Raw genomic sequence first — 65367 nt, forward strand, 5'->3', positions numbered from 1 at the left:
AAGACGAGTGTCCTTCTCAACTGCATTTGCTTTTAACTCTTCGATGAGGTACTTCAGCTCCTTTACCTCGTCCTCCAACTTAGCCCTCACTTCAGCACAACTAGATTCTTTCTCCATCTCATGAACCTTCGCCTCAAGGCTAACCCTTTGCTTGTCCAATTCAAAAGCTTGTCTGGACACTGCCATAAACTTAGTCACAGCCTGTATAAGAAGATATGGATGTAAGACAAGTAGACGAATATTTTAATTTATGAATGATTAAAGATGAGAAAAAGTACCTTAAAGAGATCATGAATTGTAGAATGCCCAAACTCCTTCATAGACATGTTATAGCAGATGGCAACATCCTCCTCATACACAGCTTGCTAAAATCTCTCCCAAGCAAGGCCTTCACTCCTAAGAAAGGTCATGGGGCTGCCACTTGAAGGTTTGGATCGGGTGGCATCAGGAGGATTAGATGAATCCAAGTCAAGGATATTTACTAAGGATGGTTGTTTGGTAGGAGCAGGAGGGACAACGGAGCTAGTCTTGACGACCCCAGATTTGGATGACCCATGCCTTGCCTTTTTATGGCCTCAGCAACTAGGAAGACTCCCCATGTCTATCATCTAGGAAAGGGTCTTCCTTTTCTCCGCGACAGTTGAACGAGGTTGGGAATGGATTTCTTCGTCCTAAGTAACTTCTTCGTCTGCCAAACCATTCCCCTTGTTCTCCTTCATGGTTGTCATTCCTACAAGAAGAAAGATGTGTCAAAGTTTAGACGAAGTAAATAATTAGGATGCAATGTAAGCAACTCACGTCTACAGGTGGTAAGTGTTGGAAAAATGCATGGAAAATATGTATTTGTATCTCATGCAAACATGCGTAGCGGAAAAATTAACGGATCTACTTCATTCGCAATTGATAACATGTACTATGTAAGTTTCAGAATTAGAGAACAAGAAAGCGTACCTTGAAGCGGTGAAATTCAAAATCGAAGATCAGAAGCACTTAGGAAGACTTTTAATCTTCACTCCAATTCCACTTAATGCCCAAGATGTGTGGTCTCTCAATCAGTTTCCAATGAGAGAATCGGAGAGTGTCCAACACTCACATACTCACCATTTTGGAATGATGTCTCACACCACACATGAAAAGGTCTCATGAAAACCTTCTGAAAAACTTAATGAAATTTTGTATGTTTCTCTCCTTATATATAACTGATTATCTAAGTAGGCTAGCCTTTTGGGCCATTCCAATTGGGCTCTTGTGTGTGGCTTGGAGTAGAACCAAAAGGGATCAATAAGACACTAGCTCCAATGGGCCTTGGGCTTTTTTGTCAACTCTTGACAAGTCCAAAGTTATCATTAACTATATTTAATACCACTATATAAATATAATTGCACTCTAGGCCTTATCTATAAATTATATCCCAAGACTTTATTGTACATGCAATCCCTTTATAAAATATTCGTAGTAATACAAAGTCATGAATGTAGACTGCCACTTTGTAAATTACTACATCTTATCCTTGAGTACCCGGTTTAATCCTTTAAGTTATTCATTATGAAATCAAATTCCATAAATATATACTTTAGTAACTCCTTACTAAAGTGGTTGGGCCCAACTCCCTGAATAACCAAACCCATTAAACTTATCTCAAGAGAATATTTTGTATCTCCGTTAAGAGACTGTGAATCCCATCTTGAGAATACATGTTCCATCAACACTAAATGTGGTTGCCCAACATACTGAGGTTTTGACCGTGACTAATAGATCTTACTCTTGATACATCAAAGCAACCTACATCTCATGATCAGGTACATTATTCTCTCAGGATTAAGAGTTTATGTAAATAGAAGTCGTGAGATTTATTATTCATTTGACAGTCGTTAGGAGAATAATAAATCTCACAACGGTCCAGTTCAATATGTCTTAACTCTAAAAACATATCAACATACCAACTAGAAATCTTCATTTCCATGATCAAGACAAATCATCTTAGTTGATATGTTATAGTCTTCGCAGATGAAACGCCTAATTTTCATTACCGACTACGAACTACATTTTGAGTTTACAAGGAACTTGTGATTTACATCTTCTATGACTAAATCACATACAATGCATTTCATGGACTAAGATAATGTCTCATTAGTTCATTTATAAATAGTCTCATATAATTAAACAATTTAATTATTTATGACATGCCAATAAATTGGATTTTAGGGCATAAACCCCAACAGTAAGCTCGTGAGCAAGTCCCTCCTCAGTTGGTTCAGGACCAAGCCTCCAAGTAGCTAGAAGACGTAGAGTAACTAAAGAATGAAAAGCCCTTTATGTGAACAAGCGTGCTTGCTAGACGCGATCAAGATAGAACTTACTCAAGAAAGGTCTTCTTACAGCTGTAAAAGAGAAAACAAAAAGTTAGATAGGTATAACAAAAGAAATAAAATGAGTAGTGAAAAGTAACATACCCTCTGGACGAAGATTTCCCATTTCACTAATGTAGGGAGGAAATGGGTCCCTGCCTACCTCAACAGGGTTTCCAACCCAAAACCCTGAGACAAAGAAAAACTTCATCTTCCATCTCCTATCAGACGTGGGGAGGGACTTGACCAAACTACGATTTGAACACCTAGCAAAAGCCTAGGGATCAACTAATTTCTGAGAGTTTGTAACAATATAGGAACTCATCCACAGTGAGAGCACGGTTCTTATCAAAAACTTCCCTCCACAATACTTGCATGGATATGATAAGCCTCCATTCGTTGGGGTTAAGCTGGTTAATGCTAATGCCTAACCTATGGAGTATTTCCCTAGCAAAGGCATTAAGTGGCAACCTAAGCCCTCCTAAAAGATAAGCCTCATATACCTACCCTAAAATGAGGATTACAGCACCATTCACCACAGATGGCCAAACGAGGGTTAAGGTCATCAAGGATCTGGTACCCACTCCTAAGGGAATTAAATTTTTTTCTCATCCATCTTGGAAAGGATGCCTACAGCATAACAATATAAAATCTCCTCTTCACTTGAAGAGGCAAACGAGGGGGCACTAGTGGATGTACCAGCGAATGACCTAGAGGCCATTCTTGTCTTCATTTCTTCTTGGAAGACTTCTAAGGGAACTCCAGGAACCCCAGCCAAGTATTGCTCGTCTATGGTACTCCCTCCACTACTACTACTATTGCTACTACTATCACTACTACTATTACCACTAGAGCTACTCTCATTGTGATACTTATCTATCTCCCTCTCATCACTATCACTAGATGAAGACACTATTATCTTAAACATTTTGAAAAAGCTCTACTGAAAAACCTAAATTCGAGAAGAAGAGGGTACCTGGCTCTAAACGAGGATGACTAAGGATGGAAGAAAACTCCTAGACAAGGCACTGGACGACATACCTGGGTAGGAGAGGAATTCCACTATTTATAGGCGACATACCTAGGTACTGGAACGACGTAAACCAATCAGAATGTGCCACGTGGCCTTTTTCTTGAAGAATAAAGCGACGTGACAAACAAGTTCTGAGATCACACCACGTGTCCACATTAGGAACATTCAATTTTAGATTACCCCCAACCAATGAAAAACCACCATGGGTCAAGCCAACAATAGCATGGATGACACAAGGACAAGGGGCAACTAGCGGGGGCTCAAGTTTACAAGATTCATCCATAGTGGTCGTCTAGACAATCAAACCACGGCCATAGCCTGATTGCATCCAGAAAACCTTAATAGGAGAAAATCCAAACAATGGCATCATATGTATGACTGATACTCGTCCATTAATAAAAAGACCACTCAATCTCATGATGGTTGTCCAAGACTGACACAAGGGCATGGACGACCAGAAGATACTTGGTGAATTCTACAAGAAAACTTCTCATAAGGCTCCATATAATCAGACCATGATGTACTACTCCTAAAACGTGGAGAGAATTCCCCATAATTCGCTTCACACTTCCCATTTCCCCCATTAACCACCCACATCACCCATGATTGTGGCGGATCCAAACAAGTAGACCCACTTGTAACTCCCTATAAAAGGAAAAAATCCTATTCACCCAACGTAAGTTCAACTATTCACTATTTTCCTCATACTTGTGTTTTAGAGAGAAAACTAACTTAACCGTCGGAGGGTCCTTGGTCGAGTTACATTGGTCACACTTGATAGTTCTTTCTTTCTTTTCAGGACTTACAGCCATTACCATAGCCCAAAGTATTTCAACCTATTGATTTTCAAGCATCATTAGGTTGCATTTAAGAACATCTTTTACATTTATGCATTAATTTAGAACATGTACTTAATTTAAAACTTATGGGGATAATTGCACAATTCTATGCAATTTTGCTTTTCTTGATCTTTGATGCTTGAAAATATGAGCTTGAGTGTCCCTTGAGTAGTCCTTTAGGCTGTAGGAATCATGGGGGTCTTGCTAGAGGAATCATACTCCAAGTAGGAAAAGGAACTCCGCCCTGCCTTCCTTCATGCGTACACGTACACACGCTTTGACACGCTTTGACCCTGCACTTTGACCCTACGCTTAGACCATGCGTACGCAGCTTTGACCCTGCATATTAATGTGTCGTGGGTCAAAAAAACCCTAGCCACCCTCTTCAAGTATTAAATAGCGGTTGAGGGCCTCCAAACCCTCACTAAACGTATTTTAAGCTCTAAAAACACTTTTTACGGCTTTCCAATGGTAGAATTTTCTCCTTTAGAATTCTCGACATGGGTCAAGAAGTTTAGCCCTAGTTTCAAAGAAGCTCTCATTCCTTTCGGGCTCTCTTGCATTTTTCCATATCTCCAAATCAAGGTGGATTAACCTCTCCTTACTACTGCTGCTGCCAACTTTTGGATTCCCACTTAGCATGTTTTTCACTTCAACGGTGTGGAGATATGCCCCACTCTTGAAGAATTTATTGTAATCACGGGCGAACCCAAAGTTAGCACTCTTATCCTTCCTACTATTGGTGGGGATCTTCTTGCCTTGGTCCAAGCTCTTTTGGGTGTTTCTCTTGTCACGGTGTAGCATTGGTGCATGTTTGCCAAGTTGAATATCCACTTGATTTTTGCGCACTTTTCTCAATTGACTATTCATGTGGTCGGTAGGTCACATTCTTATCATCTCAATGCTTTTTGTTTGTGCATTCTTGCAAGATACTTCTTGGTACATGAGACAAATCGCATAAATAGAAAAATGTGCTTAATGGTTAGTGATTTGAGGGCGGGAAGTCCTATGGGCATGATCTTGGCTAAGACCCTCAATGGTTTGGATGCAGTCCATAAGAAGGAAGCAAATTTCTTTGTGGGGAGCCCTCTCCTTCTTCAAGTATAAGCCCTAATTTTTGCCTAGTTTCTCAACCTAGCGAGATCCCTCTAATTTTTTCATGGATTGCCTTTTGGTTTTCAACCCATTGAGGATCCTTATATCATCTTTGTCATTTTTTTTTTCTTTTTCTTTTTTTACCTCTCCTTTTTTCCACTCATGCTTTCTTTTCCCTTGCCTTTTTCAAATATGGCTATATGAGAGGTTTCGATTGCGTCATCCCCCCACTATTTCTCCTAGTAAATATCTCCCCAAGCACTATTGTGACCGTAGGCCCAAACGCATTGAGATGAGTTTTGATAAGTTCACTAAGTTCATGAAGCATTGATGTCACAGATATTCAATGGGTAGTGGAATGGTGGCGCATTTCAAGCATGGTCAACCGCAGCTTCAAGGATAACTGTGTTCCTTTGGTTAGGCTTTGTTGTTGCTCCTAATACTCTACATGTCGCATTGCAAGGTAATTTGGTGATTTTCAAGGAGCTTCTAGTGATGATGGTTCCTTCCATACCCTAGCATTTACTGATAGGATCTTGGGCAGAATCTGTGAGTCTTGGCCACGATGGGGGGTGATTAAAGGCATCTGCTTTCCTCAATTCCTTCATCAAACTTTGGGGTACAAGAAATGGCTATAAGCTAACATGAAGTGGGTTCCCATAGATGAAAAAGCTTATAAGAGGCCTAACAAAAGATAAAGGACTAACTGAGTAACTTGATATGCCCCAAATTTTACTTTTTTGCATTTTATGATTCACATGTCTTTTCTTTTTGAATTTAATAAAGGATTAGAATGCTCCACATCCCGTATGGAAAAAATTTATTATCTTTTAATTTGATCAATAAGAAAATCATCCATTTATTATCCTTGCTTATTGCCATTATTTTTCTTCTTTTTCTTTTCTTTCCAAACCATGTAATTTTTGCCCATGACATCCTTATAGGAATTTTCGTCATGCCCATGGTCTTTTCTGCTATCTTTAACCTAGACCGCCCTTTCAGGTTTTCAATCTAACAGGGTTCTTTTGCATTAATTTTTGCCTGAACCGCCCTTTCGGGTTTTCAACCTAGCAGGCTTTTTTCTTTTTTCTTTAATGTTATATCTTTAGAGCCTATCCATGTTGATTGGGAAAAGCATCTCTTCTCCATCCAAATCTGTAATTCTTGTAGCACCTCCTGACATGATTTTCTTGATAATAAAAGGCTCAAACTATCTTGGCTTCATCTTCTCTCTTGGATCAAAATTTTCATCTCTAAGCACTTTTGGGACCAAGTCCCCTTCTTTAAGGTTTCTAGGTTTCACTTTTTTGTTGAATGCTCTTGCAATCCTTTTTTGGTACCCTTGTGCATGGTATTGTGCCCTAGCTCTTATCTCATCTATCAAGGCCAATTGTTCATATCTTTCTTTCATCCAATCTTCGTCTAGGACCTTGGTTTCTACTAGCACTCACAAATATTGTATCTCTACCTCAATGGGAAGGACCGCCTCACTTTCATAGACCAAAGAGTAAGGGGTTGCCCCAGTTGATGCTCGGATAGAAGTTCTGTAACCCCAAAAAGCAAATGGAACTTTTTTGGCTCAGTCCTTATATGTTACTACCATCTTGGCTAGGATGTTCTTGACATTCTTATTGGCTGCTTCTACGGCCACATTAGTCTATGGTCGGTATGGTGAAGACTTGTTATACTCAATATTGTACAACTCCATGATCCTTCGAACCCTTCCCTTAAAGTGGGAGCCATTATCTGAGATGATCTCCTATGGTACCTCGTCCGTACTGGAAAATGATGTTATTCTCTATGAATCGAGCCACATGCTTGGCTTTCAATACTAAGTAAAAGACCGCTTCCACCCACTTGGTGAATTAGTCAATTGCCACTAGGATGTACTCATGCCCATTTAAAGCCTTAGGGGCTATCCTTCCAATCACATCTATGCCCTAAACCGAGAAAGGCCAAGGAAAGGTCATGCTATATAGCTCACTCTTTGGCACGTGATTCAAGTTTCTATATAGCTCGCTATTTGGCACGTGATTCAAGTTTGCATGTGTTTAGCAGTCATGGCAACTCTTCACAAAGTCTATACAAATAGTCTCCATAGTATTCCAATAATACCCCATCCTTAGGATCTTTTTCACTAACATTCTCCCATTCATGTGAGGACCACAAATCCCTTGATGAACTTCTTCCATAACCCTTTCAACTTTCTCTTTCTCCAAACAACAGAGGTGCATACCATCATAAGATCTCCTATAGAGCTGTCCTCCACATAGGATATATTGCATAACCATCATCCTTATCGAACAATATTCTCTCTTATCAGCACCATCATGATACACTCCCAATTTCAAGAATTTCAAGATGTCATAATACCAAAGAACCCATTCTTCTTCATTAGCCAAGACTAAAGACTCGGTTTTCCCCTTGTGTACCAGTTCATAACTCTACCCGATCTCTAGGGGGTTGTATCCATACTTCTTTAGGTATTTCAACCATGGAGACTAAGGTAGCCAAGGCATCTGCAAACTAATTCTAAGCCCTAGGGATAATAGTGTATTCAATCCTATCAAAAGTTTTGGTCAAGTCCTCTAAATATTGTTGATAGGGCTTCAAATGTTCTTCCTTTACCTTCCACAATTTTTGTGCTTGAGCTATAACCAAGGTTGAATCTCCGAATACCTCTGCTTCTTTTACCCCCAATTTTCGAAGAGCTTCCATTTCGTAAATACAAGCTTCATATTTCGCCATGTTATTAGTCACCTCAAAGTTTAACTTGACCGCTAAAGGCACATAAGATCCATCAGGGGTGATCATAAGTACTCCTATCTCATTCCCATATTGGTTCATGGCTCCATCAAAGTACATTTTTCATGCCCTTATTTCAATTCCAAAATATCCTCGTCTGGGAAATTTTCTTTTCCATCATCTCCTTCTATAGGGTTCTCAGCACAAAAATTTGACATCACACTTCCTTTGATAGTTTTTCTTACCACATACTTCAAATCGAATTCTGCTAATAGGTTCAACCATCTCAACAATCTCCCACATAAGGCAGGCTTCTCAAATAGATACTTCAATAGATCCATTGTGACTACTATCCATATCTAGAATGGTAGGACGATGTATCTCAACTTTTGCATGACCCATACAAATGCAAAACATGACTTTTCTATGGGCATGTATCTAGTCTCATAATCATGGAATCTTTTGCTTAAACACAGTACACTGCTCTCTCATTCTTATCATCATCTTCTTGTGCAAGTATGCTTTTGACCGCATCTCCTATGATAGAGAGGTATAGGAGTAATGGCTTTCCCTACCTTAGGGGTAGTAGAATGGGTGGATGGAGGAGGTATTCCTTGATAAGTTCAAATACTTATTGACATTCATCATTCCATGCATAGGGTTCATTCTTTCTTACGAGCTTGAAGATGAGCTTACAAGTGGAAGTGAGTTTGGCAATGAATCAGCTGATATATTGTAGTCGACCTAAGAATCTCCTTATTTCCTTCTCACTCTTGGGTGGAGGCATCTCCAATATGGCTTTGATCATAGATGGGTCAACTTCTATCCCTTTATCACTTACTAAAAAGCCTAACAATTTCCCAGCTATTACTCCAAAGGTACAGTTTTGGGGATTTTGTTAGGATGTGTGCCCTTAAATCCTATTGTATAATACTACATATGACATTATATATGACTTAATGTTGTGATTAATAAAGTTGTTTTATTATTATCTAAAAATAATAGTAACATGAATATTGGGACATTATCATATAGTCCATGAGATGCATAGTATGTGATCTATGTGATTTAGTCACAGAAGATATAGATCACAAGTTCTTTGTAAACTTAGAATTTTAGTTCGTAGTCGGTGATGAAATTGGGCATTTCATCTACAAAGACTATAACATATCAACTAAGATGATTTGTCTTGATCATGAAAATGGAGATTTCTAATTGGTATGTTGATATATTTTAAGAGTTAAAACATATTGAACTGGACCGTTGTGAGATTTATTACTCTCCTAACGACTGTCAAATGAATAATAAACTCACAACTTATACTTACATGAACTCTTAATCCTAAGAGGATAATGGACTTGATTATGAGATGTAGGTTGCTTTGATATAACAGAAGTGAGATCTAAAGTCACGATCAAAACCTCAGTATGTTGGGCAGCCACATTTAGTGTTGATGGAACACATATTCTCAAGATGGAATTCATAGTCTCTTAACGGAGATATAAAATATTCTTTTAAGATAAGTTTAATGGGTTTAGTTATTCAGAGAGTTAGGTCTAACTACTTTAGTAAGGAGTTACTAAAGTATTATATCTATGGAATTGGATTTCATAAATATATGATGAATAACTTATAGGATTAAACCGGGTACTCAAGGAAATAAGATGTAGTAATCTTCATGACTTTCATGACTTTATATTACTACAAATATTTTATGAAGGGGTTGCATATACAATAAAGTCTTGGGATATAATTTATAAATAAGGCCTAGAGTGCAACTATATTTATATAGTAGTATTAAATATAGTTAATGGTAACTTTGAACTTGTCAAAAGTTAACAGAAAAGCCCAAGGTCCATTGGAGCTAGTGTCTTATTGATCCATTTTGGTCCCACTCCAAGCCACACACTTAAGCCCAGTTGGAAATGCCCAAAAGGCCAGCCCAATTGGATAATCAGTTAGATACAAAAGGAGAAACATACAAAATTTTATAAGAGAGAGACATCATTGTGAAAGTGTATGTATATGTGAGTATAAGCCATTCTATCATTCTCCCTTTGAAAACTGATTGAGAGACCACACTTCTTACACGTTAGTGGAATTGGAGTGAAGATTAAAAGTATTCCCAAGTGCTTCTGATCTTTGTTTTGAAATTCACCGCTTCAAGGTACGCTCTTTTGTTTTTAAATTCTAAAATTCACATAGTACATGTTATCAATTACGAATGAAGAAAATTTGTTTATTTTTCGCTGCGTATGTTTTGTATGAGATACAAAATATGATTAATCCAACAGATTTAACCTCAATCTATACTCCTTGATCCTCTCAAAGAACTTTCTCAATTTAATAATGTGACCCTCTCTATCTTTGGATTTCATGATCATGTCATCTGCGTATACCTCAACCTCACTGTGCATCATGTCATGTAACAAAGTTGTGGCCATCCTTTGGTAAGTTGCTCCCGTATTCTTGAGTCCAATCGGCATTACCATGTAGCGATAGATTCCTCATTCTGTGGTGAAGGTGGTCTTAGTCACATCCTTATGAGCCATCTTGATTTGGTTATATCCTGAGAGGGAAATCAAGGGACTACCAGCCGTATTATCCACTAGGACATCTACGTGGGGAAGAGAAAATCATCCTTAGGGCAAGCTTTGTTCAAATCCCCGAAATCCACACATGTCCTTACTTTTCTATCCTTCTTTGGTACGGGCACAACATTGGCTATCCATTCAGCTTGGTGTACGGGTTTGATGAACCCCATTTTGAACTGCTTAGTGACCTCATCTTTGATCTTTAGAAGCCATTCAGTTCTTATATGTCTAACACTTCTTACACCACTTCACAAAAGTGTTCTTGCAATCCTCTCTAGCGAAAATTCTATATGTTTCTCCTTTTGTATCTAACTAATTATCTAATTGGGCTAGCCTTTTGGGCCTTTCCAATTGGGCTTAAGTGTGTGGATTAAAGTGGGACCAAAAGGGACCAATAAGACATTAGCTCCAATGGGCCTTGGGCTTTTCTGTTACCTCTTGACAAGTCCAAAGTTACCATTAACTATATTTAATACCACTATTAATGCAAATCAAGGAGCTAGTCATGCTAATCATACACGTGGAAATGGAGTTGAATTTGCACATGACGCACATGACCCTTTGTCACTTCCTAGTGGCCCAATTACAAGAGTTAGAGCCAAACGTTTCAAGGAAGCACTAAATGGGCTAGTCCAAGAGAATTGGGCTGATTCTGAAAAGACCAAGATGGGCTCAAATAATAATCAAGGCTTAGTCCATATCATCAAAGCACTTGAAGAGGCAAATTTAAATACATTAAATCTAGTAATTTAGCTTGTTTGACTGCCTGTAAAAGTCCAAGAATCCAAAAAACGTGGGAACTTGTTTAGGTTAATTTTTGTGTTGTTTTTAAAGCTGTAATTATGAGTTTGCCTATTCTTGGAGGGTTGTTCCAGGTATATAGATGGTTAGTACGAATTTTAAAAATCAATTTTGGTTTTCAGAAAAACTATTCTCCTTGTGAGGTCTTGTGTTCCTCTTGGTTCTTAAAAGAACTCTTGAACTTATCAAGTTAATCTTGTGGCGTTCAAACAACCAAACTTATCACCTTGATTCTTGAGAGTTTCTTAGGAATTCTTGGTGTGGCGTTTTCAATCCAACGTAGTCTTGGTGTTTCATCTGATTAGATGATGGGTCAAGGTTCAACAAATCTTGTCTAAACGATCTTGGGGTTCCAAACCATCATTGTTATCGGGTTTCATCACAACTGTTGGTGGAGTTCATATCATTTGGTACCAGAGCTTTGGTTCTAAGATAAGTTTTTCTATCTTTTATTTTCATTCTATTTCCTGTTCCTTACTCAAAAAAAAAATGAAAAAAAAAAAGAAAAGAAAAGAAAATTTCTCAATCTCGTTCCTCACCTTATTCAAGTTCTTGACCTTTTTGATGAGTTTTGGTTGTTTCTCATTCTAAATTACTGCTGGATTATTTTGAATTAGTTTCTTGAAGTTCGATTAAGAACAAAGGAAGACACAAAAGAGTGGAAAAAGGCAAGAGTGTGTGAGACCATAAGAGGGTAAATGCCGTTTAGAGTGAAAACACGAATGCTAGTGTATCAATTCTTGAGTGAAACACCTGAAGGAGGGCCTGAGAGGATTCTAACTTTGTTTTGCAGATTTTAAACATGGCCAACAATCAAGAAGAAGACACAACCGAAGAACTTCAACAACCAATAGATCAGAACCTCCAAATGCAAGCACTGCTAGGGGAGATGAGGCGTATGTTAAGGGCTGAAATTGAACCTATTCATGAGAGATTGGATAGGGTAGAAGTGGGAACTCCTAGCGGCCAGCAACATGACATCCACAACAGGCAACAAGGTGGGTGTGTTCCATGGCGGAATGTTGAGGAAGAGGCAGAGTCGGAGGAGGTTGATGAGCCATATGTGAACCGAGGCAGGTTTGAGCGTGGGTATGACAATAGAGAAGCTAGGATGGGTAGGCCTATAAGGGATAATGATTTAGGAAACATAAAGATTAAAATCCCATCTTTTCAAGGCAAAAATGATCCTGAAGTTTATTTGGAGTGGGAAACTAAAATGGAGATGGTGTTTGATTGTCACAACTATTCGAAGATAAAGAAGGTTAAGTTGGCTGCAATTGAATTTACCAATTATGCCATTGTATGGTGGGATCAATTATTGATTAATAGGAGGAGGAATAGAGAGCCACCCGTGGACACATGGGAGGAGATGAAAATGCTTATGAGGAAGCGTTTTGTTCCCAATCACTATTATAGGAGATTGTATCAAAAGTTGCAAAGGTTAACTCAAGGTTCCAAGAGTGTGGATGAGTATTACAAGGAGATGGAGGTAGCTATGATCCGGGCCAATGTAGAAGAGGACCAGGAAGCCACAATGGGTTCTTGCACAGTTTAAATCGTGAGATTGCGGATATAGTTGAGATGCAGCACTATGTTGAATTGACAGATATGGTGCATCAAGCCATAAAGGTGGAAGAGCAATTCAAACGGAAGGGATTGGCTAGGAGGGGACAACCTATGACCAGTCAGTGGAAGACAGCTCCAAAAATGGACAATCAGCTACAAAATAAGCCAAAATTTGAACCATCTAAGAGTGCCAACACAAAGACCGCCACTACTTTAGGTAACACTAAGGCTTCGAGTTCTAAAACCCATGATATTAAGTGTTTTAAATGTCAGGGCGGGGACACATAGCCAGCCAGTGTGTAAACAAAAGGGTGATGGTGATAAATGCTCAAGGTGAGCTTGAGTCGGAGTATGAGGAAGAAGTAGATTATGTTGACTTGCCATCTTTGGAGGATGCCGATGATGAGCAAAATGCTATGGCTGGAAATTTATTAGTAACAAGGTGAGTCCTCAATGTGCAGGTTAAGGAGGAAGAAAGTAATCAAAGGGAGAACTTGTTTCATACTCAGTGCTTTATAAATAACAAAGTTTGCAGTGTCATTATCGATGGAGGGAGTTGCACAAACGTAGCCAACACTTATTTGGTGCAAAAGTTGGCATTAACTACCTTGAAACATCCTCAACCTTACCGACTTTAGTGGCTGAATGAATGTGGCGAAATCAAGGTGACAAGACAAGTGTTGGTGGCATTATCCATTGGCAAATATGAGGATGAGGTGCTATGTGATGTGGTTCCCATGCATGCATGCCATTTATTGTTGGGAAGACCACGGCAGTATGATCGGAGGGTTACGCATGATGGATTCACAAATAAGTATTCTTTCACTCTTAAAGGGCAACTCATTACTCTTGTGCCATTAACTCCAAAACAGGTCAGGGAGGACCAATAAAAGTTACAAAGATCAAATGAAAAAAAAAAAAAAAAAGGAAAAAGAAAGGAAGGCTGAAATTGAAAAAAAAAAAAGAGTTAAAAAAAAGGAGAGAAAAATATTGATCAGAGTGAAAAAGAAAGAGAGATGATTTCGGCCATAATGAGAGCAGGAGAGGAAAAATTCAATTACATTGCAAAAAAAAGTGAGATCAAGAGAGCATTATTTTCACACCAACCCCTTATTGTACTCATGTACAAGGAGGCTCTTTTATGTACTAATGATCTCGTCGAAACTTCGCCGAGCAATGTTGTTTCTCTTTTGTGGGAGTTTGAAGATGTCCTTCCCGAAGAGGTACCTCATGGTTTACCTCCAATTCAAAGGATTGAACATCAAATTGATTTCATACCTAGTGCATCAATTCCAAACTGACCTGCTTATAAGAGTAATCCCGAGGAGACCAAGGAACTTCATAGGCAAGTAGGTGAATTATTGGAGAAGGGATACATGCATGAAAGCATGAGTCCTTGTGCGGTCCCAGTGTTATTAGTTCCTAAGAAGGTCGGAACATGGAGGATGTGTGTTGACTACCGAGCCATCAACAACATTACGGTAAAATATCGTCATCCCATTCCTAGATTAGATGATATGCTGGATGAATTACATGGTTCTTGTGTCTTTAAAAAAATTGATCTTAAGAGTGGTTACCATCAGATTAGGATGAAGGAAGGTGATGAATGGAAAACTGCTTTTAAGACTAAATATTGTTTGTATGGGTGGTTAGTGATGCCTTTCGGCTTAACTAATGCTCCAAGCACTTTTATGCGTTTGATGAACCATGTTTTGCGTGCATTTATTGGTAGATTTGTAGTTGTGTATTTTGATGATATCCTAATTTATAGCAAAAATTTGGAAGAACATGTAATAAATTTGAAATCTGTTTTGGAAATTCTAAGGGAAGAAAGATTGTTTGCTAACCTCAAAAAGTGCACCTTTTATTCGGATAAGCTTGTGTTTCTTGGTTTTGTTGTTAGTAAAAGAGGAATTGAGGTGGACGAGGAAAAGGTGAAGGCAATCCAAGAGTGACCAACGCCTACAGCAATCAGCCAAGTGAGGAGTTTCCATGGCTTAGCTAGTTTCTATAGACGGTTTGTGCATGATTTTAGTAGCTTAGCCGCCCCTCTTACTGAAGTCATTAAGAAAAATGTGCCGTTTAAGTGGCGGAAAGAACAAGAAAAGGCATTTAATCAGATCAAAGAAAAGTTAATTAATGCACCTTTGCTTGTTTTACCTAACTTTGCTAAAACTTTTGAAATTGAGTGTGATGCTTCAGGAATAGGTATTAGAGCTGTTTTAATGCAAGAAGGCCGTCCAGTTGCTTATTTCAGTGAAAAGTTGGAAGGGGCAGCCTTAAATTACCCCACTTATGATAAGGAGATGTATGCCTTGGTAAGGGCTTTGGAAAATTGGCAACACTACCTAAAAAACAAAGGAATTTGTGATTCACACAGACCATGAATCTTTGAAGCATTTGAAAGGACAGCAAAGGTTGAACAAACGTCATGCCAAGTGGGTGGAATTCATTGAAACAATTTCTTATGTGATCAGTTACAAGCAAGGTAAGGAAAATGTGGTGGCTGATGCATTGTCCCGAAGGTATACTTTACTTTCCATTTTAGATACAAAAATGCTTGGCTTTGAATACATTAAGGATGTGTATGTACAAGATTCTGATTTTGGTGATGTGTTCAATGCATGTGAAAAAGTGGCATTTGGTAAGTTTTATAAGCATGATGGATTTTTGTTTCGGGAGAATAAACTGTGTGTGCCTAGGTGTTCTTTGCGTGAATTGCTTGTGAGAGAAGCTCATGGTGGTGGTTTGATGGGTCATTTTGGTGTAGCTAAGACTTTAGGAATTTTGCATGATCATTTTTTTTTTGGCCTCATATGAAACGTGATGTGGAAAAAATCTGTGAGAAGTGTATCACATGTAAACAGGCTAAGTCTAAGTTGAAACCCCATGGTTTGTACACCCCTTTGCCAATACCTAGTGAACCTTGGACTGATATTTCTATGGATTTTGTTTTAGGTTTACCTAGGACTAAGAGGGGGAGAGATTTAGTTTTTATGGTGGTAGATAGATTTTCCAAGATGGCACACTTCATTGCGTGTCACAAAACTGATGATGCATCACATATAGCTGATTTATTCTTCAAAGAAATTGTTAGGATACATGGTATGCCTAGGACCATCGTTTCTGATAGGAATGCAAAGTTTTTGAGTTACTTTTGGAAGACTTTGTGGGGAAATTTGGGAACCAAGTTGTTGTTTTCTACTACTTGTCATCCACAAACGGATGGTCAAACTGAAGTAGTAAATAGAACTTTGTCTTCTTTGTTGCGTGCTATCATTAAAAAGAACTTGAAAACATGGGAAGATTGTTTGCCACATGTTGAATTTGCTTACAATAGAAGTATACATTCTGCATCTAAGTTTTCACCATTAAGAAGTTTAAACTGTAGTACCATGAATTAATCACCCTCCAAAGGGAGTAAAACATATACGCCAAGGCGAGGTGCTTAATCACACTACTATAAACCGACAATGGAGGCCGTGAGATTCAACCCTTGTATCTCTCTCCCACTAGATGTTTTAAAATAAAGGTTTTTAAATATAAAATATGCATAATCTAATTACACATAGCCTTGCTCTTTTATATATGTAAAAACACTTAGAGAAAATTTTGGATCTACAGTCCTCGATCGATCCTCGACAGATTCTCGATCAATCAAGAAAAGTTCTGGATGCTCGATCGATCCTCGACAGATTCTCGATCGATCGAGAAACAATTCTGAGAAGCTCGATAGATCCTCGACAGATCTTGATCGATCGAGAAAACTTCTGTCAGCTCGAGAGATGCTCGACAGATTCTCGATCAATCGAGCTTCGTGAATTTTGAATTTTCTAGAATTTTTTCTAAGACAGTTTTTTTAACGTTTTCATGTACAAAACAACCATCATATGAACAAAATGGACAGAGATTGATATCAAAACTGAATTTCGTTGATGCTATAGCCTTAAAGTTCAGTTTAACATACTTAAACTCAAAATTAAACAATATCATAACATCAATATCAGTTTTATCAAACAATAATTTCAACAAACATGCAGAAAACTATTTTATAACAACATGAAATCATTCTTACCAATTCCAAAACTCAAAACATGTTAAACAGATATGAAAATGAAGACCGCTCTAATACCATTTGATGGAAATATGCATGTACGCAGCGGAAAAATAACGGATCTACTTCATTCATAAATGTTATGTAAGTTTTAGAATTTTAGAACAAAAGAGTGTACCTTGGAGCGGTGAATTTCAAAACCGAAGATCAAAAGCACTTGGGAACACTTTCAATCTTCACTCCAATTCCACTAACGCTCATGATGTATGGTCTCTCAATCAGTTCCAAATGGAGAATGTTAAAAATTGTCTAACACTTCTTGCACTACTTCGCAATAGTGTTCTTGCAATCCTCTCTAGCGAAAATTCTGTATGTTTCTCCCTTTATATCTAACTAATTATCTAATTGGGCTGGCCTTTTGGGCCTTTTCAATTGGGCTTAAGTGTGTGGCTTGGAGTGAGACCAAAAGAGACCAATAAGACATTAGCTCCAATGGGCCTTGGGCTTTTCTGTTAACTCTTGACAAGTCCAAAGTTACCATTAATTATATTTACTACCACTTTATAAATATAGTTGTACTGTAGGCCTTATTTATAAATTATATCCCAAGACTTTATTGTACATGCAACTCCTTCATAAAATATTCGTAGTAACACAAAGTTATGAAAGAAGACTGTCACTTTGTAGATTACTACATCTTATCCTTGAGTACCTAGTTTAATCATTTAAGTTATTCATCATATATTTATAAAATCCAATTCCATAAACATATACTTTAGTAACTCCTTACTAAAGTGGTTAGGCCTAACTCTCTGAAAAACAAACCCATTAAACTTATCTCAAGGAAATATTTTATATCTCCGCTAAGAAACTATAAATTTCATCTTGAGAATATATGTTCTATCAACACTAAATGTGGTTTCCCAACATACTGAGGTTTTGACCGTTACTTTAAATCTCACTCCTGATATATCAAAGCAACCTACACCTCATGATCAAGTCCATTATTCTCTCAGGATTAAGAGTTCATGCAAATATAAGTCGTGAGTTTATTATTCATTTGACAGTCGTTAGGAGAATAATAAATCTCACAGCAGTCCAATTCAATATATTTTACCTCTTAAAACATATCAACATACCAACTAAAAATCTCCATTTCCATAATCAAGACAAATCATCTTTGTTGATATGTTATAATCTTTGCAGATGAAATGCCCAATTTCATCACCGACTACGAACTACATTTTGAATTTACAAGGAACTTGTGATTTACATCTTCTGTGACTAAATCACATACAGTGCATCTCATGGACTATATGATAATGTCCCAATATTCATGTTACCATTATTTTTAGATAATAATAAAACAACTTTATTAAACATAACATTAAGTCATATATAATGTCATACATAATAACATACATAGCATCATACAATAGGATTTAAGGACATACATCATAACATTCTTATCATTACCCAAATTAATTGTTTCAAAAGTTAGTTTCATAGGTTCAATTTTCTTTTCTAATTGTCTATTAATTTCATTTTCAAATTCATTAGAATCATTTAAGTGTAGAATTTCAATATTAGGGGACACATCAAAATAAGCCAAATCAGAATTCAACTTATTGAAAATGTTGAAAAGTCCAATTCTTTAGGTGCCCCATAATGAATTCTATCCTTCTTCTTTAGGGCGCATCGCTTTCCTTCTGATCCTCCTCTTTGAAAAAAGTATTCAACTCAATGAACCATTCCTCATCTTTAAGAGGCCCCCACATGCGTATAGCTTTGGTTATGTCATACAAAAGTTCACCTTCGTTAGGGAAATCTTTTCCTGCCTCGTCAAAAAAATTAGTCGCCATCATCTTCACTCTAACAGCTAATCACTCCATCTCCTTCCTCCTCCTCATCTTGGGTCAGCACAAGGTATTAATCATCGTCAGAAGGAGGGTCCGTGTCGTTTTCAAGCATGAAGCGAGCTAGGGTGACCTAAGTTGTCCCTGCTGTCAAGGTCCATTCCAGCCAATCGTGATCCTCCCACGATCCCGCATTTCCTGAGTCAAAGAAATCGTTGACATGGGCCTCTTACACATGGCGTAGCAACCAACATGTAGATCTAGACACATAAGCAAGGAACAGAGTGCACAAAGATATAGATCTAAACATAAGCGTGGATCTAAGCACAAACACAATATTTAGGCATATCCTAGCCCAAGAAGGCTAGGCCAACATCATCAAAGCAGTAAATCATGGCAAAAAGCAAGGAGACATGCTAGGAAGCAAGAAAAAGCAAATATATACTATGGAAAGCAAATAGAAATGTTATGAAGAAAGATAAAGCAAAGGGTGTAGATTGTAGCTAAAAAGCTACATTTACACCTTTAAAACCTCAAATCCAAGGTCCTAAGTCCAAGGAGAGGAGAAAGAGTGTAAGAAGACTACCTCTTGATTGTTGAGAAAAGAGAGAAATCAAAGGTTTTTAAATGTATTTAGGAGACAATTTAGAGAGGAAAAGAGAGAAAATTTGCCTAGAAAAATGCTCCAAATTGCCCAAATTCTTTTTTTTTTTTTTTTTTTTCTGAGGGGGTCTGGGGGTATTTATATTGATTTTGTGACTCTTCGGCTACCAGCAGTTAGGGCTAGCAGCCCTTTAATGGCCACCGAGTCCAATGCTGACATCAGCAATCCCAGCTTCTTCCCTAGTTCATCTTCGGATACATATTTGAAGGCCTTTCCAAACTTTGATTGTGCTGATATTGGTGACCTTGGAAAGTTCTAGATGTCTAGTTTCCAAAACACTAAAGAAATCAAAATTCCGACAATCGAATCAAAAGTTATGGCATTGGGAAGCAAGATGACGTGATTTGCATAGTTTTCAGGATATCTCAACCATTTTAACTCCGATTTCCACCCATGAATAGTCGTTGGAAAAGGAATTCAATAATCTTCGCAATGACATTAGTCCCAACCCATTTTGGGAGTTGGATCAAAATTAGGGTTTTTAGGGCTCTTGGGAGTCTACCTTTGGTCAAAGTTGACGAAAATCATCGAGTAGCTCAGGTTTGATGCAGAAACATGGAAATGTTGTTTTGGAATGATTTTGACCAACTGTGACTTTTGGTCAACCGAGGGTTGATTATGGGCATTTTGGTCAACTAGATTTGAAATGGCAATTTAAGTGCTCTGATGCCCAAACAGGTTACGCCACGTCAATCCAGATGTTTCCCCGACCCAATGGAAGAAAGTTTATATTTTTGAGATTTTCGGGGTCCAGCATGCAAATCGAGAGTGGGCAAAATACAGTATCTACAATATGTAATTGACTTTTTTTTTTTTTTTTTGAGAAAGATTATATGTGATTGACTAATTATATATTCATTTGCTTATTTGAATATGTGGGGTAAAGGTATTTGAACTAACAGTTATTGGGCTATCTTTATAATGTTCTTTGTTCGTTTTGGAGTGTGTTGTTTGTGCACACATTGATTCGCAAGGCCCGTCCTGCAGAGAGAACCATGCCCAACTCCCTCAAACTTGAAAAGCCTTAGTCCGCCTTAGTCCGAGTCTGCAAACAGCACAAAAAAGGCACCCACAAAGGTTTTGTCTTTAGAAGTGCTATGTCGGAAATTAATGTGTAAATTCCAGCACTTCTACGGGCTACATCACCTCACATGTCAAATAAAGCAAATTATTATTATTAAGAGGCAGGCAGTACAAGGAAGACCCCTTCTGGTTAGGATGAATACATGTTTCATGTAACAATGAACAGCAATCACAACAACCGAACTCGAGAGACCCTTGGAAGCCTTGCCTTCAAAAACCTGCCTGATTTCTTTCTTCAAAAAGTTTACTTCTTTCTTCTTAGAATCAATATGCACAATCTGCTAATTAAAATACTAGGATTTTTTTTTTCTCTTTCAATTTATCATGTAGTTGGGGCACAATTACATCCTATTCTTTCTCATTAAAGCCTAAAGGGTGCTGATGCTCCAATCCAATGTAATCTAATAGCAATCTCGAAAACTACAAGTGTCTTCCTCTGATGCCATTTTAAGGAAAATTGGAATAAGTGGTCTCCAATTACCAGCATCACATTTTGAAAATGCAACTAACAGAATAAATATACAATTGTGTTCTTTTGTTGCAACTAGATTACATATTCTGGAATACAAAATCCAGCGTTTTCATGCACTCACATGATCACATCTTTAATAAACACATCCAGGCACACTTGGATATACATAAAATGTTCTATTGCTTACTCAAAAACTCTTTATTATACCCATCTGAACAGAGCTAACACATAAATTCCATCTAGAAGAGACGCAATGATTACGCAAAGTAGCATAATGACCACAAAAAGATGGTTGTAGCAGACTTCTATTTTATATAACTCATGACACTGATTTTGCATTCATTCCAAGATGTCACCTAAATTGAATTCAAGTTTAAAAGAGCCGCATAAATTGCAAAACTCACAATATAGCATTGCAAGTCACTGCCAAACAGCTGCCTGTTACAGAAACACATGGAGACATTTTAATGCAATCGCAACTCTAGGGCTGTGATGGTGAAGGAGATGTAGGAGGCTTCAAATCTGGATACTGCAACCAGAGAGGGATAAAAAATAGAAGCAAGAATTAGTTCAGTAAATATACGGCAGAAATAACTCAATAAAAAGAATGTCTGCTTCAGGCGACAAATCAATATGAAGAAAATTTCAGTTAGAGCAATGCTAGAGACACAACATTTGTTGAGGAGTCAATTTGTAGTGATGTATGTAATATCACTATCACATGACCCCACTACTAACATTGTGTTTATTGCTCACTAATCATATATGTCTAGTTGTGAAACTTTTTTATCTCACTAGACTTACTATTTCAGTAATTCAGGACCAAACACCCCCCCCCCCTTCAAAAACATTACATAAACAATTATGTCTAGTAGAATGTTATAAATCCATAGGGTAGAACTCACCCTTGAAAACCGGCTTTAAAGAAGAGGGTGTTCAAGAGCTTATAAACACAACTATGCTTATACTTAATCCATGTGGGACACTAGGATCATATAAGCATAATCGTGTTTATAAGCTCTTGAGCACATTTCCCTTACAAGCCGGTTTTCAAGGGTAAGTTCTACCCATGGATTTATAACATTTGGTATCAGAGCCAACCACCACCCCGAGTAATCAGGCGTAACTCATTGAGTATGGGATCAAATGAGTTGCGGTTTTGTGGTTGGATCTCAAAGAGTCAACCTAGAGGCTAGATTAAAATAACTGATAAGTAAGTGGAGCCACCAAAAGAAAAAGGGCATCGGGTCAGTGTTAAATCATGTTTATAGGCCTTTGAGCACCCTCCCCTTGCAAGCTAGTTTTCAAGGGAGAGTTCTACCCATGGGTTTGTAACATAGGAATCATATATTCTATTCTCTTCAAATCTCTTTTTCTTCCTTTCTTCCTTGATTGAAAAAGGGCTAGTAAAAGAGAAGAGTTTCTTTTTTTTTCTTTTCCCTTTTTTTCCCCTTGTCTTAGTTATACCTAAAACTAAAACAATATCTTTCTCTAGTCTCCCTTCATCCAAACATACAGTTTAGCTAGCGATCTCAATATCAAAGGATAAACAACTGAGTCGATCCTAGATTAAAGAAGGAAAAGAAAGATTTATTTCATTTCAAATAGTATTTTTCTGTTTTGAAAAATTAAAACATTTGATTTGATCCCATTCCTAATAAAAGAAATTGATATGATTTATTATAGTTTTTGTTTTTTCTTTTTATAATAGAATTATGACTTTATGATACTATTTAAGAGTTGTCAAGTGGGGTTTTGATATAGATATATATATATATATATATATATATATATATATTTGTGTTTATATATTTTACATATATCAAGATCATAATAAAATATACATATATGCATGTATGAATACATACATACATATTATATAATAAACTATAGGAAAAATTCGTACCTTACATGTGGTTGCACCAAGTGAATGTCTTCTTATGTCACGTGGACAGTCTTTTTATCCATTTATCTTAAACAGTAAAGACTATTATACAATGCGCTTTTTTCACGTGGCTCATTATAAGTATATTAAAAAGATTTTTTTTTTCTTTTTTTTTTTGAGAAAAAGTATATTAAAAGGATTAGGACAGTTTGCAATGGATGAAACTCCATTATTGAAGTTTCAATAGGTTTAAAATACTAATCCAATTAAAATTTTGTTGCCAAAATTTTCATTATTTATTTTAAAAGACTTAACCATCTACCAAAATTTTAATTGGGTTACATCATACTTGTATCATATGATTCAACGTAAGTTTTAAACATCGTACAACACACTTTCAAGTTTCACCTTTTCATTCACTAATTATTAACATAGTTTACTTTTAGGTAAAACTCTAAAACAAAAGTTTCAAAATTTTAAAATATTATTTTAATCAAAATTTTATTACCACAAATTTTAAGAAATTTGAAAAAAGTTTTATTATTTAATTTAAATTATTTTTATCATTTACCAAAATTTATTATTTTAAAAAGAACTTGGAATTACATTTTTACTTCTACAATGTCATTTATTATTTTTACTATTTACTTTATTCAATTTTATGGTATATTATATAATTTGTTCTCTAAATTCTGTGGAAAATAATTTGCTCTCTCAAAAAATCAAACAATTTCTAAAATTATGTTTCATTTATCTATCCCAAAAAATATATCATTTTTTATTATTTGGATTTGTTTGATTGATATTATTCATTTTTAGGCGGTCCATAGTTTGCTAAATTATGTCATTGTGCATTATATTTTCCTTTTTTTTCATGTACAATTAAACTGTTTAAGTTTCAAATATATTATTCAAAATTTTCATTCACTTAAAAATATTATCATATTTATAATTTTTCATATCGTAGGAATAGTTTCAAACTATTGATTGAGTTTCATTTACTAATATAGATATATGAGATTGGAACTACATATTTCTCAAAAATTCCTGGAAGACTATATACCATATTATAAACTTAATATTTAAAATAATACGTAGAAAAAAAAGTAGACTTCATTTCTAAAATTGAACACTTCACCTATTGAAATGAAAGAAAATAATTTGTGTAACAACGTAAAGAGAACGTGGTATAACAAAAATAAATATTGACTACATGCACTTTCACTTATTAAGATTTAATTGTCTTTAATTGGACCTTCATATTGCATTTATTATTGCTACGTTCCTGTTTAGCCTCCTCATCCACCACATCATCGGCTACATCATTATTCTTTATATTATTTATTTTTTGACAATATTAAATATATAAATATATTGGTTTTATAAATTCATTTTAGGTAATTTTAACTTTACATATTCATCTATTTTAATTTTGATGTTATAACTAAATAATAAATTAATGAAAAATTTTAAAAAAAAATTGTCTTTACATATTCATCTTGGGCGGATTAATACTTGATAAGACACATTCAAATACATAGCCAAGATTGTATTTTGATATAAATTCAAAATCTCATTTCTCAAATAACTAAGTATTATGTCAAACAAAAGTTATAAGAGGGAGAGAGAAGACTTGTGATGGAAAACTAAAAAAAAAAATTGAAAAAAGAAACACTACCAAATCATATAAACCCAAAATAGTATTATAAAAAAATACAATGATTCATCAACCTAAAGTAAATTTGCAAAAAAGAATAAATAATATATATATATATATATATATATATAGAGAGAGAGAGAGAGAGAGAGAATAATTACCTTTTTTTGGGAGATAAATGAAAGCGTCAAAATATAAAATATAGTCATGAGTCAAACACCAAATTATCTAAGTCATGCTACATAATAGAATAACATTATATCCTTGAAAACCATCTTTATATGCAATAGGATAACACTTAACAATCATAACAAAGAAAAATGATAATAACTTAAAAACTCAAAACACAAAACCAAATTGTATCAACCTAAAGTAGAATTCTAAAGAACACATAAATTTATCAATCTAAAGTAGAAATATTAAAAAAAAAATTCACACAAAAGAAAACATGAAAGAGAGAGAGAGAGAAAGTAATAATCATTTTTCATGTGGGAAAATATGTATAGAATCGAAGAAAGAATCATATATTTATTGTAATAGAATAAGGATAAAAAGAGCCAAAATAAAAGAAGAGGAAGGAATAGATGAAGAGTAACATTAAAGTTGAGAGTAGTGGAGAGATGAAAAAGTAAAAGAAACATTATGATTGGAAATAGTGAAGAGAAATTATTGGAAGTAGGTAGATGATGTGGCCGCTAATGTAGCTCAACAGGAGCGTAGCAACAATAAATGTTATACTTCAACTTTTAAATATAATATATAGATTAATTATTTTTATAATTTACAAACAATTTTTATTTAATTAGCTCACACACACACCTCCTAAGCGTCTAAAGCCTACACCCATCATACCAGGGACTGGACACGAGCATGCTATAGTATATTTTCGTTTTTCATATCTGTAACACAAATCCAATCCTACCACATTCCAGATATAAACTTGATTAAGACCTACCCAAAACCCAAGCTACCCTGACAGTAAACAGTTCTCATACTTCAAAAAGTGGCAGAATAATTAGCCACTAGTGAGTAGTTCATGAGCTGCAAATCCTAAGCACATAATGAGTGGAGCAGAAACATTATATTATAGAGTTATAGAGCAGTGAAAGTGAGAATTACGTATGGATATGGAGAAAGTGATTTTGAAAATCCAGGAAGTGATTCTGCTTTAACTTCTGGTTTTGGCACTGAATTTATCTCAGGAATAGGTTGTCCAACTGTTTCTACTTTTGGCTCAGGAGCTCCTTCTGATTTTTGTACAGCATTATTAGTTGTAGCAGGCTCTAGGCTTGCCTCAGCAGGTGCAGGAAGAGCATTTCTAGGTACAGTTGTTGGTAGAAGAGCTTTTCCAATTTCCTGAAATTCCATGCAATTCAGGATAGATAGAGGATATAATTATGAAGGGTCTGGTTCTGGTTAATATATACCCTTAGGATATACATTAATAATCCATTTTATGAAAATTTTTATGAGCAATTGAAAAAGCTATAAAAAAAAGTTAGTCACTTTTTCATTTTTCTATAAAAGGTTTCCTAAAATGGTTTATTAATGTATGCTCTAAAGGCATACGTTAGTAAAACCCAATTAAGAATAATATTAAAAGGATTCATTTTTGGATAATTCTTATTAAATAGATGAAAGAGCAACAGATGGTGATTTAGCAAGTATGCTCCAATACCATAAACATATTTACAACTCTGCAAACGTATTGTCCATTTGACTTTCCAGGAAAAGTAATGGAAACACAGATTTCACACAAATATCACATACCTTTATTTCATTAACAAACTCTTTAGGGGCAATCTTTGTGTTCAAAAACTCATCAACTTCTTGTAGGGTTTCCTTCCGATCCTGTCATGCAAAGCAATTCAGCTAAGCTCCAATCTAGACTAGAACTATATCATTTGACTGATACAAAATTTCTGAAACTCTACACCACACAATGACCTGCCTCTGTCATCAGAAAAATCAATAAATTTTGCAAGCTGGATGAACCATACAAATTGAAATTATCATAAGATCTGTATTCCACCTCAGTGAGATCAATGTAGTCTCAACCATAAACACTAACACATGCTATAGAATAATGCTGGCCATCCAAATCTGGGCAATGCGTGGTAGCTTCAAAGGTAGTAAGAATATAATTTACAATGACAAGTATCTTCATTAAACATTATAACAGAAAATCTTACAGAAAGGTTTTGGCAACTCACCTCAGCAAATAGGAGTTTCTTGCTCACAAACTGAACAAGAGCAGCTGAGCCTAAAACTTGGAGTATGGTTTCTACCTAAAAAGATAGAGAAAAATCATAAAATGCAGATGCTTATCACAAAAATAATATCGCATAGAAATTCAAATCAAATAAGAAGAATATAAAATTAAGAGAAACCAATTAACAAAGCATTATCAGCCCAACCTCTGAAAAAGCCAATAAACCTAATCCAGTGGCTGCAGCAATCCCAAGGGTGAGAGAAAGAGCATCTGAACCCTCCTGCACATTAATTGCCATCATAAACCTTATAGTGCTCATTTTAGAAACCATAAAGAATGTAAAAAACTTTTCAAAGAAAACAATATGCTGAAGGTAGAATATCCTAATGTTTCAGCTTATGCAATAACTTCATGAGAGTAACAGAATAATATATATAATGATGTTGAAATATATTTACTATTCAGTAAATTAAAAAAAAAAAATAGTGCTTTACACCAAAGGACAATCATTCTCCACATGAAAAATAAATGCATTCTTGCAACATTAAGAAGAAAGGAAACTCATCAGAATTAGAACAATTCATATAGCCATTGAAATAAAAGAATTATCTCTTATTCCCCAAGTTTAGCAAGCTTAGAGTATTAGTATTTCTGGTTCAAAAACTAATGTAAAAGATGATTCTCCAGTTCTGAATGAACAAGATATAAAATAATATGTTTAGCACAGTTGTTTAACACATCAACTCAACAGAACAAACCTTTTAATTTCAAAAAAGTTCATACTCCTAAAAATTCCATCATTGATCAACACATCAGCTACAATAAAACTTCACTTTTTTGAAATTATGATAGATTAAGAACCAAAAAGAAAGAAAAGGCTACAGAATCAATGGTCAAAGGGGCATCCAAAAGTTCACAAGACAAGTTTTTCAGTTACACAGTAATTTTGATTATTTAGTAAACATATAACTAAAAGCTTAGAAACATACTCCAACTGCACCGCCAATACCATCTGTCAAATTGCTAAAATCAAGACTCAATGCTTTCCTTGGTGGTATCCAAGGAAGGCCACTATTCTGCAAAATTACAAGTCACGTCAAAGTTTTTGTGTCAAACACACTAAGATATGGATTTCAATAACAATGTATTCAATGTAAACAGCATAAGAAGAAAGGGAAGACCATCCATCCTCGTGGTCCTTCTGCACCATCTTTTATTGCATATGCAGCCTTGAATCCATTTACAGTGACCAACTCTGCAACCAGTTCGGAATTTCCATCAAATCTGGCTTCATCACAAATTCAAAAACATTATCCATATATTAGCCCTTAGATTAACAAACATAAAGTCAGAAATTGACTGTTTTCGAGACAATCAAAAAGCATGTGAGCAATAAAGAGGGAAAGAGATGATTGATTGATCTGAAATTTTGAATTTAAATAAAGTTATGGTTATTTAACTGTCAGAATTAGTTAAAAAGTAATTATGGCGCAGGCTGCAGTTATCAACCCAAGAACAACAATCCTTGAAGAGGAAAAAAATAGTTCTACTTTTATTTAATCACTAATTCAATAATGAAACCTGCATGATTGGGCAATGAATATCCCACATGTAGATTCTCACTCACACCAATTTTTGACTAATTTTATTTTAATCAGCTCTGTCAGCTTCAATAAGCACCCCCACCAGGAGAAACAAATAAGAAACATGTGCAAGGAACAGTTTGGAATCCTCACTTAGGAGTTTTGTAGAATATCCATAAATACACACAATTCAGGTAGATGTTGTAAGTCATTATATTTTAGTGCAGAATCAATTGAAATAAATAGATTGAAAATTTTTGAACATGTACATAATTAGGTTATTTCAGTTCTGGACATAGATATGGTTCCACTTTAATATCGTTCAATTTTATATATTAAAAAAGGCAAAAATCAATGATATTTGAACTGTTGACACTAGGGATCCTAACATTATCTATTAAGAAAGCTAAATTTCAGAATGGAAAATCTAAGTGCTGCATGTAGAAAAAGAACATTATTCTAGTGAATTTCTTATATCTTTCTCTTAATTACCCATATGAACACAATAAAAGCTATTAGCTATGCCGTATAATTTAGAAAACAAAATGAGGGAGAAATTATAAAAATTGGTCTTAAATTCTTACTTGTCTAAAATGAACAATGTGGTATTTTCTGGTTCCTTCAACTTTGAAGAAAGCTTCTTCAAGAACCCAGGCTTATCCTCGCCTTTGTAAACAATAGACACTGGCTTCTTCCTCAAACCCCTGATATCTGGAGTACCCACTTGCCTAAATTCCACTGGTGCTCTTATATCAAGCAACTGAGCATTGGCTTCTTCACCTATTTTTGCATAAGCATTTTTGGCAGACTCAACACCCCATGGCTTTGGCTGCTTCAGAATCTGAGACAAAACCAAAGAAACCGCCAGAATGGTGGCACCACCCGCTATAACTACAGGATTCTCTGTCCCAAAACTTATAACACTATCCAGAACCCCACCTGCATCAAAATCCCCAGATGATGAGGCATTCACAGACTTTTGAAGTGCTTCCTCATATGATAAAGCTCTAGCAATCCCAGTATTAAGAAATGAAGATGCAAGGACCAGACTTCCTTGAAAACTCCTTGATAAACATTGTTGTAAAGTTGGTGGGTTGGTACTCAAAACAGCAGAATTAGAGAATTTAAGTGGAAAAGATGTAGGTAGTGATGAGAGTTTTCTGGGTTCTATTTTTCTGTCACAAAGAACAGACAGGGGGGTCAAGCTTGCTGCATTGAGGGCCTCCATGGCCTAATTTTTCTATGTCATAGACTTTCTGTGGCTCTCAAATTAGTGATGGAAAAGCTTGAACCACCATACAAACAGAGAGTTTGTTTCTTTGTTTCTAGGCTGATTAGCTTCAGTGGGTACAAACAATTTGGTTTGCCTGGTTGTTTTTACTTTTTTTGAGTGGAGGGAGGTGCTGACATGGCATGGGAGATGAGCTTTGTACCAGTTGCTGTATGGCACGTGGCAAGTGAAGATGAGAGGCTTGGTGATCATGGAGGGAGGCTGTTGATAGTTTGATCACTTTCTGGTGTGTGTGGCTAAGAAAGAAAGAAAGAAATGTCCATAAAGCGACATATTATATATAGCTGCAGTACTATGCTCTCCTCTATCCTATAGTACAAGAACCGGCTTTTCGTTTTCGAGATATTACCATATGAGATTACAATTAATTAATTCGTTAATGGAATATATATATATATATACGCAGACTACTGTGATTCCACTTGTTTGAGTTCAGAGCTTTGTACAAGCTTGGACAACTAAAATTTTAAAAATAAATAAAATATTTAAATTTTCCAGGTTGGTTAAGCTCGTCTTAGTTTAGTGTATGTTTGGCATGATTAATTTTATCAACTTATTTTACTTTTTCTTATATCAACTTATTTTAATATTCAGTTTATTTTTGCTACTATTTATGGGCATCACTATACTTTTTAATATTATTCATAGATCTACTATACTATTTTCGCTAACTTTTACCTTTATTTACAGTACTTTCAACAAAAAAATTTCAATTTCAGCAAAATAAGCAAATCTCAAACAGGCCCTTAAGCTAAGCTCACTTGTGTCTTTGTATTTCAGATTATATTATATATCATAAGTTCTTAGGTTAGGTGTTACTACAATTTTGGTGGAAGTGGAACCTCTATTATTCCTGAGTAGAAGGAATTGTCTAAACCCAGGAGAATAGTCTCGTTTTTTAAGAGCACAACAAGATATCCTCATCCTAAATAAAAACAAAAAAAAACCTACTAGATTGGTAAGTCTATTACAATTCTGTTACTGGAATATATGAATATGAGAATAAAATTAAGCCGAAATTATACTTTACCGCATTAAACTATACTTATGTTACACTTTGCACCTTAAACTTTTTTAATGTGTTTTTTGCACCCTAAACTATAACCCTTGTTACACTTTACCTCCCGATGTTAATTTTGCTATTAACTTGAATGGAAAAATATTACACCATGTGAAAAGACCTAATTGTCCATCTTCTCAATGCTTTAAAAACAAAAGATAAATTACACTTTATCATCATTAACTATACTTCTTATTACACTTTGCACCCTAAACTTAAACTTAACATCGGGGTGCAAAGTATAACAAATGTCATAGTTTAAGATGCAAAAAGTACATTTGAAAAGTTTAGAGTGCAAAAAGTATATTTGAAAAGTTTAAGGTGCAAAGTATAACATGAGGTATAATTTAGGGTTTCTCTAAAAAAAAAAAAATATAATTTAGGATAGTAAAATATAATTTCCCTAACATTAAATTGATGTCGTTACTTACAACAAGCTTAACTGACAGCTATTCAACTAATTTCAAATTTATAATGAAATTATGTAAGCAAAAATCGATTGCTTAATAACCTTATTTCTATCTTAAAACAAAATATACAGCTTTTTAAAGCATGGCATTCTTTAAGGTACATACGACTTTATGTTTGCTTGATAAACAAAATAAGCTTATGAAAATAAACCCATCCAAATGCAAGCACTGCGTCATTCATTGATTGATGGTCAACAACTTGTGATGTTAATATATACATTTTCTGATTTTCATATGGAAGGTCAATATATTTGATAGATTACAATCATTGCTTGAATGCTGAATCCATGGTGCAGGCAGGCTTATAAAACTGCAGGCGCTCCAATACTACAGAGGGAATCCAAACGATGGCCAAGAAGGTAGTAGCAATTCAGAGCGGTAAAGTACTCTCTTTTTATCCTTTTTTTTTTTCAACTAGTCGCTAATCCGTGCAATGTAAGGGATGATTTTAAAAAATTTATGTATATTTACTTTGCTCAAACAAATAATCATTTGGAAGTTGGAACAAGTAAGACTTCACCTTCTGCGTACTATATTCTATAAAAGTACAATTATTGCAATGAGAACTAAACATTTATACATCAATTATTGCAAAAATTGTAAATTGATTGAAACAATCATTTAATTCTTTTTTGTTAGTTCATTCTTTTTCGGATTTAAAAAAGTGTATATTATTTTTCCTCTGTGATCTAGAATAGAAGATGATACTCATTCTACATGAGCACAACAAAATTAATATATAAGAGCCAAAGGAAAAAAATAAAATAAAATGATATGTCCATAACATTTTTACAACAAATTATAAGTGGCAGGTTGTTACTGGTTGTTATTGTTGGGGCAAAAAAGTAATTTTAATGTTAAGTTTAAATTTAAACCAATAACAACTAACCACCTGTAATTTGTTGTAAAAATATTGTGAACATAACATCTCTCAAAAAAAATATCAAGAGAATACAATTTGTCTCCTAAATATATAGGAAGAAACTCATTATAAATGCTAGGGATAATAATTTAACGATTTAACTATTTTTGGAGATAACTTTATTGCTATATTCATCCACATAAGTTATAAACACCCCCTCCCTCACAAATTACAGAAGCTATTATTGAAAGCAGAAGTAAATAGAGATACATCAGAAGCTGTTATTCAAGCAGCAATAAATAGAGAAAAAACCACCACCAAAATAGCTTTCACAGAAATATTTAGAAATTCCCAAGGAAAGAAGATTCTCACTGATCCAAGACATGATGGGTTACACCATTACATGTTGTGTTGACCTTTTTGAAAAATATTATGTTATTTTCACTAACTGTTGTCATCAACAATGGTATGGTTTTTCTTTATACACGATGGCAGAACAGAACTCTTCAATGTACTGCTCCTAATCTACACTTTAAAATATTACCTGCAAGGTAATAAGATTCTTATCTAAACAATAATTCATTTTAAAGGAATCAATATATATTTTCTCCTGTCAATGAAGACTTGCAATTGGTATGCACTTTCCTTCCTTTACCGCCCATCTGAAACAAATGAGAAGAAAGATTTAAATTTTATATTCTTTCATTTTACTTCCAATTCCATGGTTCCTAAAATGGAGATGTTTTAATTATTGTTTGTATTCAAATTATAATTGAAAAAACTCAACCAATTGAGAAACTTAAGAAAAGAAACTTTCTTGGGTCAATCAATCGATTTATGTGACTAAAATTCATTGGAATGTAGAAGAGAAGTAGAAGCCACAAAATTAAACTAATCCTTATCCTTTTCCATCGTAATTTATGAGTAACCATAGATGGCTTTGACCAAGCAAAAGAACAAACAGACCATGGGTGGAACTTCTAAAATGTTAAACTTCCTCTGCTCATCAAATCGATGTTTAGATCAATGACAACTATAATTTTAAACCTTGTCCATCATAACTATCCTAAAACGTACACATGCCTAGACATGGCAAAACGAGTCAGAATTTTCTAACCCGACCCGATTGACTCGCAACCCAATTGACCCATAACCCGATATTTACTTATTCTTTTTTACTTAATATGTTATGTACTTCATTATAGTTTGTCATTTTTTATTTGCCACCTTCATTTTCTCTTCCTACTTTAAACAGATTAAAGAGTATACCAAGATTAGCTTCTAGAAAATTGGAACAAGAGTTGCACCAAATTTGGGTATCAAGTGTTTAGTGGTAATTGATAAGTGGTAACAGTATCACCAGTGAGAATCTAATCACAGTTAAGGAACTCATAAACAATTGACAGATTGCATTTATTTCAAAAACAAAAAAAAAAAACTTGTTTGAAAAACACGAGCCAACTCGACCCAACTCACGACCCGACTCGACCCGTGACCCGATTGAACAGCAACCCATTTAAAAATGACCCATTTTGACCCGCAACCCGACCCGAACCACCCGTGTTGCCACGTCTTTGCAAACCCTTGCAAAAAAACTGCAAACCTTCAACTAGTAGATGAAAATAAAACATAAAAATCACAATACTTAGAAATGCAAGCCCTTATAGAAATTTCTAAGAAAAAAAAACCTGGAATTTTAAAATGAGGAGGTTTGTTTGGTTTAACAATACAATAAATGTTGTAGAAAGGAAGCCAAAATTTGTGAAAAAAAAGAGTCATTCCATGAAACTCAAGTAGAGGAAATGGGATTGAAATTCAAATATTGTTCTTCTATTAGAATCCTTATTGTTCTTTATTACAGTAGTAATATGAAACACAAAGGAGCAGGAATATGAGTATATGATAACTTACAATGTTTCCATAAGTGCAGGCATAAAAACACACTAGATAGGCAAATTTTTCCATCTTGATAACACGCATCTCTTTGCAGTGGATCACATTTTTTTTTTTTTTTTGAAAAGATGCAGTGGATCACTGAAAACTTAACATGCTTCACCTAATACCTACAAACATCACAAATAATGAACGAAATTGGACTTTTAAAAATAATCTATTTGCGTGGTTTTAATATTGGGAACAATGTTATGAGAATGAAAAAAAAAATGAAGCAATCGATGACAGTGCAGGACAGTTTGCATCAAGCATATGAACTTTTAGTTCTACTTTAAATAACATCTAAATTTTTAAGCAACTTTTGGAGTTCCATTCAAGAAAATTTATTATAAGTTACACCAAGGACCGTTCATCAAATATTTATGATGGGTTATATTATTTTGTTATGATCAAATTGGTCCCACTGATACACCAAGGGCCATTCATCATATTATAAATTATCTATGAAGACAGTTGGTTGTTCCATTGAATAAAAATCTAACAAAATCATTGTTATGAAATATGAAATATGAAATAAATTTCATCTGAGACCTAGAGTGAATTCCAATAAGATTTTGTCTCACTGAAATCTGATAAATGCTAAGTAAAGGTTCAATTCCCCAATTCACTCTATAATAATATTAAATCAATCACGGGAACCAATCAATACAGGGGAAAATATAAGATCAATTAAGTAAAGGATGGAGTGGGAACTTGTAGGTAGATCACTTTCTGAAATATAAAACCACAAAGGAAATTTCAAATAATAAAGAGTAGTCCCTTTCTAATTAAAAAAATTGTAACAAGCAATACACCAATCAACACTTACTCTAGACTGATCAAGTTTGCAGAGGACAGAGATGTTCTTAGTAGATCACTTCTTTGTTGAGTTACCATTATCTATCAAATCATAAAAGAAAAAAAATATTTGAGAGGAAATTAACATGGTCAAAATTACACAGGTTGTGAACATATTTATCACCTCCATATTTGTTCCATCTTTTAAAAGCAATCTGATTTCCTTTCTCCACCATGCTTTCCTCTTCCAGCTTTGATTTTTTACCAAAAACAGACACACTTCATCTGCCATGAACAATACCCAACAATAAGTAGAAAATTTTCAACCCAAAAATAGATGCGCTACATCTTCCATATACAAAATCAAAGATATATTTCCACAGAATTTGCTTTGCTTTTTTGATTTCTTACACAGAATTTGGGCGATGGAGAAAGAATACACCAGATTATACAATCCCACAAAAACAGTTGTCAAATTAAATAAGCCAAATACTCAAAAGAAAACCAATTCTAAACTGAATAGAAGAAGATTAAGCCAAAACTACTCCCCTCCTTCCCCCTCTTCATCCAAACTTAAAGAAAGAAAATCTCAACCACATATGAAAAACTACCTTAATATAAAAAAGAAAAGAAAGAAAGATAGAGAGAAAGAAACACTGGTGATTTATGAGTTATAAACACCAAGTTATATTCTCGCAAAAGGATACAGTTAGGAGATGCAATTTTGATTGAATTATTGAAATACAAAAGAGAGAGCAATGCACCCAATCAAATTAGCACATGCTGAAGTGAGATCAAAACCCACTACCTCTGCTAATCATTCAAAAAGATATATATACCCAAACGTAACTCTAAATCAAAATCAAGTCAACTGAAAATATCAAAGCCTAAATCATATTTAACCTGCAAGTTTATAAAACAAAATAAAAAAAATTTACCTGTAATTTTCTAGAGAAAGATTGGTCTAACAATGGTAAAGTCCCTCAAAATTTTCTCTCCCTCTCTGATAGTCTGACTCTCGCTGTCCCTTATTGATGATCTCAATAATAGTGAGAGGCCCTTATGAATATGTCAGTTTTTTTTTTTAAATAGGGAAAACTAAAAAGGTTTGAGCTTCAATTCACACCAACATAGCAAAAATAACATAACATTGTGTATCTAATTAAATATAGGCAACTGAACACAAATCGAAACGGTTTGTTTAAGCAGTCAAACTAATAGGTACAAGATGATGAATATGTAAAGTCAATAATCGTTTTTTTTTTGTAAAAATAATAGAAATAAAAAATAAATAAGAAAAATAATAATTATGTGGCCAATGACATGGCGATGAGGTGACACAACAAAAGCTCAACAACAATAAATGCTATGCTTCAGCTTTTAGATATATATAGATATAGATTGGTAAGTTACACACGCATTCTCGATGCATCTTGAACCCACAACCTTACCTTCACCTAACACTTATAAAAGAAGGAGGTGCCAACTGAGCTTAAGCTCATTTGCGGAGCTGTAAAGTACCCTTAAGTCCAACATTTTTCCATAATGATTGCACGGACAGATAGACAAAGCCATTCAATTGTATAAATGAATCAGAGTCATTTAACATCAATTGGAGTGGATCACCAGGTTTAAAGCATATAACAAAGAAATTAGCTATAAATCACAAGCAACCATGTTATTCATAGAAATGTGTTGTTCAAGCGGATGGTAGCTGCAATAAGATCAACTATTAACCTACAATAGATTTTATCTGAACTCTTTGAATTAATTGTGTAGTGACAAAAATCTCTTACAGTTGAAATTTGTAAATGTAGATTGTAGACACAAATGACGTTTTTGCAAGAAGAAAGCAAATGACCAGAAGTATCTACATTATAAAGAACAAAAGTGCACTATTTACAGAAGATCAAAAAAGTAATCCAGACCTTGTCCAATTTCCCATATTGATATGCCACATCCCCATGAACGAGCTTCCTCGAGCCGCATAGAACTCGACAATAATGATGGATAGTAAACTGCATGCTTGATATTGTCATCGTCGGAATAAAAGAACAAATGCTCCCCACTGCTCTTTTCCCACCGCAACAAAGGCCTGTGCTTCTCCAACAATGAGAGGTAATCCCTGCCAGTAACAGCTCCACCACCCAACCCTGCAGTTCCTATAACATGTCAAGATATGGAGGACACTCTTATTTTGTAAGATGAGAAACTAATAAAGAATTTTATCTACAAAGGGGTGTGTGTGTGTGTTGGGCGGCCGGGGGGTGAGGAATGCAAACACACCCCTTCAACTTTGGGTTGTTGCAAACTGACCCCATGGAGCTTCAATTAAAACTTTTACTCCTTAATGAAATTGCTCCTTCCATTTCATTTTTGTTAATTAAGAGGACTGAGAGTGGTCATGTGCACAACTTGGGTCTCAAAAATTTGGACAGAAAAGTGATCTAATGCACAACATGTGACTAAAAAATTGTTGGGCGCCTGGAAGATTTCCTCTCCATTGGAGTAAACATCTCGAAGGTTATTCTTTTATGTGTATTGTAAACAATTTGGCCAATGAGCTCTAACTCAAATAGCACTTCCTCCACCTGCATAAGCAAGGTCATGAGTTCAAGACCCACAAAGTGTGCAATTTACCAATCAAAATAGATTGGACAATATGGAGAGAATAAAAGTTGAACTTTGAGTGTTGAATGTCCTCATCATGCCATCCTTTTTCTTTTCTTTTTTGGGCTAAGTACAACTTACCCACCCGTGGTTTGGTTGAAATTTAAGTTGCCTACCCGTGGTTTAAAATTTGGCACTTTACCTACCTGAGATTATCTCAGTTAGAGTTCCATTACCCGCCTTTATTAAAAATGGGGCTAAATATGTATTTTTGCTCTGTTTTTGTCTCTCTCCTCTCAAAACATAAAATAAAAGAAAACAAGATCAAAAAGTGAGAGTTTTGTAAAAATTATAAATAAAACAAATGTTCTAATATAATCCTGATGAACATGTGTGTAATAGCTTTTATCCTACAATAAATCTCATTGAAATTGGATGGGAAAGATGATTTTGGAAATCTGACTTAAATTGATTAATTTTTATTCTGCTAGAGCCAGCATAGTTTTACTTTAGCTGGAGACAGGACAATACTAAATACTAAATACCAATCAACCAACCTACTTATTAACAATCAAGTCAACACCACTATAATGCTGACCTACTTCTTATTGCTGACTTCAAATGCGATGTTTCTAATCTCAATTACAACACAGGTGAGTAAAGAGATTCGATTTTACTTTGCATATGATATGATTAATTTATTTCTTTAAATTCTTTTGTTTTTCTTTTCTTTCTTGAGTGAATGTAGTTTTGCTGCAACCAGTTCCAGCAGCAATGAATTCCATAGAATTAGAGATCTCCTTGATACAGAAGAAAAGGAATATAATATAATTTATAATTGACAAAAATGCAAAACTGACCCTCTAACTTTCACCTTTTTTCATTTCAGTCCTCAAACTTTCAGTTTTGTCAATTTAGTCTTCTAACTTTCAATTTTTGTCAATGTAGGGCTCCGTTACATTTCTGTTAATAGCTGCCGTTAGAATTGTTTTGCTTTTTATTTTTATTTTTTTTATTCGGAATTAAAAAGAAATAAGAAAAATTTGGAAAAAAAAAAAAACATTTAGGGGAACGAAGGAAAGCAAAGAGTGCAATTAAGGCAAAACAAAGGAAAGCAAACATGGGTTCAGCATCAGAGATTGTAGCCAAGTGAGTTCGTGCATTTACTTTTTGCTACCGTCTGGGAATGTGTCTAGCCTCCACTGTATACCATGTGCAGAAACATGGCATTTTTCTGTTTTTGTTTTTGATTCAGTCAAGTTTTGCTCTGCCTGGACTGAATCAAACTCAGCCAAATCCCAACCCACAGAACAAATCACAGTCAAATACCCATCACCTACAACCACCAACCACAACCCACAACCATCGAAATTCATACCCACCACCGAACAACACCACACACCACTGAAACTTTGAAACCAACCCAAGAACCACAACCTATTCAAACCCACAACCCATTCAAACCCAAGCCTCAAACACCGATTCAACCCATTGCGGCAAACTCTGGCGATCAAAAGCCACAACCCACGGCACGCAAGGAAAAGCCACGACCCACGGCAACAAACCCAGGCGAGCAAAACGTCACCTTCAAACTCTGCCATCGCCATCGCCACTGTCACCTTCAAGATCTGCCATCGCCACCATCGCCTTCAAGATCTGCCATCAACATCGTCGCCTTCAAAATCTGACATCACCGCCGTCGCCTTCAATCTCTGCCATCGCCGCCATCATCTTCAAGCTTTGCCATTGCCTTTAAGCTTTGCCACTGAGTGAGACAGCCGAGATGGAAGAGAGAGGCGAGATGACCATCTTCGGTCTGGGGAGAGAGCAACAGGGTGAAGAGTGAAGAGAAAAAAAAAAAAAGGCAAAGAGAGAACATGATATTTTTCTGTTTTTTTTTTTTTTTCTAGGTTTTTTTTTAAATTCTGAATTAAAAAAAAAATAACGGTTCTACCGGCAGCACTAACAAAAATGTAACGGAGCCCTACATTGACAAAAATTGAAACTTAGTGGACTGAATTGACAAAACTGAAAGTTAGAGGACTGAAATGAAAAAATGTGAAAGTTAGAGGGCCAGTTTTGTATTTTTGCCTTTATAATTATAACCTTCCAGCAAAAAATAAATAACCATTTGTAAAGGGAGAGGGGGCGTAGCGTAGGAACTAGATAGCAGGACGAATGTGCATTTGGTAGATGAGAGCTCCTAAACGGATGTGCACTTTTATGTTTTTTTTTTTTAAGTTTTTAAGAGGATAGAGACATAAAAGAGAGCAAAAATACACATTTAACCTTATTTTTAACAGAAGTGAGTAACAGAACCCTAACTGAGTTAACCTCAGGTGGTAAAATGTCAAACTTTATACCACGGGTAAGCAACTTAAATTTCACCCAAACCACAAATGGATGAGTTATAATTAGCCCTTCTTCTTTTTTTTGCTAAGGTCTTTGTATGACTAGATGACTACCTTGGACAGAATCCCCCTTTTTCTTTTTTCAAAAGATCGTTCAATTTTTATATTGTAATTTCCTCAAAAAAAATTTATATTGTAATTCTTTAAGAGTGATTTAAACTATTTTCTCTCATGAATAAAATTATTTTGATTTACGAAAAACTAAAAAGTAATAAAGAAACAAGTGTAACAGAAAATATGTAGCTCCTCTAAAACCATCAGGTAAAAAAAATGGAAAAGAAGCAAGAACAAAAGAAATACCTCCTGCTAGGACAAAATCATTTCCATAGAAATTGATGCCAAGAAATATCTTGTGGGCAGGGCCCTGAGTGCTATTGCCAGTGGGACGAAGGATTAGCTGTTGTGTGGAATGAATCCACTTCAGAGGTGCATTAGGACCTGGATTTTGAGGACTTTAAAAGGCATAGGTCATTAGTGAGAATCCATCTACAGCATTGCTCAAGCTCTGAAGATCTTCTGGGCCAAAATCATGCTTTTGGAGCTTGTCTGAATGCGGTGGACCTATAACAAAGACCAACTGCAACTGTTGTCTATCATTCCTTGCTGAGCTCACAGAATGTAGTGCATGTCCAAGCTGTTTTACGAACTGTAGTGCCTAAGCTTGTAAAATAAGAAGGATCCCTCAGTAAAAAAAAAAAAATTGATTTCATGTCCAGCAAACAACACTACTGATTCACCACAAATTGAGAGAGGTAATTTGAGAACAGATACATGCTCAAAGATCCATACAACAAATAGACTTTAAATCTATCTGTGAAGCAGGTGTATTCGTATCTTTAAGTTACAGAGAAATCCCAATACTTCAACAAAAAACAAAACAAAAAACTTTAAATCTGATATGCTTGAAATGGTGAAAGGTTTGAATGCTGGATCCAAGACAAAAGGAGAACCTCTCCCAAAAAACCATTTTCTCTTCCTGCATGGACTGGGGGTGGGGAAAGGGGGGGAGATGAGAGGAATCAACAGGCAATGCAACACGAGAGAAATTTTTTTAGAGTAATATTTTATTGTTTATTTCTTTCAATTGTCTACTGAAAATGGAGATTAAAAACAACTTTAATAATTATTTCAATAATTAATTAATTAATAATTGAAACAATTGAGGAATCCACAAACTATTTTGAAGATAGTACCAAAAATTTTAGAAATTGAAACCAAAGAAGCATACAAGTATGTTACCTTAAAAAAAAGTATTACACAAGGAGCATAAAGTTTGAAATATGCCGAATTACGCATGTCTGGATCATGCAAGATACCATAAGCTGCCCACCTTGACCAAGATTCTAGCACAATACCATCATATCCCATATCCTTAAATATAAGAAAATCCAAAAAAAAAAAAATTAACAAAGGTTTTTTTATTTAAAAATAAATAAATAAATAACCTTGACCTAATCACAGGCACAAACTACAGAAATCATTGAACAATAAACACCCTGCCCTAGGTATGAACAAGTTAATCACATTCTAAACAAATATAAATTAACCCTATAAAAGCTGTGTGTGTGCACACATGCACTTGTGCATGGGGATTTGAATGTAGGCTAAAAATATTCATTTCAAATTTCAGTTGACTGCCATGGGCCTCCTGAATCATTGAAACTGCACAATGGATCTCCCTTTCTTCGCATAAACAATTCATTAAAAGGATGTCACCCAAAACACTGAAGGTAAATTAACAAGAAAAGAGAAACAATAACAAAACAGAAGCAAAGGCAAATAAAAATAAAGAAAAAGATTCCAAATTAACACATATAGTATCGTTGAAGTCCAGAAAGCGATCAACTATAGAGGGATATGACTCTGTCATCCAAGCATACAATTTGAGCAGAAAAGAGTTCTTAAAGTCACTAAAAGAATGCTCTTTAACCACCAAACATGCAACCATTCTATTCTGTTTATAGACATGAAAGTAAGCATGAGGAAGAAACTCTCCAAAATGACCATAATTTTCAGCTTCAAAAATGATCTCTCCATCTACATGAAACCCATACAGAGTTAATTGTCTAGCTTTTGTTTTACTAAGTTCAGCCGTGGCTGATGCTAAATACCCATATATAATTTTTTGTATGCTTACTTTCAGATAAGGCTTCAATAGATATTAACCCCAATTCAACCACCCCGTTTGCAGTGCCCTCACCCTTTTTTAATTGTTGTCACTTAGGATGAATTTAGCTGAAATGAGAATGTTGAGATGGAAAATTAGAAATACAAGGAAATATGGGATATGAAATTGAGAAATGCATTTAAAGATATAAATGGCTCATACCGATGGAAAGATAAGGGAGAGCCACTTGAAATGGTTTGGTCATGTGTAAAGGAAAACGATTAATACACTGATGAGAAAGTAGTGAAAAAATGTGTAAATTAGGAGGTGACAGAGAGTATGATTTTAGATAAGATAGAAAGGTAGAGAAGAATGCATATGGCTGATCCCAATTAGTTGTAAAGATCCATAGCCAAACCTAAAATTTAGGGGACTAAGTCTTTATTGTTGTTGTTGAAGTATTTATAGACTTATGATTCATATTGTTAAATGCATGCATTGATTAAATCATGCCAAAAAAGGAACAACGCAAAACACATGCACAGATTGGAATTGGGTTCAATTGAATACTTTCGAACCCAACTCTATGCCATGCTAGTTTTAAGGTGTATGTTTGCAATAGCACAGAATTCTTCTCGTCCTCAAGGACCCAAGTACCCTGTTATCACATCGGATAAGCATTAAGCTGAAAATGAGAACTAACACTGATTTTTTTTTTTAAAAAAAGGGAAGCCAGAGGTAACACTAAAAAAAATGAGTGAATCAAACTTAAGATGAATCAAAACGAACCAAAGTATTCCTTTCTGACATGCAGAAAATGAATCACTTTTCATTAGAACATGGGCTAATATGCTTAAAAGTATCCAGAAATATATGAAATAGAGCCTTACTTGCACTCTGTTACAATAAGTTTAATAGCTTTATCCCTTTGCTTACTCCTCGTAAGCAATTCTGTAGGAAATGCTTCCAGAACAACTCTGGGTAAAACCTATATACAAAGGATATATCATTAATAATGATTAGACAATTAATCTAGGTTTTCAGAAGATTATCAGCAAGTGTGGCTCATTTTTTTTTTCTTAATAAGTGCGTGTGGGTCAATTTTTTCAAAAAAAAACATTCCTCCAAATCAATCTGGAGCAATCTTCACCAACCCATTACGTGGCAAATTAAACCAAGTGTTATTTTATTCATGTGATTTATTTGATAGCCTCATATAGATAAGTTAATGACTTATGTGATCATGGTACATGTGTATGGTCATTTAAATCATCAAGTAATAGTTTGGTGGAATTTACCTCTGAAACAATTTGGAGGAAAATTCTATCATTTTTTTATATAAGTATGATGGACTATGTTATTTTAAAACTGATCAACAACTCCGTTTTTGCATGGTTAACAATCTCTCAATAAAGTCTCTCCCTATATGTAAAGGACCCTCTCTCATTTTATAACATGCTTCACCAAATTCATTCATCATTTGTAATTATTGAAACTTCAATAATTGAATAACCTCTCAACCGAATTATATAGCAAATAAATTGGACAAAAGGCACATGCAGACTTCTTTCTTGGATTGGTAAGCTATAAGTCCAATGGATGCTAACCCAAAACCTGACCCTTCACCCCATTCACATTGGGGGAGATGCCATTTGATATAGAGCTCATTGTCAAGACATGTGCAATATGTTGTCATCAAATTATCAAACCTATTTAGTTGTCAATTTCCTGAAGGAAGAAAAGGCCTAAACTAAAAATAAAATAAAATAAAAAAGAATTTCTTTGCCATACCCAAGCATCTCCTGACCTTCTAAACTCTGAGATCCATCCTACATCAGCACTATGTCTCCCCTCAAGTATTAAGCCCGTCCCTTGGCTGGCAACAAAAAGAATGAAAAGAAACTCATACAACAATGTGAAGTTCATAAGTTTAATAAAGCATGGACATCTTAAACATCCGCAAGGATTTAGAGGATACTTGATGCAAAGGAGCCAAGATTTTATGTTTTAATTTGCAATTAATATTGTTTTTGAATTTGAATTTTGAATTTGGTCATTAGAGTTGAGGGTTTTAAGGGATTCTTAGATGTTTTCCATATTGGTGTAATACCCTAAACCCTATTTAACTAGTACTCCTATAATGGTGAAAGACAATGGAATTTGAATAAGAATAATATTATTATGAGTTGAGAAATGTCTCCTCCCTTGTTTTCTTTGTTTGGTGGTGATGCCAAACACCCTTAGGTGGTTATGCCTAGGGTTTCCAGGCAGGTTCTAGGTGGTGAAGCCTAAGATTTGTTCTATTGTTCCTTTTGTTACTCTTTATTTCCTTTTATCTACTGTGTGCTGCATCAATACTGCTCCACCTACATTTGTGATTCTTTTTCCCCATTTTGGATAAGTTTTACCTGCAATAATGATCCAGGGACAATCAAACCCAACCAACCAGCCCCCGCCCAGAAAACAAAAAATAATCACACATACAAGTTGGTTCATTTTTAATTTTATTTAACCAACAATTCTATCATGGCCAAGGTTCTCAAAATTGAGATCTTACGTAGGGTTGTTGAAGGTAGGTAAGATCATAGATCGTAGGATTGGATCGTGAATCGTAAGATCCTACATATTTTCAGATTTAAAGCAAAAAACACATTGATATGGCTTTGTATATTGAATAATCATGTAAATTATAAATTCATCTATAAAAAAACTTAGATTTGCATCATATGATGTAATTTGCATGTCATGCATCGCTAAGACTATATTAACGAAACAAATATATTTAAGTTTTGACCCAATGTATCTAAAAAGTTCAATAAATTTTTAATTAGCAACCAAATACCAAAATATTTATCAAAACATATGGAAAATATTTTCCAAGTTCTAAGTTCCAAATTTGAAATCCAAAATAAGTTAGCAAATGGAAACTAGCTAACTACAATATGAAATCCAAAAGTAAGATGATTATTAAGGTGAAGTGAACATTTAATTATTCTCATTCTAACATTCTTATAACCACCGACCTAAATTCCTAATCATCATCATCTATTTCATCATCCATGTAGACATCATATATTTGTATACTAGAACTACAAAAGACATCAAGAAATAATTTCACACTCAGCTATTCAAGTTATACCACCCAGCAACAATTAAAAAGTATGCTCAAAAAAATCAATCAATCAATATACAAATACAAACGTAACCGATAAAATTATATATAAAAAAATATTTTAGTAATATTAGAACATAAATTAGTATAATGATCAAACAAATTTAACAACATTATAGCTTAAAAGGCAGCAAAGCCAACATCAAATTCTTCATTTAGAAATATTGAAGCATTCCTTCATTTTGATTACAAGTAAACTAGAAACTAGAAAACATTTGCTTAGGTTAACAAAATTTTATAAAATAAAAAATAAAAAGTGATACCATCACAACATGAAAAAATAAAAACCCTTAAAAGTTTCATAAAAACAAAAAATTTATTCCATAAAAAAACCAAAAATTTATGTTTTTGGTAGGATCGGTAGAATCTCATACGATCCAATGATTCTACACGATCCTACGTACGATCCTACCATTTTTACGATCCTAGTGCAATCCTAAACATTTTGGTGATATGAGATCATAAAACCGTGCAATCCTACGATCCAGATCGCAATTTTGACAACCATGATCATGACCAACAGAGTGGCTCTAACAAGATTGTCAAATAGAGGATGATAGTGGAGTATAACCACCCCCTTTCATCACTTGGCCAAAATTTAAAATTTGGGAGCTTATCTCTTCAAATCATACTAGACAGGTGATAAATGTGTAAACTTGGAATTAAACCTTTTTGCTATTTTATAGCCCTTAGAGTTCCTGCACAGCTCCACAACACTAGGTTTCAATATCAAATGGATCAAAAATTTTAAAGATATATAAAACTATTAAGCCATGTTGTAAGGAACAGAAAAGGAATTTAAAGGTAGCTGGATTCGAGGTCAGCTAGGCCTCCTAAGAACAAGAATTGGAGAGAGGGATAGAGACAACAGAGAGAAGCGTATTGTTCATTAACTGTTTGATCGATTCCTCATGTACAAGTTGTTGCTCCCCTTATACTATTCCCTAAGCTCTGCCCTCTGCAACTAACAACACACACACAGCCGTCACTAACAAACTTCCTATACCAACTGACAAGATACAATGCAACTAACTCCAACAGAATCCTATTGCAGCAACTATTAGAGTACGTATGGTAGTGATAGTGAGTACATATGGCAGCGATAGTAATCCTAACATGTGTGCTATATGACAAACAACAACAACATTCAACCCCCCCCCCCCAAAAAAAAAAAAAAAACAATCCTCAACAAGATTAGTCAGGCCAGCCACATGTATTATTTTCCTCCATTCAATTCCATCCGAAATCATAGTATCCATTACTTCCTTAATTGACATGTTCTTTTTAACTACTTCTACTAATGTTATTTTTGGTCCTCATCTACCTCTTTTTCGATCCCCCAACTCAAATCCACTCACCATTCCTTACTGGTGCATTAAAAACAAAGCTGCGCACTATATATAAAACTAAAACTATAATCTCTCTTTCTTTTCCCTCAATCCAAAAAAGTGAAGTGTCCTAAATCAAACTCTAGAACATTCACTTGGCTCCTAGTTCCTACTATGAATGACACATTACTTGATAAGGCATAGGGAAATGAAAACAAAGGCACAATTACATGAATTTTTCACATATCAGTTTCATCCCAAATTTTAGAAATGACAAAACGGAGCAAAAAGTAATACCATAGAGTAATGTAGGCCAGTATAAAATGTGTATAATAACGGTGTGACGTTTTTCTCCGAGACCTTTGAATTCTCCTGAATTTCATATATAACATTAAAAATAGATACATACTTTTTATGAAAAAGAATCTAAAATTTCTCTCTTTCACAACAAAATTGAAGCAGACTCTGTTTGGTTGCCGAGAAAAATCCAGGAAATGAAGAGCTCAAAACCTAAATAAATAAATAAATCCTAAAATCTATCAGAAATTAAACATAGCGTAGACATAGAAAATGAGTTTACGGGCGAAATCGATAATTAATATTAAAAAAAAAAAGTTTGCTTTCTCGTATTTTCTGAGGAACCAAACGGAGTAATGCGGGTACAGAGAGTGTGATGGCAGTACAGTAGTACTCACAGTGAGGATTTCTTGGAAATCGACGTTGGCTTTAACGAGGCGGAGTCGAAATCGTAGCGTATTTTATAATGTACACGAGTACGGAAATGGCAGGAGATACGATGAAGAAGAGGACGAAGATAATGACGAGCCAGCAATCCAACGAGGCCGAGTCGCCGAGTTCGACTTGCTGCTCTCCTTTATTCGAACTCGGTGCGACTTCTTGCCCATTTGCCTCACACACCGAGGCAGCCAACCTCTTCCCTTATAATTGGCATGGAATCAGGAGACTTTTTTTTTTCTATGCGATTTTTTTTTTTTTGAATTTTTCTATGATGTTAATAATGTATTAAATGAAAAAAAAAAAAATATATATATATATATATATATACACATTTTTATATGAAATACTGAACTTTTATTAAGAACTAGAAAAGCTTATTACATCTTGAGCTAAGCTTGCTCTAAAAAGCAAGGATTATCTTCTATCCAAGTCATAAAATTAACAACACCTAAAGCGTGTTTGGCTAATAGATGGGCTGCATTATTTCCCTTTCTCCTCACATGGGAAAACTCTATCCCCCAAAACTCTTTACTCAGCTCTTGCACACCTTGTATAATAGTAGCCACAGAGGAAGGTGGGTCTGAGATCTCACATAAGGCCCTATGGATGATGAGCGCGAGTCACCTTCCAAGATTAAGTTGTGGATTCCTATATCTTTCGTAAATATCAAGCCCACTTCATGCGCTAAGGCCTCTGCCTCCACGACACCCAATGGTGCATGAATTTTCTTGCTCATTGCAGCCTCAAGCCGGCCCATATCATCTCTTATAATCACTCTAACTCCAATTGTTTTTCGGCTTGTACAAATAGCTGCATCTACATTTACCTTGAAAACATTACCCGGAGGTGGGATCCACATGCCCTTGACTTCAACCACAGGTGTTGTGCTTTCCATGCAAGCTGATGGGACTAACGAAGTTGAACACGGACAAGGTTAGCCATGACGAACCTGACGGATTATCTGCGTCATTGGCGAGAACATTAAATGCCATTTAATGCTGCGAATAATTTCCTGGACCGTTACAAGACCAGCTGGACGAGCCAGTGGAAATGCATTAAAACCCATTACTCCGCTAGAGACGTTATCAAGGGAGACATTAACACCACAACGGCTATAGTCCAGAAGGATATATAAATCCCTCACAACACTAATACGAGGTACACACAGAATCACAACATATACTGAACTATTTTTGATATTTTGACTGCCACCTTCTTTCATACTAACTTTGGCATCGGAGGCGTTGTGGCAGGCACCACACTGATGACCATTTGAGTGAGTTCTCGCTTCCATCGCGTCGCCAGAGCATGACCGGCACCGTCTAGACGAACCCAAAGAAACTGACGAACTTCTGCTTCATCAGTTTGGCACCGTCTGTGGGAACGAAATTCTCATACTACAAAAACGCGGTTCCTACCCGCTCCAATATCCAGATGGAATCCAACCAGGATTCAGCGGCCTTGGCACAGCAAGTTCAAACTCTCGCGGCCACTGTCGAAGAACTCACTAGACAGAATCAGGAGATGAGACAAAGGCTACAGCAGGAGGAGAACCGGTCAAGGGCAGTCCAAGAGGACGAAGGGGAAAGCCACGGGAGAAGTGACCGACGAAGGACCATTACTCCAGAGGAACAACATTCCGACCTCCTCCAAGAAATGAGAAAGGAGATGGACGAACTAAGAAATGCCATCAAAGAGAAGACGGATCGAAGCCTAGATAGAATGGTCAGGGCAACGGACTCTCCCTTTACCATGGCGGTTTTAGAACGACCGGTACTAGCAAAATTTCGATTGCCTCAACTCGAGCCTTTTGATGGGCTCAAGGATCCCCAAGATCACCTTAATACCTTCAAGATGACCCTAGGCCTTCAACAGCCCCCTGATGAGATAATGTGTCGTTCTTTCCCTACTACGTTGAGGGGGGCTGGAAGAGAATGGTTCACGAGATTACCCACTTCGTCCATTGACAACTTCGAGCAATTAAGTAGTGCCTTTCTGCGCCATTTTGTTAGAGGGCAACGTCCCAAAAGACCAGCGGATCACCTGCTCACTATTAAGCAAGGGGAGAGGGAGACCTTGCGGTCGTACGTGAAACGCTTCACTCGAGAAACCTTAGAGGTGGACGACGCGGACGACAAGGTCCAACTGACAACATTCAAAGCGGGGCTTAAGTCCAGAGAATTCGTCGTCTCGCTGGCAAAGAATCCACCCCGGACAATGGCCGAGATGCTAATGAAAGCCCAAAAGTACATGAATGCCGAGGACGCATTGGCAGCCATTGTAGACGAGGAGAGGCCGAAGAAGGAAGGAAGGAAGGAAGACGAACATAGGGGACAAAAGAGGGAGCGCCCAGGCCGTCGAGGAGGTGACGTAGACAAGCGAAGGGATGATAAAGCTCCACGACCGGTAAAATTTACACCTCTAATTATGCCTGTTGACAAAATTTTGACACAGATCCAGGATCAACACTACCTTCAGTGGCCGAGACCCTTGCAGTCATCACCTAACGTGCGTGACAAAAATAAATACTACCGATTCCACAAGGATCACGGCCATTACATGGAGGATTGCCGAGACCTGAAAGGACAGATAGAGGAGTTGATACAGAAAGGAAAACTTCAGAAGTATGTGAAAAAGGGCGAATCCAGCAAGTTCGAAGACGGCAACAAGAGCCAACGCGAATCCTCATCCAAGAATGAGATTCGTCCATCCCAACCACCACAGGACGTGATCGGGGAGATAAGCACAATCGCAGGGGGGCCATTCATGAGGGGATCATACAAGTCCCTCAAGAAAACATGCCAAAGGCAAGTAAACAGCGTCCATATGGAACCCCTATTGAAGCAAAGACGAACAAACCAGGACATATTTTTCAACGAAGAGGATGCCCGGGGAGTAAGGCATCCGCATAATGACCCCCTAGTTATAGCACTCACAATTGAGGGGTTTAACACTAAAAGGGTCCTCATAGACAACGGCAGCTCCGCAGACATCATGTACTTACCGGCCTTCCAACAGTTGAAACTAGATCCTGGTAGATTGTGCCAATTCGATTCCCCCCTCGTCAGCTTTAGCGGAGACAGGGTATACCCCAAGGGCATTGTGACTCTGAAAGTCACAATAGGAGCCTACCCGAAGCAACAGACCCGTCAGTTGGACTTCCTAGTGGTAGATTGCCCCTCCTCATATAATGTGATCATTGGGAGACCCACGCTCAACAGGTGGAAAGCAGCTACGTCCACTTACTGCCTAAAGGTAAAATTCCCAACCGAAGACGGAGTCGGCGGGGTAAAAGGATACCAAGTCTTGGCCCGAGAGTGCTACCAGGCAGTCTTGGCTACAGGGGAAAACCACACGTGGACGATCGAGGAAGAAAAAGAAAACAAAATGGAAGCTATGGAAATAGTAGAACTCGTCGAGGGGGAAACTGCAATGGTGACAAGGATAGGAACAACCTTAAGCCCCGAGATGAGGAAGAAACTCGTCCAATTCCTTAAGGAAAACTTGGACGTATTTGCATGGAGTCACGAGGATATGCCCGGGATACCACGCCAAGTAATCCAGCACGAGTTGAACATAGACCCCAGGAAAAAGCCCATCCAACAGAGACGACGAGTCTTTGCCCCCGAACGAAACCAAGCAATCACCGACGAAGTTAACAGGTTGTTGCAGGCAGACTTCATCCGAGAGGTTTATTACCCCAAGTGGCTGGCCAACGTCGTGCTAGTGAAAAAAGCGAATGGGAAGTGGAGAATGTGCATAGACTTTACGGACCTGAACAAGGCATGCCCGAAGGACAGTTTTCCCTTGCCTAGGATCGATCAGCTGGTAGATTCTACAGCCGGGCATAAGTTACTGACGTTCATGAATGCTTTTTCAGGATACAACCAGATAAAAATGGCTGAGAAAGATCAGGAAAAAACTGCTTTTATCACAAGTCAAGGGCTCTACTGCTACAAGGTGATGCCCTTCGGACTAAAGAACGCAGGAGCAACATACCAAAGACTAGTAAACAAGATGTACAGCAAGCAAATTGGTAGAAACATGGAGGTGTATGTGGACGATATGCTCGTTAAGAGCAAAAAGGAGGTGACACACCTGGACGATCTGAGAGAGACGTTTGATACCCTCCGAAAATATCAGATGAAGCTAAACCCCAGTAAGTGTATGTTCGGGGTAGCCTCAAGGAAGTTCTTGGGATTCATGGTGTCCCAAAGAGGAATAGAAGCAAATTCGAAAAAGGTACAAGCAATACTTAACATGACATCACCAAAGACCGTCAAGGAAGTCCAAGAGCTCACAGGGAAGATCGCTGCACTCAATAAATTCGTCTCTAAAGCAACCGACAAATGCCTACCCTTTTTCAAGACATTGAAGCAAGCTTTTTCCTGGACTAACGAATGCGAGGTGGCATTTCAAGAGCTCAAACGTTACCTGGGCAATCCGCCCCTCTTGAGCCCCTCAAAGGCAGGGGAAAACCTCTATTTATACCTGGCGGCATTAGCCACGGCCGTCAGTGCGGCCTTGATTCGAGAGGAAGATAAGAAGCAGCTTCCAGTTTACTACGTCAGTCAAGCGTTCCAGGGAGCAGAGGCCAGGTATCCCAAGATAGAGAAGATCACATTTGCCCTAGTAGTAGCTTCACGGAAGCTACGACCATACTTCGAAGCACACCGTATCCTCGTAATGACGGACCAACCAATCAGAAAATCCATGAATAAACCTGAGGCAGTGGGGAGGATGGTCCAGTGGGCAATCGAGCTCAGCCAGTTCGACATCGAATACCATCCCAAAATAGCCATCAAGGCGCAAGCCCTAGCAGACTTTATTGCCGAGTTCACCCTTCCAGAAGATGACGACGGCAGAGATAAGGTAGAACAATGGACGATTCAGACTGACGGCTCATCAGCCCAAAAAAGAAGGGGAGTATGGGTCAACATAAATACCCCCGATGGAGAAAAGCTCAGTTATGGAGTCCAATTAAAATTCCCAGCGACCAACAACGAGGCCGAGTACGAATGGATACTGACAGGGCTAAGACTCGGGAAAGCCCTTGGGATTAAGAACCTGCTTATTCAGAGCGACTCCAAATTGGCAATAGGGCAGATCAGGGAAGAGTATGAGGCAAAAGAGGAGAGAATGCAGAAGTACCTTAAGCTGACGAGACATTTAGCCCGTGAGTTCGATAAGTTGGCCTTCGTTCAGATCCCGAGAAACCAGAATATGGCAGCTGATGAGACTGACGAAGTTGAATACGGATGAGGTTAGCCATGACGAACCTGACGGATTATCTGCGTCATTGGCGATAACGTTAAATGCCATTTAATGCTGCCAATAATTTCCCAGACCGTTACAAGACCAGCTGGACGAGCTAGTGGAAACGCATTAAAACCCATTACTCCGCCAGAGACGTTATCAAGGGAGACATTAACACCACAACGGCTATAGTCCAAAAGGATATATAAAGCCCTCACAATACTAATACGAGGTACACACAGAATCACAACATATACTAAACTATTTTTGATATTTTGACTGCCACCTTCTTTCATACTAACTTTGGCATCGGAGGCGTTGTGGCAGGCACCACACCGGTGACCATTTGGGTGAGTTCTCGCTTCCATCGCGTCGCCAGAGCGTGACCGACACCGTCTGGACGAACCCAAAGAAACTGATGAACTTCTGCTTCATCACAAACATTGGCTGTCTTAAAATCCTCAACATATTGTGTTGCCCAGCTAACCAGCTCCTTGCCACGCCATCGCTTGCCTCCATGCCTTGTCAGTGGCGGCTCCAGGAATTTTTTTCAGGGTGTTCTTCAATGAGTATAAATTACACAATCTAATAAAAAGAAAATTTTGTATATTGACAACAGCAACAATTAAAAAATACGCAAATACATAAAATTTACAATTTCCTTCTACGAGTTTTCATATTTTGAAATCGTTGCATAATAGTCTTATTATTAATGCTACAATAATAATAAAATTATTAATTATTGTTGTTCAGTTGTTTCATTAATTTATTTTTCTTTTATAAACTATAATTTGTTATATTGTTGTTTTATTAATTATAAAATTATTAATTGTTGTTTAGCCTAACATAATTTAATTTGTTTATCTTTTATAATGTATTGGTTAATTAAATTATTAATTATTTTTTATTAGTTGCTTCTCCCAATTAATTATTGGTTAATTAAATTACTGTTCATTAGTTGCACTAGCACACACCCCATATGCATTTACTTCCCCCAATTTAAAACCTAGAAGTATATTATTTTCTGAATTATTATATTTCTTTCTTTTGAAGAATGAATTAATGATTATTATCTTTGCCCATATTATCAATTAAATTATAACCCACTAAGTATAATGACTGAGATTCAACAAATACCAATAGTAGACAAATTGTTTTTCAAATTTCAATGTCTAAAATGCTCATAAAAAATTTAAATGTATAAAAAATCTTATTAAATACAACTAATTAAATTTTCTAGTATTATTTTAGATATGATATACTTTATAGTATATTATATTCATTCATAATGTTATATAATATAAAATACTTTAACAACAAATAAGCATGAAAATGAAAAATCATATAAATCATAGGGCCCACACCTAACCACTTGTGTGGGTATTATCAATTGCTTTTGAAGACTTCAAGTTGAACCATACACATGGTAGAGGCAACAGGCAATTGATAAGTGTTTCTTGGTTGGGCAAAGTGTAACACTAGTACTCTACTTCGTAGACAACGGAAGAACCAAAGAAGTAATGAAAAGAAAAAAAGAGAGCAGATCAGATTAGGATGCCAGAGATTGAGAAAAGTGTGAAGACTCACTTGTTATGGTTGCCACCGTTGCATCATGTGTATGTTGCTCTATTGCTCTAGGTACGTTGGAATAAGATTCTAGCGGACTTGCGGCGATTAATTCGTTGATGTGCTTAGTGCTCTGTTCTGGTTTTGCTTTACTTAATGATTCTGTTGCTCTGGTTTCTTTAGGTTAGGTTGTAATCGCGTATATTGGGTTTTGATTTTTGATTATTTTTTTAGAATACGTGGGTTTGCTACCATGTTGGGTTTGCTTTACCTTGTATTTTTTCTTTAGATTGGGTTTGTAATCTATCGTTTAGGATTGATGTTGGGCTATTTTTTTCTCTGGTGGGCTTGCTTTTGTTACAATTTTTTTTTTTCAGATTTTCGTTCAAAATTTTTTTTGGGCTTTTTTTTTTTTTTTTTTTGCACTCAAAAGTAGAACAAATAAATTTTTTTTTTTTTGAGGGTGTTCCTCAGTTTGGTTAAGGGTGTTCCTAATTTTTTTTTAAGGGTGAACAAATAATTTTTTTTAATTATTATATATATATGTAAAAAAATTTTCAGGTCAGGGTGTTCCTGGGAACACCCTAGCCTGAACGTGGCGCCGCCACTATGCCTTGTTATATTACGATTGTGCCAAATGGCCCAAGCCGTGCACACCATCTTTGCCACCACATCAATATCAATCCTTTCCACCATCATTAGGCCCCATAGTAGATCAAAGAAGGACTGGACTCTCTCATATCTCAGTGGGACAGCAATTTTTGCACACGACCACACTTCTCTAGCACTCGGACAAGACCACAGTGCATGACCTGTTGTCTTAATATCCCTTCTACACTCATCACAGACGTGATCTTCTACCACTCTACGACGCATGAGATTTGCCTTCGTGGGAAGACTATCTCTGCAAGCCCTTCATGCAAAGTGGCGTACTTTGTGGGGCAGGGGTAGGGCCCACAGCTTATTCCAAAACAATCTCACTTGACTACGCTCCGAACTGGCAACCTGTTCGCCACCCTCCGAGAGTCTCATGGCTAATTTGTAGGCACTCTTGACGCTGAACTTACCATTAGAAGCTTCTGCCCATATTAGCCTATCAACGGGAAGGCAAGAGCTAAATGGTATTCCTTTGATCATCTCAGCTTCATGGGGAAGGAAAAGAACATCTTAAATGCTAGACTTCCAGCTTGCCGTGGCATTATCAATCAGCTCACTGACTCTTGTGTCTGGGTGCAAAAACTGTCTAGGGAAAGCCACTTTGAAAGTGGATGGTGATGGTAGCCATTTGTCCCCCCAAATACGAATATCACTCCCATTTCCCACTCTCCACCTCATACCCTCTCTCACCAATTTTTGAGCAGCCATGATACTGCGCCAGGAGAAAGAAGGGTTGTTACCTAAAGAAGCTTCAATGAAGTCACACCTTGGGAAGTATTTTGCCTTGAGCACCCGGTGCACCAAAGAGTTATGGTTTGTTTGAAGCCTCCACCCTTGTTTAGCTAGGAGCGCCAGGTTAAATTCTTTAAGTTTCTTGAAACCCATGCCACCATTATGTTTTGGCTCACATAATTTCTCTCAACTTAACCAGGCTATTTTCTTCTCGTTCTCCTTCTGTCCCCACTAGAAATTTCTTATCATACTAGTCAATTCCTCGCATAAAGCATCCAGAAATTTGAAGCAACTCATAGTATATGTTGGTATGGCTTGGGCCACCGCCTTGATCAGCACCTCTTTACCAGCTTTGGACAACAATTTTTCCTTCCATCCTGCTAACTTTTTACGAAGCTTTTCCTTAATCTCATTGAAAGTGCTCCTTTTATTCTTCCCTACCAATGACGGCAAACCCAAATATTTCTCGTGCTGCTTTATTACCTGAGCTCCAAACCTTTGTTTTATCTCCTTTTGAATTTCATGGGGGCATTCCTGCTGAAAAACAGAGATGTTTTTGCCAGATTTAACTGTTGGCCCGAAGCTTGTTCATATACTTTCAGAATTTGTTGAAGGGTATCACATTTTGCCAATATTACCCCTAGATGGAACAATATTACCCATAGGAACCCCATTAATCTTTATAGAATATGTGACAGTAGAGACACATTGCATAATAAGACTCCTCCATTTTTCATCAAAACCCAATTTTTCCATAATTTTATTCAAACACTCCCATTCTACCCTATCATACGCCTTACTCATATCTAACTTCAAAGCCATCTCCCCATTATAGACAAAATTTAGCTACAAAATTAGTTGTAACCTTAAGTTACAACCTAACTAAATATCTTTTTATGGGAGGTGAATTTTGACAAATCCATCATTAGATTACATCTTTTTCTTATATCCTCTATGCTAGCAAAATTTTAAAAAAAATTTAAAAACAATAGTTATGTCATCAATAAATTGTTTAAATTGAAGTTTTTGTAATATAAAATTATGCATAAAATATTAGCTTATAGATTATACATTAAATAATATTCGATTAATACAAAACTTGACATGTGTATTAAGATAGTAAAAAACATGCAATTCAACGTTTAAATTTTCAAAATATATTGTAATGTTTATTTTATTAAGGAAAGTTGTAATCTAAGGCTACAATCAATTTTTTAGCTAAATTTTCTCCTATTACTATTATGAGTCTAAAAGGCTAGAATGTCAATGAAAAATTATTAGAATAAAAAAAAAAAAGTAAATGTTGATAATAATGAAAAAAATGTCTATAAAAAATAATTTTGCAAGGTGCTTAACATGATAATAACATTGATTTAAATGGAGTTGATTAGCCAAAATGATGAAAATAAGATAGTGTGAAGGCAAGTGTCAGAAGAAGCAAGAAAAGAAAAGACAAGACAAGAATGAAAAAAGACTCACCGCTCGTGTACCCTCGAGAAAAAGGTAGCCCATGACGTTTGTGTTACATCCCATTGTACGCTCTCGAACAAAGTTGTCAGGACCACTGGCATAGACTGACTAAGGTAGATGGGGAGGGTCAATAGGACCACCAGCAATAGGATCAGCTTGGTATAAGCATCGCTTTTGGATATCATTATGTGCAAAAATACAAGAAAAGAAGAATAGAGGGAAATAGAGAGAAAAGGATGCATACCTCCTAAATGACGGCAGGCATGAGACGAGTCTCACAAAACTCGTGATACTCCATGCCATTCGTGAGATGCTCAGCGTAAGGTATATCAACACTCCATAGCTGGTACTTGGCATCTGTCATGGAAAGCAAGGCAAGAATGAATTGCGAAGGATCCAAGGGGAACCGCAGTACGTCATCACCAACCAACTGGCAACATACCCTCTCTGCCAAACAAATAACCCTCAGACCGGCACCTTCGAAAGGCTAGGTGATTTCGGAAGAGATGATGGCGGCAGCCTCCAAGTTTGGGTCTGCAACAATAGGATTACCCACCCACGGACTCCAAATGACCTGTGACCACGCATAGGGTTAAAAGGAAGATCCTAGGAACGTGTAAGAGAAAGTAACAAAGGATAGTGGATATTTAACTTACCTTTAAAAGATAGTTAAAGTGAGTCTTGACTAAGGAGAAACTCCTCAGATCCACCTCCACTCCACAAGCAATAAGACCGTAATTCACAGCCCAGCGTTGAAAAGAGAAAACACAGTTTGCAAGATGACGGTTTGCAAGACGACAATTTGCAAGATGACAATTTGCAAGATGACAGTTTACAAGATGACAATTTGTGACACGACAATTTGTAAGATGACAGTTTGCAAGATGAATGGGTATAGTTTACAAGATGACAGTTTGCAAGATGACAATTTACAAGATACAGATATAGGTATAGTTTGCAAAAGTGTGAAGCACAACTTTTAATCATAGATGACATTTGAATGAACATATTTACAAGAATGGTAAACATAGACATTGTAATGTAGGATGAGAGAACTAACCTCAAAGAGCTTCCTAGGCCCATTAGCTGACATAAAGTCCCTCTATTGAGTGTGTCCAAAGATGAGTACATGTAAGCAAGACATGCTTGGCTCCAATCAGCATCCTGAGCCTCCTCGAAATCCCGAAAGATGAAAATTTGCAAGATGACAGTTTGTGAGATGGTAGTTTGCAAGATAATAGTTCACAAGATGAATGGGTACAATTTGCAAGATGACAGCTTGCAAGATGGTAGTTTGCAAGATGACAGCTTGCAAGATGGTAGTTTGCAAGATGACAGTTCGTGAGAAGACAATTTGCAAGAGACCAGTTTACAAGATGGATGGATATAGTTTGCAAGATGACAGTTTACAATATGACAATTTTCAAGACATAGATATTGGTATAGTTTGCAAAGTGTGAAACACAATTTTTAAGTATAGATGATTTGTGGATGAACATAATTACAAGAATGGGAAATACATATATTGTAAGATAGGATGAGAGAACTAACCTCAAAGAGCTTCCAAGTCCCCACCAGCTAACGTAAAGTCCATCCGCTAAGTGTGTCCAAAGATGAGTACAGGTAAGCAAGACATGCATGGCCCTAGTTGGCCTTTCGAGCCTCCTCGAAATCTCGAAAGAGGGACAGCCAACTCAGAGACTGTAAGAAAATCTGGTTTTGTATCTCATACAAAACACATAGCGGAAACAACAAACAATGATCTATTTCATTCATGATTGATAACGTGCACTATGTAAATTTCAGAATTTAAGAACAAGATAGTGTACCTTGGTGTGGTGAAATTCAAAACCAAATATTGAAGTACTTGGGAATACTTTTAATCTTCATTCCAATTTCACTTTACGCCCAAGATGTGTGGTCTCTCAATCAGTTTTCAAAGGGAGAATAAAAGTGTGTCTAACTATCACATACACACCATTTCTTATATCACTAATAAAAATTATGTATGTTTCTCCCTTTATAACTAACCGATTATCTAATTGGGCTGGCTTATTGGGCCTTTCCAATTGGGCTTTAGTGTGTGGCTTGGAGTGGGACCAAAAGGGACCAATAAGACACTAGCTTCAATGGGCCTTGGGCTTTTCCATCAACTCTTGACAAGTCCAAAGTTACCATTAATTATATTTAATACCACTATATAAATATAATTGCACTCTAGGCCTTATTAATAAATTATATCCGAAGACTTTATTATACACGCAACCCCTTCATAAAATATTCGTAGTAATATAAAGTCATTAATATAGACTGCCGCTTTGAAAATTACTACATCTTAATCCTTGAGTACCCTGTTTAATCCTTGGGTACTCGGTTTAATCCTTTAAAGTTATTCATTGTATATTTATGAAATCCAATTTCATAAATATATACTTTAGTAATTTCTTACCAAAGTGGTTAGACCTAACTCTCTGAATAACTGAACCCATTAAACTTATCTCAAGGGAATATTTTATATCTTCATTAAAAGATTATGAATTCCATCTTGAGAATATATGCTCTATCAACACTAAATGTGACTGCCCAACATACTGAGATTTTGACCGTTACTTTAGATCTCACTCATGATATATCAAAGCAACCTACACATCATAATCAGGTCCATTATTCTCTCAGGATCAAGAGTTCATGTAAATAGAAGTCGTGAGATTTATTATTCATTTGACAGTCGTTAGGAGAATAATAAAACTCACAGTGGTCTAGTTCAATATGTCTTAACTCTTAAAACATATCAACATATCAACTAGAAGTCTCCACTTCCATGATCAAAACAAATCATCTTAATTGATACATTATAGTCTTCGTAGATGAAATGCCCAATTTCATCACCGACTACGAACTATAAATTCTGAATTTACAAAGAACTTGTGACTTATATCTTCTGTAACTAAATCACATACTATGCATCTCATGGACTATATGATAATGTCCAAATATTCATGTTACCATTATTTTAGATAAAAATAAAACAATTTTATTAAACACAATATTTGTCACACACAATGTCACACATAATGTCATATATAACACCATACAATAGGATTTAAGGGCACTAATCCTAACAATCTCCCACTTGCCCTAAAGACTATTGTGCACTAATCTAACTCCCATTCCCTCCAAATGTGACTCGAAAGTCCTTTGAGGCAAGAATTTGGTAAAAGGATCTGCTAGATTATTTGCACTTTCAATCTTTGCTACCACAACATCTCCACGAGCAACAATGTCTCGAATGATGTGGTACTTCCTCTCAATGTGCTTTCCTTTCTTATGATTTCTTGGATCTTTGGATTGTGCAACCGCTCCACTATTGTCTCAAAATAATGTGATGGGAACTTGCTCCGTTCTCATAACATCAAGATCAGAAAGGAATTTTTTGAGCCAAACAGCTTCCTTTACTGCTTCACGAGCAGCAACGTACTTAGCTTCCATGGTAGAGTCTGCAATACAAGATTGCTTAACACTCCTCCAACTTATGGCTCCACCTCCCAAGGTGAAAACACATCCTGAAGTGGATTTTCTGAAAACTAGATCCGATTGAAAATTTGAATCTGTATAGCCAATGGGAATTAAATCTTTACACTGGTAAACAAGCATATAATCTCTCGTTCTCCTAAGATACTTGAGAATATGCTTTACAGCTTGCCAATGTTTTGGTCCTGGATTTGATTGATATCAGCTAACCATGCCAACTGAATAACAAATATCTAGTCTAGTACAAAGCATGGCATACATGAGACTTCCCACTGTAGAAGCATAAGAAACTTATCTCATCATATTTTCTTCCTCTTGAGTCTTTGGCCTTTGGTTATCAGATAAAGGAACTCCATGTCTAAAAGGAAGCAATCATTTCTTAGAGTTTTGCATGCTGGACCTTTCTAAGACCTTATCTATATATCCAGCTTGTGATAAGCCTATCATCTTATTCTTGCGATCTCGCCAAAGCCTGATCCCTAGAATAAAGTTAGCCTCACCCAAGTCCTTCATATCAAATTAGCTTAACAACCAAACCTTTACTGATGACATTACCCCTACATCATTCCCAATGAGTAGAATATCATCAACATAAAACACTAGGAACATTACTACTTTATCTCGATGTCTTTTGTACACACATGGTTCATCAAGATTTTGTTCAAAACCAAATGACTTGATTGCTTGATCAAATCTGATGTTCTATGACCTAGATGCTTGCTTAAGTCCATAAATGCACCTATTCAACTTGCATACCATATGCTCTTGGTTCCTTACTATGAAACCTTCCGGTTGCAACATGTATATTTCTTCTTCAAAATTGCCATTGAGAAATGTAGTTTTGACATCCATTTGCCAAATCTCATCATCATAATGAGCAGTAATGGGTAAGAGAATTCTGATAGACTTAAGCATGGCTACTGGCGAAAAAGTTTCATCATAATCAATACATTCCTTTTATGTATACCCTTTCGCCACTAGTCTTGCTTTAAAGGTTTCAACATTTTCATCTATCCCTCTCTTCCTCTTGTAAACCCATTTGCAACCAAAATGTTTAATGCCATTAGGCGCCTTCACAAGATCCCATACATGATTGGAATACATAGAATCCAATTCAGATTTCATAGCTTGGACCCAATGATGTGCATCTATATCATTTATTGCTTCATCATAAGTGTAAGGGTCTGATTCAGCCTCTTCTAAGATAGCTTCATAAGTTTCTCCCAAACCTATAAATCTTATAGGAGGCCGAACAATTCTCCCACTATGACAAGGCACCTGTATACTAGACATTTCATGAGTAGTACCTTGTGGTGTATCTAACACAGTCACATCATCTCTAGTTTCATCCATTGGTTGTTCAACTATAGGTTCATCTATTTCAGCCAATACAACTTTACTTTTAGGATTAAAATTATTCACATAATCATCTTCCAAAAATTTGGCATGGGTGCTAACAAATACTTTGTTATCCTTATGATTCTAGAATAAATAACCATTGTTTTCCTTTGAATACCCTAAAAGCATTCATACTTCCGTTTTAGCTTCCAACTTATCAGACTTCCCTTTCAACACTTGTGCTAGACATCCCCAAATGGGGAGATATTTCATTACTAGGCTTACGCCCACTCCACAATTCCTTAGGTGTGTTGGGAACAAATTTTGATGGAACCAAATTCAAAATATGAATAGCAGTTTTTAGTGCATATCCCTAAAAAGAAACTGGTAAAGTTGAGTAACTCATCATGGACCTAACCATTTCCAAAAGAGTCCTATTCCTTCTTTCCGCTACACCATTTTGTTGGGGAGTTCCAGGTGCAGTCAATTGGGAGACAATCCCATTTTGAATTAGGTAATCCTTTAAATCTCCAAGAAGGTATTCACCACCTTGATCAGATCGAATGGCCTTTAGGAGTTTACCCAATTGATTTTCAACTTCAGCCCTAAACTCTTTGAACTTTTCAAAGGCTTCGGACTTCCGTCTCATTAGGTACATATAGCCACATCTTGAGTAATCATCCGTAAAAGTAATGAAATGCTCATAACCTCCTTTTGCTTAGGTTGATATAGGACCACATACATCTGTATAAACTAATTCAAGAAACTCTTGGACTCTTTTACCTTTTGCATTAAAAGGTCGTTTGGTCATTTTACCTTTCAAACAAGATTCACAAATTGGAAATCCATCAAAGTCCATGGGCTGTAAAAGTCTATCTTTGATTAATCTTTGAATCCTATTTAAATTAATATGACCCAAACGTAAGTGCCATAGATATGCATCACTAGTAGAAGGGAACTTTCTCTTTAATGATTTTACATGAGAGCTACTATCTAATTCAGAATTGTATAATTCATGCATGTCAGGAATTAAAATATAAAGACCATCCACAACATTGCCAGAATAGATAAATATTTTATCCTTCTTTATTACAACATTGTCTTTGAGGATAACACAATATCCATGTTTACCAAAGTAAGTTGCAGAAATTAAATTCCTACGAACATTAGGTACATACAAACAGTCTTCCAATATTAAAACTCTAGACTTAAAGCATAAATTAAACACTCCAACAGCTACAACCGGAATCCTGCTCCCATCAACCAAAGTAAGAAATAGTTCTCCCTCATTCAACTTTCTGGTCTCCTGGAACCCCTGCAAAGAATTGCAGATATGATTAGTACAACCTGAATCCACACACCAGGAATTCGTGGGATTCTATACCAAACATATTTCAAGAATAAAGGAACTTTTCATACCCTTATTCTTGGCAGCTTTGAACTTTGGCCAATTCCTCTACCAATGTCCTTTCTCACCACAATGGAAACACTTTCCTTTGATTTCTTTCCTTTGTTGGCAACTCTTAAGGCAATTTGTTTACCATCTTTCTTAGTGAAGTCCTTCTTCTTCTTACCCCTGCCTTTCAACTTAGGTTGAGAAGTAGAAGTTTTACCAACATTGGCTGTAACACTAGAAGTACCAAGGATGCCTTCCGCTGCTACCAACTCATTCATTAATTTAGACAATGAATAAATCTTTTTATTTATATTATAATTGAATATGAATTCCTTGAATGATTCTGGTAGTGATTGGAGTATCTGATAACGCCTTAAAATGTATACTTGTTATATATTTATGTGGGTGTTATCTCCTTATTACTATGCTTAAGTTGTATAATTAAGTCATGATTTGCGTTAGTCTCTATTATTTATCTTTACATAATTTCTTGAATAAGATGACATTCATTGTGTGTAATTTTCTATTTTCAGGAAATCATGTGAGAAAGATGAGTTTACAGGAATTTGTGAGAGAATGAAGGCCAAACTAAAATTAAGTGGAGCTAAAGGACCATATTTAAATGTCTAAAGAGGTGCAGCTGGAGTGCTTGAATCGTCTACTCTGATTGGAAGCTTCAAATAAGGAAAGAAACCAAAGAGGCAGAATCTGAAAAGGAAAAATCTAATTTAAGTACTGATCAGTATTTTGGGCGTATCTCACTCATTAAAAATCCAATTGACACAAGGCTAGATGAGTTAGAATTGTGACTCAATTATCTACAACTTTCCAATTTTGCGTTTTTTGAAATTCACAAGTTTTGAAAGCCGAAATTAACTCACAAGTTACCGCTGTAAACCTGGACGGAAATTAAAATAGTAAAAAGTTTTTATTTTCATTGGACACTTTTATGTTAGGGTTTGGAGGGGAGGCTGTGAGAATGAATTTTGGGCAGAGAAAACCTTGTATTTTCCTTTCTCTAAGGCAGCCTAAACTCTTGCTAGGGCTAGGGGTTATCTTTCTTCTATACGGTATGAATATTCAATGTGATTCTTTCTAAGATTTTATCAACAACATATTTGGTTGTTCAATTAGATTTCTTTTGATGTATTAGTTCTTCCGTGCTTTCAATAAGTTCAGTTATGTTTTTCTTATTGTTTAGATGAATTTCTAATAGTTTCAAATAAAAATAAGATTTTAAAGTGAATGGGTTTTTCTGAAAAACTTTTCTAACCGCATTATTAATCGAGGTTATTATGCGTTCTTGAATTGTCTCAGTTCAATTGAATCATAAGTTTTTAATTGTATAAGAACAATCAATTATATTTTCTTAAATCACAAATAATCTCATATCGATATAGGAAAACACCCCGATGCCCTAGTATTTAAATTATTGATTTAAATTAGTTTTTATTATTATTCTTGTTAACAGTCACCAAGCAAAATTATTTTTCTTCTTCACCCATATTGTTATTTAATTATATTGTCTCTGAATTTACCCTGCTTCTTGTGGTTCGATCTCGGTACTCCGAGAATTATATTACTACGATCTCCTGTACTTGGGAGTGAGCAAGCAGTATCATATCCACTTGGGATTCTCCATCAATGTCGGCACCTAAAACTTCTAATGTGTTCAGATTAGCAATCATCCTAAAACAATGCTCCCTCACTGAAGTTCCTTCAGCCATTTTGGTATTATAAATTTGCCTTATAGTTTCTTCCCTTGCTGAACGGCCTTGCTCACCAAACATCTCCTTCAAACTAAGCATTATGTCTGAAGCAAGTTCTACATCCTGCATTTGATGTTGTAGAACATTTAAAATAGATGCTAGGATATAGCACTTAGCCATCTCATTAGATTTCTGCCAAAGATCATATCGCTATTTTTCTTCAAGATGAGCATCTAATGAAGGAAAGCTAGGACGTGGTTGAGTAAACACATATTTGTGCTCTTCAGCAGTAAGAACAATGTCCAAATTTCTTTTCCAGTCAACATAGTTGGATCCAGTCAGTTTGTTTTGGTTAAAAATAACAACAAATGGGTAAATGATGCCTTGATTTAAATCTGAAAATAATAGACATGAATATAATACGTAAACTAGATATTATCAATTTA

General features: G+C 36.0%; 1 protein-coding gene and 1 pseudogene across 1 annotated transcript; both read right to left on the bottom strand.

Annotated features, from left to right (window-relative positions):
- Positions 1 to 21145: 21145 nt before the first annotated feature.
- Positions 21146 to 29860, bottom strand: LOC142615539 (rhodanese-like domain-containing protein 4, chloroplastic). The gene is made up of 8 exons (XM_075788277.1): positions 29072 to 29860; positions 28086 to 28188; positions 27894 to 27980; positions 27110 to 27184; positions 26906 to 26980; positions 26463 to 26543; positions 25812 to 26048; positions 21146 to 21679 (listed from the first exon to the last, which is right to left on the bottom strand). The coding sequence occupies exons 1-8, from the start codon at positions 29713 to 29715 to the stop codon at positions 21632 to 21634; spliced, it is 1350 nt and encodes a 449-aa protein (XP_075644392.1). The 5' UTR covers positions 29716 to 29860; the 3' UTR covers positions 21146 to 21631.
- A 2474-nt stretch (positions 29861 to 32334) lies between these two features.
- Positions 32335 to 47497, bottom strand: LOC142615540 (uncharacterized; annotated as a pseudogene).
- Positions 47498 to 65367: the final 17870 nt, after the last annotated feature.

Source organism: Castanea sativa, chromosome 11, assembly GCF_040712315.1.
Source record: "Castanea sativa cultivar Marrone di Chiusa Pesio chromosome 11, ASM4071231v1".
Lineage (NCBI taxonomy): Eukaryota > Viridiplantae > Streptophyta > Magnoliopsida > Fagales > Fagaceae > Castanea > Castanea sativa.

What these genes read in the sequence shown, in the direction of transcription:
- LOC142615539 (XM_075788277.1), bottom strand. Translation starts at nt 29,715, where the DNA reads ATGGAGGCCCTCAATGCAGCAAGCTTGACCCCCCTGTCTGTTCTTTGT. An exon ending in AAGGACCACGAGGATGGATG is followed by an intron (nt 27,981 to 28,085) that starts GTCTTCCCTTTC and finishes GTAATTTTGCAG; the next exon opens with AATAGTGGCCTTCCTTGGAT. An exon ending in AGTTTGTTAATGAAATAAAG is followed by an intron (nt 26,049 to 26,462) that starts GTATGTGATATT and finishes ATGGAATTTCAG; the next exon opens with GAAATTGGAAAAGCTCTTCT.